Source organism: Protomyctophum parallelum, assembly GCF_964188405.1.
Source record: "Protomyctophum parallelum genome assembly, chromosome: 1".
Lineage (NCBI taxonomy): Eukaryota > Metazoa > Chordata > Actinopteri > Myctophiformes > Myctophidae > Protomyctophum > Protomyctophum parallelum.
The window spans coordinates 34,884,989-34,949,144 of NC_139697.1; the positions used below are offsets into that span (position 1 = coordinate 34,884,989).

The 64,156-nt window shown below is 44.1% G+C and overlaps 4 protein-coding genes and 1 pseudogene across 5 annotated transcripts in view; 2 read left to right on the plus strand and 3 right to left on the minus strand.

The window, feature by feature from the left end:
- Nucleotides 1–254, minus strand: part of mturn (maturin, neural progenitor differentiation regulator homolog (Xenopus)) — an 8,610-nt gene extending 8,356 nt beyond the window's left edge. Inside the window, exon 1 of the mRNA XM_083774091.1 lies at nucleotides 1–254. This exon is cut by the window's left edge and continues 261 nt beyond it. The gene's annotated coding sequence lies outside the window, so the exon portion shown is untranslated.
- A 4,373-nt stretch (nucleotides 255–4,627) lies between these two features.
- On the minus strand, nucleotides 4,628–9,790 carry LOC310868913 (eukaryotic translation initiation factor 4 gamma 1-like; the record flags this gene model as incomplete). The annotated part of the gene is made up of 1 exon (XM_083779399.1): nucleotides 4,628–9,790. The coding sequence occupies one exon, from the start codon at nucleotides 9,788–9,790 to the stop codon at nucleotides 4,628–4,630; it is 5,163 nt and encodes a 1,720-aa protein (XP_083635525.1).
- Nucleotides 9,791–13,112: 3,322 nt separating this feature from the next.
- Nucleotides 13,113–31,596, plus strand: LOC310865066 (SH3 domain-binding protein 5-like). The gene is made up of 9 exons (XM_083774047.1): nucleotides 13,113–13,503; nucleotides 14,215–14,277; nucleotides 16,527–16,655; nucleotides 27,295–27,459; nucleotides 28,512–28,642; nucleotides 29,330–29,372; nucleotides 29,574–29,784; nucleotides 29,966–30,337; nucleotides 30,751–31,596. Exons 1-9 carry the CDS (start codon nucleotides 13,423–13,425, stop codon nucleotides 30,930–30,932), a joined length of 1,377 nt encoding a protein of 458 aa, XP_083630173.1. The 5' UTR covers nucleotides 13,113–13,422; the 3' UTR covers nucleotides 30,933–31,596.
- Nucleotides 31,597–34,278: 2,682 nt separating this feature from the next.
- LOC310865058 (digestive cysteine proteinase 1-like) lies at nucleotides 34,279–44,525 on the plus strand (annotated as a pseudogene). Its single transcript, XR_014571091.1, has 11 exons — nucleotides 34,279–34,479; nucleotides 34,948–35,007; nucleotides 35,100–35,192; nucleotides 35,838–36,015; nucleotides 36,693–36,954; nucleotides 37,768–37,963; nucleotides 38,823–39,016; nucleotides 39,155–39,246; nucleotides 41,784–41,945; nucleotides 43,055–43,244; nucleotides 43,950–44,525. The product of XR_014571091.1 is annotated as a digestive cysteine proteinase 1-like (transcript).
- Nucleotides 44,526–47,096: 2,571 nt separating this feature from the next.
- LOC310867372 (solute carrier family 22 member 13) lies at nucleotides 47,097–55,879 on the minus strand (the record flags this gene model as incomplete). The annotated part of the gene is made up of 10 exons (XM_083777391.1): nucleotides 47,097–47,343; nucleotides 47,707–47,815; nucleotides 48,775–48,986; nucleotides 50,213–50,319; nucleotides 50,472–50,586; nucleotides 51,219–51,387; nucleotides 51,825–51,979; nucleotides 53,159–53,262; nucleotides 54,721–54,862; nucleotides 55,671–55,879. The coding sequence occupies 10 exons, from the start codon at nucleotides 55,877–55,879 to the stop codon at nucleotides 47,097–47,099; spliced, it is 1,569 nt and encodes a 522-aa protein (XP_083633517.1).
- Between the last annotated feature and the right edge of the window lie 8,277 nt (nucleotides 55,880–64,156).

A 64,156-nucleotide genomic window follows, 5' to 3' on the forward strand; every position in this document is an offset into this window, starting at 1 on the left:
TTATCTTTCTTGCCCTGAGCCAGGCAGCCGCGCACGGACGGTGGTGGACTGGTGGTGATGCTCCACTCCACAGACAAAAACAGCTGACGGGACAGCAGCAGAAACCCTACCGCATTCTCTAGAGGCTCGCATGCATGGCCAGTTTGGCCACGACGGGGTTGAAGGATATATACTATTGACGCATAGGCATCAGCCTCCTAACCCGCGGGCTCGGTCTTTATCCCCCGGTCTTAAACCCTCATTCTGTGCTTTCCCCCCCCGTTAGGCCGTTATGAGATCATCCGATCGGTGTCGGCCGCGTACGCACACGGCCAGGAACGTATACACGCCCGCTGTAAAAGAAACGCGATGACGAAAAGTGTAGCGGTGCAGACCGCCAGGCCTATCAATGCACCACATATCAAGTTCATTAATAACACAACTTTTTTCTTTTTTTTTAAGTGGTCATAGCGAATTGTTTTAAGGGCGTGCTCATTTGTAATTAAATAGGCCCTGGCAACCACCAGAAATAATACACTTTGTAAAATGTCCTATTCATCTGCATGCTTAAATAAATACCATGGGCTCCCAGTCCCAACGTTAACTTTATCCTATTGTTCTATATATTCAATATCATTAATTCTTATTTTACTTATTTCAGAAACTTAACCAAAAATACAACACATGCTCATCATCATAGAACGCATTATGTGAAGGCTGTTTTGCTTAATGCCTCGCCCTCTACAGCTTTATGAATGTGGGTGTGTTGTGTTGAATAACCTCATGATCAGCAAGTCTATTTTACTACCACTGGGTGGCGAACATTCTCCATTCACTGACATGGCAGCATATTATTTGGCCAACTAGCTACAGTAGACTACAACTTGTCTGTCTGTCTGTCTGTCTGTCTGTCTGTCTGTCCTTTCCCTGTGTGTGTGTGTGTGTGTGTGTGTGTGTGTGTGTGTGTGTGTGTGTGTGTGTGTGTGTGTGTGTGTGTGTGTGTGTGTGTGTGTGTGTGTGTGTGTGTGTGTGTGTGTGTGTGTGTGTGTGTGTGTGTGTGTGTGTGTGTGTGTGTGTGTGTGTGTGTGTGTGTGTGTGTGTGTGTGTGTGTCTCTCTGTAATACAGAATAACAGAATAACAAGCAGACGCATACAGTATATAGAAATATCTTAAAGGCCTATGTCTGTCTACACACTATACACTTACATATGTTACAGTACAAGTAAGGAACCAGTACAAGTGAGAAAAACGGAACGGGGGGCGAGGTCATGCAGGGCCGGGTCCCTTTGAGGTCAGGCCCACCCAAGGGAGACAAAATTCCCCCTGGCCCCTCGCCCAGTTTCTCACTTGTAGGCCTACTGTAACATATACATACAGTACATACACACAAGACGCCTAAGATCGAGAGTCGCATGCACGCATCTGCCTCATTAATGGCAGACCGCAGGCGCTTTGGCATGGGGGGTCAGATCAACATGGAGTGAATTCTTTACTGGCCATATAAGGATGTCTTGAGTGTACAGGGGTTGATGAGGTCAGATCAACATATGGAATGTCAGAACAGGTCAGCTCCATACAGAATATGGAGATCTAAGGATGGTAGCGGGGACATTCTCTTGAGTGTACAAGGTTTGATGAAGGCCCAGGTAGGGCCGGGGTCTTAATTTCCAGGCCTGTTGAGGTTTGTAACCTGGTGTGATGAACATCACTTACAAGTTAATGTAAGGAAAACTGAGGAGATTGTAGTGGATCCCAGGTCTATAGGTGACCACACCACAATCACCATACATGGTCATGACATCAAACAGGTCACATATGTAGGGAAGACCTTTAATGTATTGTATTGTATCTGTATGCTGCAGGGCGGGTCCTTGGGGTCCAAGACAAATTTCTCCTTAACAGTTTCCGTGCCGGGAATGGATTACTCCAGGTTAATGTCGCTGCCATAAAAGACTTACGCGACTTTTGTTTTATGTGTTTAATCCGCCGTAATGTAAACAAAAAAAAGAAAATTCTTTTTCGCCGCTTAGGAAGAGAGGAGGTGCATTTCGTGTTGACAATGAACCGGAAATCGTCACATGCTGTGAGCTGCTAGGGCTTCTGGGAAATTGAGGCCAATGCAAACGCATTGGGTTCAACGCCTCATGGAGGCGGGTCCTGTGCTGCCTCTTCTCGGTGTAGCAAGATGGCGGGTGGTTCGATCGTTCATAACAAACGGGGGGAGCTATTTTCGCTCGATTTTCGCGGATTAAAAGCCCAAATAATTCAGCGTGTGCTCTAAAGGTAATACAACAATCTCGGCAGTGAAGGGGGGTTGATTAAAATGCGGGTTAATCGTAAAAAACAGTCAAACTGTTAATAGGGAGACAAAAATAAAGAAAACTTGAACCTTGTCTAGAGTTTGAATGGACAGGTATCAGTCAAAAGGGAGACATCAAAAGGAAAGATGGATGGGGAAGGATCATCATTTGGAATGTCAGAACAGGTTCTGACATGCAGTATATCCATATATGGAGATCTAAGGGTTTGAGGTCAGATGTAGAGTTGCTGGCCAATATTGATGACATCAGGGATCTCCATATATGGGCTTAACTGCGACAGCAGGTTGTATGTACTATGACATCAGGGTCTCCACACTTCCTTCCGTGATGATGTCACGAGACCTGGACACCATATATGGTGCCCGACACACACTGATGGCCGACACACTGACAGGAAATGCACGATTCCATAGTTAACTGCGACCGAAGGTAAACCAAATAATAAACTAAATCTCTGCATATTTGACTGATATTTATACACACACACACAACAAGTGTTTTTACATAATATGCCACCTGGATGTCCCCTAATCTTTTCCTAATCGTTTTGATTTATTTATTTAAGTTTTGTTGTGTTGTTATTAATTATTTGAATATGGGAAGTGTTATGGGTTTATGTTGTGAGACTTTATGTGTAGGCTTGTTTTGACATGATATTCTGTCGGTGATCTGTGTGTTTTAGTTTTTGATCACCCCTCTCCCCTTCATTGAATTGGAGGTGTGTGATATGTTTGTGGTGAGAGCATAGCCTATTTACACGCACCTCGACAGTGGGTGCATAGCCAACCTCCTTCCATGATATTTTTGTGCTGCCACAAAGTATGAGTAATTCCTTGAAAATGTGACATGAGTCATGACAAGATGTGACATATTGTGAACATGAAGATATGCCACTGTCAGTGAGACACTGTTGTATGATGATATATGCAGAGTTAATTGAATACGTTTGAATTCACAAGTCAACTGCAAGTTCATTGACCCATCACAAGTTTGGGTGAAGTTAGCACAAATTAAAGTTACAAAAGATAATCATAAGAGTTGAGGGGGAAAAAGGAAAATAACTGACCACACACACACACACACACACACACACACACACACACTAGAATAATAGTAGTAGAGCTGGTAGAGCAGCTGGATGTTCCCAGTTCCAACGGGCTCCCCAGTGTTTCTGTCGAAGTGTAGAGCAAGAATCTGAACTCTGAATCCCCAATTGCTCTCGATGTGCAGGTTCGTGCCTTCTTCCACCATCACCATTTATATTATCACATACATACAGTATACATACACACATACATACATACATGCATGCATGCATGCATGCATGCATACATGCATGCATGCAGTACATACATACATAAAATAAAATAAAGGAATGATACCTCAGACTCTTGTGCAAGTAGCAAGTAGTATGTATGAAGTGGGTGATTCTAAGGTTCAAATCTAGCATTATTTACATGTGAAAAAAAATCACACCCGTGTGAACTGAGTGGTGCAACTCCCCTCTCCCCCCTCCTCTCATCTCTCTCTCATTAGCAGGCAACAGTGCAGCACTAATACTATCTCTCTGTTTCTGGCACAAGAGCGCCCCTACTGGTACTCATAGTCGTACTGGTGCTCATGACCACATAGCTAGGTGAACACATAGGTAGGTGAACACGGACATTGCTGTTCCTTGGAGTGGTTGCACCATGTGGCGATGTTTTAGCCTTCAGCAGTGTAGCAGTATACGCACGCACACACACGCACGCGCACACACACAATGTAGATCGCTAGGCTCCTGCAGAGCCTAGCCGTAAAAAAACAAATGCCTCTGCCCCGTTGTCAAGTTAATGTCTCTTGGATCTCAGACTTAATGTGGCCTGTCTATGACGTCTGTCAGCTTTGATGTATCTATGACGTATAAAGCCTGATTCCTGCTAATTACCACTATACCTCCGTGACCCCACGGTGTGTCGGAACGACATCCAGGCATTAAAATCACAGCACTGGTTGTACACATGCTTCAGTGTCCCGAGGTGACAGAGTGATCATCTGCCAGCCGTCTTATTGCAGGATAGACCCATTGATCGGATTACTGAGTGGGCGGAAGTCCATTGGTTTGCGAAATTAGCACTGGATTCAGATCCACATCTAGATGTCTTGATAATAGACTGGACAAAGCTGGGTGGGGAAAAAAAAAGAAAAAGAATAGTAAGATTGAACATTTAATCCATAATGCAATCTCTCCCAGTTAAAGAAAGATTTTCTTTGTCTTGCTTTGTATTTTTGTATTATATTCTGTTCATGCAGAATGATTTAGCTGATTAATCCGTCCACTCAATGATCACTCTCCCACGGTCAATGTCTGAAACACCGCCAGTCGTTCTAGAAGACCTAGAAGATTAGAGGGTGGAGTGGGAAGTGGGGAGCTGTGGTCAGACTCTACCTCTGCCTCGCGGAGCCAGGTGAAGAAGGTAGTGGTGGACTTGAGGGCCATGCTCTTGCCCTGCTGCTCAGCTGGGTCGTTGCTGGACTCCCACTTGTAGAAGGCCTCCTCTTTGATCACATCTCCATTGTACAGTGTGTCGAACATCAACAGCAGGTAGCGAGGCTGTTCCATCTCCACCATGAGGGCTTGCAAGGCATAGAGAGCTTGCAACTCCTTCTGTTCGTCGTTCAGGTATCTCTGCAGTAGCTCTGCTCTTTGGTTGATCTTCTCAATGTCTACTTTGAGTGGATTGTCCGAGATGATGGCCGACCGGCAGATGCAGGTCATCAGTGCTCTTATAAACATGTTGGGGGATGTCTGCTCTTCATCGAGATTTGCCTCGTTCCAGTCAAAGTCCTTGTCCTGGATAAGTCTGTCCAGCTTTTTGATAAGTCTGTTTAGCTGTACCTCCTCCTTGCCGCTCTCAGACTCATCACCCAAGGTGAACTTAACATTTTTGTCTGTCACAAATTTGATAACGTCTTCATCCTCAGGCAGGAAGTCTTTCCAGCTCAAGCCTACTTCCCTCCACATGGCTCCCACCTTTATATGGCTTATTCCTTTGCAGAGTTTAAGGATGATGTGGACCAACAGGTCTCCAGCCTTACCCAGAGGAATGAGAGGCTTGGAGATCTCATTGAAGAGCTGTCCCATGGGGATACCTCCCTCGTGGAGCATGGGGCTGATCAGCTCTGCCAGATACAACAATAAGTGGGGGCAGTCATAGGTCCTATCCTCTGCCTCCTCTAGGACCTCTTGAAGGCCTTTGTAGTACTGCTGTGTAGGCATCATGTCAGCCTTGATGAGCTGGTGCAGAAGCAAGCCCATGTTCTCTCTGTCTCTGTCCTTTCTGTCTAGCGTGATCTCCACACCTTTCCGCACAAAAACAAATAGAAGCTTGGCACTATTCATATCCTGCACGCAATCCAGTGCCTCTTTCATGTTGTTGATGAGAAGGTACTCTTCGATGGTGTCTGTGGATCTCTTCTCCAGCTCCTCCTCAGTGAAGGCAGTTTTGTTGGGTGTCTGGAGAGGTGGGAGTGTGGGACCAGGCTCCCTGGTGAAATATTTGTCTCTGCTTCCACGGTCTCTCTCTCTGTCCTCCCATTCCCGGTTGTTTGTCATGTTGGCCACATGGCAGACGGGGTCAGCGGGGCCACAGCGATCTCTCTCACGTTTGATCAGTCTGTCTCTGTCATCTCGATTGTCTTCTCTTCTGTCAAATCGATCATACCGGTCCCCACGATCTTTACTAGAGGTGTTTCTCTGGGGCACTTGTTTATCCGAGTCCAGAGAGGGCCCTAAGGAGGGTTGCTGTGGAGCAGAGAATCTGTTCAGGGTGCTGGTGGCCGGATAGTTGCCAGACTCTGAGTCAGGTTCAGCCAGCTTGATACTGTTTCCATCGCTGCTGCCTTTTATGCTGCCCCACATACATTTACCTCCTGGGGTCAGATGCTGGCTATTAATGTCAAAAAGTGGAAGTTTTGGACGTAAAGTATCGATGGCTCGGTTCTTGTGGACTGTCCAGCATGAATCCCGGGAAGGGTTGTGAAAAACCCGGCGGCCTGGCGGAACGATTGACTCCTTCTTGGAGAAGGTCGGCTGGAACTTCATGTGCTCATCCTGAACATCTTTGTGGATCTGGGTTAGGGTCTTAGGACCCTCGTCCTTATGCCTGGGCACCCAGAAATTCCTTCTGAGGTCCAAGACATCCTCTAGCATGAAGCGTGTCTTCTGGCTCTGCTTGGAGGTCTTTCTCTGCTTGATGAGCTTCTCTATCTGGTTGAAGTACTGGTCCATCCGAGGCTTATGCTTATCAGAGTCCAAGTCCTTGCCAATGGTTTCAAGAAGTCTGCACAAGCACTCCAGGGACAGGTCATGATTTTTGAGCAGCTGGTCAATACAGGTATGCATAATCGTCTCTCTTAGCATCTTGAGCTTGAACAGTTCCCCGATAAACTTGATGTTTCCCAGGGAGTATCTCTTGTCCTTGTCCAGTTCCTCTTCAAGGCGCTGCTTATCTTCCTCCGGCGAAGTGGCATCAAGCTCTTTCTGTTTCTTCTCAAATATCTCAACATCATCCTTGTGCTTTTTAAACTCCTGCTGGCAGCGGTCGAGCAGCAGCTTTTTGAACTTCACAGATTCTAGTGGCTTATCTGTGGTGGGAACTTCAAGCTCTTGAAGGCAGTGACACATTTCAGCATTGACAGCGGAGAATATGGGCTCAGAGATGGCCTTCTCAAAGATGAGATTGATGACTCCCTTCAGCCGGTACTCCGTGTTGATGGGGAGCTCCTTCACCTGCTTCGTCAGATACGGCAAATTCTCAGGTGTCAGCTTGTTAAGGACACCACGGACACACTTGAGCAGATCTTGGGTCTTGGTCTCTTCTGGGTCAACCTCCTCCAGCCTTGGCTTCTTGCTGGATGGCTTCCAGGCCTTCTCTGCCTTGTTGAGCTGCACGTCTTCAGACATTGTCATGATAATCTTCCTAGGCTCTATCCTCATCCCCTGCTGGTAGCGAGGAGGCCCAATACTTAGGCCTGAACCCATACCTGGAGGTGGTCCTCTTCCACTTCCTCCCATGACATGTCTGTCCTGGTTGACCAAGTAAGGTAAATCAGAGCCACAGTTTAAGCTTGTTAGATGACTGGGGTCCAGCTGTCGTGGATTCATCTTAGTGGCCTTCTCCAGTACTATTTCTCTCATGGTTGGTAGGTCTTCAGGTTTGTTCATACTGGCCGAGGTGTACTGGAGGCTCAGAAGGAAATCTCTGTCATACTTCCTCTTTTCCTTTGGGTTGACTGGTTGCAATGGTTCTTCTTTGAACTGGTACTTATTGAAGGTGGCGGCAGGCTTTGGGTCCTTTGGCTGGATATTCTCAACATCAATGTCCTCCTTGTCTTTGCAGGTCTGGTCAGCCTCCTCTGAGGCAGGTATGGCCATGGGGGCCTGAGCCTCCGGAGCAGGGGTGGGTTCTGGTTCAGGGGGTGTCTCAACGACCTCTGTAAAAGCATCCTGGAGGTCTCCCTCCTTCTTGTTCACGTCCCTCATCTTTCTCTTTTTCCGTTTCTTTTTCTTTGAAACAGGCAAAGTAGCTTGCATAGTAGTTTCCCCTGGAACAGGGGAAAATGTGGGGGGAGGGTGAGTGTCGTCCCTCTCTTTGGCTGCAGGTGCAGGAGGGGCCATCGCCACCTCCTTAGTGTCTGATGTGACCATAGTGACTCCCTCTGCACTAGTGTCCACCTTGTCAACCGGCATTAGGGTCTGCCCATTAGTGTCAGAGGCATCTGCGATGGTCTCAAGTGTCTCTGACTGGGATATGGGTATAAGCATTGCCTGGACAATGGGGGCGGTGGTCTCAGGTACATCAGTTGGAGTTGGTGTATCTAGCTGGGCTGTGGGTGTCACCTGGACAACAGGTGAGTGAGTTTCTTGGACAACGGGTGAAGGTGATGCCTGGGTGACTAGAGCAGGAATTGCCTGGACAATGGGTGCCTGAGCAAAAGGCATGGTTGTGGGCACTTCGAGTTGCTGGGTAATGATTACCTCAGGGTTCTGTGGGACAGGCTGGAGGCAAAGCTGATTATCAAGTTGCTGAGTAGTGTCTGACTTGACAATAGGGCTGTCATAGCACTCGCCAGTGCTGGTGGCTGGGGCCTCGGAGGCCTGTGGCAGGCAGGCAGCAGAGCTCCTGCAGAGCTCCTGCAGCACATCGAGTGTCCCCGGAAACTCGATATGGCTGTTGTCGCATTCGCCAGTGGCCAGAAAGTCGATGGGGCTGTTGTCACATTCACTACTGCTAGTGGCCAGGGCCGGAAACTCGATGGGGCTGCATTCGCCATTGCTAGTAGCTGGGGCCTCTGTGTCCTGCAAGGCAGGCAGGAGGCCCATCAGGAGGTTCTCCTGATGGGTATTAGGAGTCTCCATGGGAACCTCTGCCTGACTACTGGGTGAGAGCATGATGGAGAGCCCCACTGACTGCACCTCTGACAGCCCATTGGTGATGGAGGGAGGGGAAAAGCCTGCATCTAATAAAGCAGTCTCAGACTTCTCCCCTGTTTCTGTTCTTCCCTGTGCTGTGGAGGCTGTGTCTGGTAGGGGTGGAGGGTAATCTGGGATCTTGGGCGCTGAAGAAGGGGTAGGAGTGTGCTCCCTGCTGGGGGCATCTATAACTTTAGTGTCGCCCAAGGAGGGTGGCTGGTCCAGGGGTGAAGAGGGAGGCATTTTAATATCTGTGTAGTAGGGAGGAGAGTCTTTAGGAAGGGCCTCTCTCTTGATAATTTCATGTGCAGGATTACATGCGTCATCAGGTCTGACCAGCACAGATGTGGGGGCAGCAGCTGTATCCATCTCACCGTTTGCCTGAGCGACAGCTGTACTCTTTGATCCAGATATGGCTGACTTGAGTCCGGTTGGGTTTGAACGACTGCGGCCTCCTGACATGATCTCATCTGTAATGTCTCTTCCTCCCTGGTTAGGGTCCCGTATTCTGATTGGTCTGCATTCCTGTTTGATGGCGATGTGTTGCAGAGGCAGTTTTTGCTGTTGCTGCACAGCTGCATTCATGATAACACACCCTGGCTGCACCTGGGGTGTGAACTGGGTCTGGGCAGAGTAGTAGGCCCCTGCATAAGCAGGGATGGTGCCAGGGTAGAAGCCGGAAGTGCCTGCCGGCACTGGATACTGAGGTGCAGGCACATATGTCGTCATATGGTACTGTCCTGGTATGAAGTACCCAGGCTTCATATCTGGTGGCAAACTGGGGAAAGGCTGCTGCAGTTGGGGGATTATCATCATCATCTGGGAGAAAGCTCCCGGCTGGTAGACATGGGTGGAGTCCACGGGCAGCAGCGTTAACTTGACCTGGGAAGGTAAGTAGGTCCCGCAATAATTACAATAATCAGCAGGGCTTGTGCCACCAGGGTGGAATCCAGGAGTGGCCGCTGGTGCTGGGTGCTGTTGTTTGGCCACATACTTCTCAGATGCATGCTGGGAGTACGGTTGACGGATTGCCATATCAGTTGTAGTCATTTTTTCTTTGTCCTCCCCCCTCTCTGCTCTCCTCTCCCTCTTCTCTTATATTCTCAATTGTCCTTTCTCTTCTACTCTCCTCTCTCCTCTCTTCTCTCCTGCCCCTCACTCTCCCTCTCTCTAAATAAATGAAAGTCTCAAATGAAATAAAATAAGTGATTAGTATTAATACATAATTAAGTGTAATAATTGGCTTCTGTATGGTTCAATCGTTAACTAATTCGTTTTAGGATGCAGTATTGATATAAATGCTTCTTCAGCACCTATAGCCTATATAGACTGACCAAGATCTGGTCTGACGTCACAGTCAACATATACAGTACCATTGCCTAGTGACACCAATTTGTACACTTTAAAACGTATACTTAATACTAAGCAACATATTGAATGCAATATAGCGTAACTTGCAACATAACAAGCCTTGGACACACCAATTGCGTTATTTAATAGTGACCGTAGGTCGCGTTTACTATAATAATAATTATTAATAAACTTTTTTTTTTGATATTTGTATAGCTATAACAGAAGAAATACAATACATATATGTAGACAACAGAATAGGAGACAGATATTGAATAATTTTAAATAAGAAGGTTTAAGCATTAAAATCAATTTTGTAATGTGTTTTTTAGGGATTTAAAGATGGAATTTTTGTATGTTTCTATGGAGTTAACATTATTCTAATTATAGAATATTGAAATGTGTCTTCCCTGTGTATTTTTGGTTTCTCAAAAGGCCCAATCGAGGCCCAGGTCAAAAGGCCCAATCGAGGCCCAGGTCAAAAGGCCCAATCGAGGCCCAGGTCAAAAGGCCCAATCGAAATGACAGTGAATATCAACCCTTCCTCCTTAAGCAACTGAATGTAGCTTGAATGCAATGTGTAGCTTGAATGCAATGAGCGAACAGAGCCCATGAGCAATGTTTAATTAATTTAATCTGATTAATTTAATCTTCATAGAAATGTAATAGAGTCAAAAAGTAGGCTACGTATAATATGCATTTGAAATGTCAAATTAAACGTCACAAGTAAAAAGAAAGTATAGGCTTAGACTCAAAGTAAAATACAGCTAGTCTAAAAATGTTTACTTTAGTTAGTTACATGAGTTAGTTACATTAGTAGTAATGTTTACTAAAAGCTAGTTTAGGCCAAGTAGGCCTAGATGTAGCACAGGCCCTTGGGTACCTGTGTTGATGTCTTTTTTAATTATTTAATTTGTTTGGACAAATACATTTTCACATTCTTGTATAATGTCTAATGTGGTTGAGAGCAGCCCCCACCCAGAGCCATAGAGTAATTCAGAGTTACGACATTGAGGGGGCAGAAAATTGAGCGCTGGAGTGATGTTCATGCAGCCTGGAGAGTGACAGCTAGAAAAATGCTGCCATTTGTCCCAAACTGATGCTATTTGTTTAAAAAATGCTTTATACCCTGTTATAGCATATAATGATGGAATGTGACATAGCTCTGTTTACAAAATGCTGTACCCCCTCCAGCTGTATACTTTCCCCATTTTCAACTGTTTATTATATTAATTTGTGACACTTGCTTTGGCAATGTAAACGTTTGTTTTCTCAAGCCAATAAAGCTCCTTACATTACAATACATTAATTGTTTTCAACGAGGCCGGTGCAAATATCAGCAATTTTAGGCTGTTTTAAAGTATTGTAACTATTGACAGCACATCAGTGAGCTGGATGCAATCCTACCTGGAGGGGAGAGAACAGATGGTGGAGGTGAACGGAACACTGTCCCCTCCCCTCCCAGTGAGCTGTGGCGTCCCACAAGGAAGCATACTAGGGCCTTTACTGTTCCTAATATATGTTAACGACATGACTTCAGCTTGTGACTGCAACTTGTTCCTGTTCGCAGATGACTCAGCACTGCTGGTCTCGGACAGGAACAAACTGCAGGTTGAAAAGACCCTCAGCTCTGAACTCGGTAGAATCTGCACCTGGCTCGCTGATAACAAACTATCCTTACACCTGGGAAAAACTGAATCCATCCTCTTCGGATCAAATAGTAATCTCAGCAAGGCAGATGGCTTCTTGGTTAGAGTGGGTGACAATATTATCACACGAAAAGATCAAATTACCTACCTAGGTTCCATCCTGGAGGCCAATCTTTCCGGTGATAAGATGGCCACCAACGTAATCAAAAAAGTCAATCAAAGAACAAGATTCCTTTACAGGATCTCCTCACTGGTCAGCAAAAACACCTTGAAGACCTTAACAGGAGCCCTCGTACAAGGTTTCTTTGACTATGCATCCACCTCTTGGTACCACAGCACCTCAAAGGCCCTTAAAACAAGGCTCCAGACCTCCCAAAACAAACTGGTCAGGCTCCTACTTGGCCTCACCCCCCGAACCCACCTCACCCCTGCCCACTTTGACAGGCTGGGATGGCTTAGGGTCGACGACAGAGTACAGCATCTTGCAATGGGTCTGGTCCACAAGATTCGATACACCACCAAGATACCCATGTACCTGTCTAAATACTTCCTTAGTGTAAATGAAGTCCACACCCACAACACCAGAGGGAGTACAACAAACCATGTACAACCCAGATTCGGCACAAACAAGGGACTAAATTATTTTCGCTCCTATGCCACCAAAATGTGGAACGCCCTACCAACAGTCATTAAGACATGTGAATCCCTTGACTCCTTCAAAACCGCTCTCAAAGGGCACCTACGGATGGCTGCAATTCGAAACTGGCCTCTGTAAAATCTGAATCCCCCCCACCCCATTTTCCCTCACTGTATATTGTATCTTTTCCCTTATTTGCTTCCCATATGATGAATTTAGCTACATAGAAATGTCTATTTGTATGTCTCTAAATGTTTGTATGTCTTTAAATGTTTTGATGAATTGAACAATGTGGACCCTGTTGTAAACAAGTGTAATGCTTAATTGGGTCGTCCACTCACAGTTGACAGTCTTTGTATTGAGTTTGTGCTTAAAATGTACTGTAAATTCTACAAACTGTTAATAAATATTTCAATCAATCAATCAATGACAACTATTAAAGTCCCTGTAATGTTGTATTGTACTATTACTAAAAAAAACTCTATTAAAATAAAGCCTGGGAAAAGCTGGGCTGTTGCCTGAGTCCAGTGCATTCTGCCAACTTCCTGTCCAGGACACTGGTCCCATGAAGTGATCATAACTCTGTCTTACTCTATGGCTCTGACTCTGCTGCCCCCACCCATTCGCGGGTTCTTTCGACATGGCCAGTTCGCCACTAGAGGGCGGGTACACACGTTTGTCTCTAACCAACAAGCCAGTGTCCTCCCACCGTCCACACCACACGGGGCTTCGCGTTGGACCCAGCGCAGCGGCACACACAGACGTGATTCTCGAGTCGTCGGCGTCGCTATCCATAGAACATCTGTATTCAGACGAGCGTCTCTGACGGGAGGTTTAGGTCATGATTTTCGAGTCTAGGTAATAATTATAGAGATATCAAAGTATGAAGTATTGTAGCAACAAGGGGTAGAAAGAGGGCAGATCACTGTTTGAATTGAGCCCCGTTCCCCTCCCTCCCGGAGCCGGTGATCGCGCTTTTTGTTTGCAATTAAGAATCCCCCGTTGACAGTCCACAGGAGAACACCGGGGACATGGATGATTTGGAAAATGGAGACAATTATGAACAAGTCCACGACTGTCCCGAGGAGGAAGAAATCGACCCCAGAATCAAGGTAATTGTGACTGCAACATTATGTGTGCTGACAGTGCTGTGTGTGCATTATTTCAAAGTGACATTGACCTTTAATAGACCGGCTCTGGCGTTTTCACTGAACCTGTGGAATACACCGTAGTTTGTTTGTTCTTTCTTTCTTTCCTTGTCTTGCACATAAATATGGTGTTTCATAGCAGCAATGTATTTTCCACAAGGTTATTCAGTAGTTTGACTATATCTGCCCTTAATTCTCTCTCTCTCTCTCTCTCTCTCTCTCACACACACACACGCACACACACACACGCACACACACACACACACACACACACACACACACACACACACACACACCCACACACACACACCTCTCACTCTCACAAACACTTTAAGTTAGTTTCCAACGCGCTCAATTTGTTGTTCTTCTCACCACTTCACAAAACAGTTTCAAGGGACTTTTCTTTAACACCCTTATAAAACATTAGAGGTTGTGTGTGTGTGTGTGTGTGTGTGTGTGTGTGTGTGTGTGTGTGTGTGTGTGTGTGTGTGTGGGGGGGGGGGGGTGTTTGTGCGCAAGCACAGACAAGCCTGAATTGTAAGTTGGTAAACAGAAACATGTGTGCTACCTCTGTTATAGCCTCCAGATTTGTTTTGAACCTCAACCACGATCACTCTACACTTCTCTCTCCTCTCTGTGGCCCCTCTCTAACCGCATTATGTTTTCTGTAAACAGGGAGAGCTGGAAAAGCTAAACCAGTCTACGGATGACATTAACCGTTGGGAAAGTGAACTGGAGGTAGGCCTAAACACCACACCACCACCACTACACGTCTACACCACCCCACTGTAAAATCCTTAGCTCTGTTTGGAACCTCAATATCTATGCTGCTGCTACGCTTTAACTCAGAGATGAGGTTCCGTCCCGTGATATCCCTGCACAGGTTGACATGGGGTCGAGCTGTCCACAAACACTGGATTAAACCCTTTTCGCAGTATTGTTTCCAAAAAGTAAAGGTAAAGGAACCAAGATACAGTTGATAACGGCACGTAACATTTTAAGTCTTGGATAAAAGCTTACAAAGCGGTTGTTAGTCAGCCAGTACTATGTTTTTCCCTGGACCCAGCTAGACCCCATTTCGACCTCATCTCGGAGCTAAAACTCAGCAGCGTAGATATTGAGGTTCCAAACGGAGCTATGAAATCCTCAAAGTGTACAGGACCTTACTGTGTACAATAGAAAATAGCTTCTCTTGTGGGAGGGTCAGAAATTCCTAGCCGGGCAAATGTGGAGGAAAGTCATAAAAGTAGTACCGTAGTTATTCATGTGAAATAACACAGCGGTCAGCTCTTTCTATTGTTACAAGAGAAATAGCTACATGATTTGAATGCAAAAATGCAACTTGAGTGCTGAATTCAGAGCAGGCTAAATCCCCAAAGTCCTGTCTCCCGAGTCCGGAATCTCCTAAGCCTTCCTTTAAAGAACAAACCAAGACCTTTCTTTAGTTCTGAGAGAAGAGGGCTGTACATTCAACCATCCAGCCTGAGCTCACATAGGGCCAGGAAAACAGGGACGCAGGATTTATTATAGATCTCTCTGGTGTCTGTAATGGAGGCTGGAAGGCCGCTGTCCTACAGAACCAAAACATTCCAGCGCGGCACCTCCTTATTTCCTCAAAAGTATAGGCCTCTTCTGCTTCCCATTAGAATGGCTCCAGTCTCCACTCAGAGAGAGGCAAGATATAGACCTACAGTAAGAATATGGAAAGTTCCACTGGCAGAGCAGAGAACTCCTGTCAGCTGTTTTTCATTTCAATCTGGAGTTGATTATGATTACTGTAGGCTAGTTCATAGGATCAAATCGACATGTAGTTCATTTGCAAAGCAAACGAGTAAATGGCCATGAGCCTTGTGTGTGTGTGTGTGTGTGTGTGTGTGTGTGTGTGTGTGTGTGTGTGAGTGAGAAGGAGCCAGAGTAAAATATTTGCTCATGCATGCTTGAATACAGCATGTGTGTTTGTGTTATCATCTGCTGAAGTATCGACACACCCATAGTGTATATACTGTAGTACTACCCAGAATGCCTTTCATGATGCCATTGCACTATGGCAGGAAGTAGGATTGAAGTGGTATGACATCACAGGAAGGCTGCTTACTTTTGCATCATCTCCACTTCTGTCTCTGTCTCTCTCTCTCTCTCTCTCTCTCTCTCTCTCTCTCTCTCTCTCTCTCTCTCTCTCTCTCTCTCTCTCTCTCTCTCTCTCTCTCTCTCTCTCTCTCTCTCTCTGACTCTCCCCCCCCTCTCATATACAGTATACAGTATATACAGAGCTGGAGCAAAATACTGCAGTAAACATGCACGCACAAAACACAGCACATGTGACACTTAGATGCTCCTAATTTTAGATGGTGCAACAGTGTTTCCTTTACTTACTTACTTACTTACGCCTATTACCCCTTCTGGGGTTTAGGCCGGCGACAAGAGTGTTTCCTTAATTTAGTTATATCCTAGTTATACTGACAATGCTTACTTTATTTTGCTCATTACATTTTCCCCAGGCTCTTTCAACCCTGCAAAACAGTGACCAGCCATTGGACACGAGAATAATAGCAACCATAGAGATACTGAAAATGTTGTATATGTATAATATTGTCCAACAGTGTCTATATGTGAGTGGGTGTATAGGAATATGTTGTGCATGGCTAAATCAGGTTTAGTGGGATATTGAATTAGATTAATCAGCTCGTTTGGGCTAAGTACAAAGTGAGACTTGTTGTTGACAGTGTTTTGGTTTGCCATAGTTGCTCAGGATATGAAATAATGTTGATTAAAGATTAGCAGAACACTTCCTGTGCTGATTACTCGTATGTGTGTGTGTGTGTGTGTGTGTGTGTGTGTGTGTGTGTGTGTGTGTGTGTGTGTGTGTGTGAGAATCTTTCTCTCTTTCTCTGTGTCTCTCTGTGTGTCTGTCTTTCCACTGTCTTTTTGTGTGTGTGTGTGTGCGTGCGTGCGTGTGTGTGTGTGTGTGTGTGTGTGTGTGTGTGCAGGACTGTCGTCAGCGGTTCCGTGCAGTCCTGGTAGAAGCAACAATGAAGCTAGATGAGCAGGTGAAGAGAATCGGACGTGCTGTGGATGACTCCAAACCATACTGGGAGGCACGCAGAGTGGCTAGACAGGTACGCTCACGCACACACACACACGGACGCCACACACGCACACGCACACGCATGCACGCACGCACACATACACAAGCACACGCACACACACACACACACACACACACACACACACACACCATGCTGGCAGACAGACTGTGGGGTGGTTATGCAGTGTGGACTTCACACAAGAACTTTAAAGAGCTCGGCTTAAAGGGAGCAAGGTCACGTTGTGGTTATTTTTAACACGGTCACACACCTCTGCTCAGTAAACCGGGAGGACACACTGCACGGTGTGCGTGACGTGTGTACATGGTTTGTGCAAACCTCTTCTTAGCAGAGCAGAGGCGGGGTATTTGAAAAGTCCATGGCGTGTCAGACTGAAGCTCCTTCACTCTGGAACTGCACTGTTTTCCCGTTCAGCTTTAACCTCACATCAACTTTATTGTCGCATCACAGATTTATACTAAAAGCTCTCATCATTTACAGTTTTCAAGTGTTTTCCTTGAAGAGATTTTATGTAGGTAGGGGGACTAGGGGATAACTAGGGGGATTATTATTATTATTATTATTATTATTATTATATTATAATACCGGTAATAACAATAATATTATAATTATTATTTTAATTGACTGAACAATGTTTCGACTCAATTTCTTCTTCAACCACATCTTCAAGGTATGTAGAAGATGTTGATTCCAAACATTGGTCTGTCTACAAAACAATTTTGTGTGACTTCCTTTTGAAAATGTGATCTCACTCACTGTGTTAGTGTGTTCATTCTCTGCACCTCCACAAGACTGGTGTGTTCTCCTTTCTTTTGTTAGTTAGATACAGCTACATTAATGAAGGACAGATGGTGTGTACATGGTCTTCTGAAACCAAACTTGTGCAAACCATGGGTGTAAGTGACGTGTGCCAGTCTGCAACACATTATGACAGCACCGAAGCAAGCCATGGTTCACATGACGCTCGTACTTCACGAGCGTCATGGCTTAACTTCCACCTGTTTTACACAATCGCTACATTTACATTGTAAACGTGTACATAAACATTCAGATTTCAAATATAAAGTAGGCTACTCACCACGTGGGCCACGGGTGTTCTGAATGTTTATGTACCCGTTTTCCGTGTAAATGTAGCGATTGCATAAAACTGGCTTCAGTTGCGTCATGACTATCATGATTATGACGGTCATGTTTCAGGGCTAGTAGCACGTTAGCCTTCTCTGACAGTGCGCGTGTTGGACATGCAAGGCCGGCATTGGCTGCTCGGTGGACTTCATGAGCCTCAAGTCCTCTTTTTCGGCGGGCCTGCCTTTCATACGCTTGGCTTTAAATAGACACAAAGTGTGCAAACGTTTTGCCTGTTGATATAGATCACTGGCGATCTATTGTTTGACAGTGTCTTGCGCATGCAGGCCTGCTCTTGTCTGGCAAAAAGGGCGGAAGTTTAGAGTCCAGTTACTTTGGGCACAGCCCTCGTCCTCAACCAATGAGGAGGAAGGAGCATTTGAATCATTCATCTCTTAGTGAGGTTCCTGTGTGTCAGTGCTGAGCTGTCACTTAAAAATAGGGATTTAGGTGTGTGTGTGTGTGTGTGTGTGTGCACGTGTATGTGTGCGCGTGTGCGTGCGTGCGCTTGCAACACAGCTAAAAGTACATAGTACAATCCAAGGTCTTAATTTAACTACAAATGATGTACCCAGCGCTGAGGCATCTGCTTGTGACTACCAGCGGCACGTGAGTGCAGGAGATTACTGAGAGGTTTTGAATTTTGATATGTGTGTGTGTGTGTGTGTGTGTGTGTGTGTGTGTGTGTGTGTGTGTGTGTGTGTGTGTGTGTGTGTGTGTGTGTGTGTGTGTGTGTGTGTATATACTGTACACAGGCAGTTTTATACAGGTTTTAAATAGGGAACCAGCCTGTAGGGGGTAAACTGGCGTGTTATCGGGTGGGTCATGACTTATAAATTGATATTTATTATTTAAGCCATGACCCCCTTTGTTAGAGCTTATCCACACACACACACACACACACACACACACACACACACACACACACAATTTACAACTCCCCACCCCCATAAGCCAGCCCTAAGCCCCCAACCCCCAGTTGCCTTGTTTTCACTTTACATTCCGATGCACTAAGGCGGGCGGGGGGTTTGCCCGTACTGTCCTATCTATTCTCTAACTCACATTCTCTAATGTTGTGTTGCCAGGCTGTCTAGCTGTCTCTCTTGTTGTCTGTATCTTATCAATCCAACCGGGCTCAGTATATCTCTCTGTTGCTAGTTCCCATTCCCACACACTGGAGAGAGAGAGGCGGAGACAGCGACCTGCGAGAAGAGAGTTAAATTAGCTGGTCTGCCATAGCCTCGCGTTGCGATACTAATATACCACTCGGCTGCAATCTGCCTGGGGGCATAATGCAGTGCAGGCTAGGTCTGCCAGCCTCCAGTATAGATATGTATTGTTTCTGTTAGTCTCTTAATACATATTTTACCATGCTCAAATGTCTAGTCTTGCATTTCTTATAGACTCCTCCTGTGCGATCATTAAGTACTGTACCTGTCATAAGGGCTTTTCAGCCTGAAAAGCTGACCACAATCCAGCTCTTTTCAGTTGCAGGCGTGAGCGTGAAATGATCGCTCGCGTCAATACCACGGGCCCGGGGCGCCTCCTCCCAACTAGTTGCACCCCTCTCATTGAAAATGAGCCCCGTCTGAAAAGCCCTATATTATTCATATAATGGAGGACAATGTGGGACTGCCTCTCCCCCTTACTATGACGGCAATTCATCTTAATTTGTTACCCAGCAATGTACTGGCATTCCAGTGGAAACACATCTTTACTATGACTAACACAACCTGTCACATTGTGTATCTCTGTTACCATAACGATTGATTGATTGATTGATTGATTGATTGATTGATTGATTGATTGATTGATTGATTGATTGATTGATTGATTGATTGATTGAATACTTTATTAACAGTTTGCAAAAGGAGGCACGGCGGCACAGATCTATACAAAAGAACGCTATAAGAGGATAACCCAATAAGCCCAGGTCTTGTTTGAGGTCCATTGAGGTCCTGTGTATTCAATTCATTGCGACCCCAACCTAATCTCCTCCAGTAGCCCACCATTCCACCTCTAGGCCATTTAAGATCTTCTGACCAGAGTAGATGCTTCTTTACTGTCCTGCGATACTTTGGATCTTACTAATACATTTTAACTAAAATATCTTTAGTCTTTAGCCACTATACAGTATACAGTATACGTACATACTGTAGCATATGGAATTTTGTTACTTGTATGTTGTTGAAGCCAGTGGTGTGTTCTAGTTTTTTCAGAGGGCATACGATAATCATTTATTGCGCTACATGTGCACGCATAGACAGATCCACGGAGGGGTGCCCTGGGCGCAGCCATAACTGAGGGTGTACCATTAAGTGCAGCTTTACACCTCAGTCTTGATTTGCTACACCTGGCCTACATGGCACTGCTCCATGGATTCGTCTAATGGCTATAATATGCTTGCGCGGTCAATGGATGAAAAGACTAGCAGACGATATAAGCTTTTCTACCAGAATTTCGGCACAGCGTATTATACTTTTTGATTCGATTTTTCAGACCCAAAACGAACGAATATTTCCTGATAGTTGGATACGAATTTCATAGGAGCGATAATGTTGATCAAAATAACAATTCTTCTACATTCTCTCTAAATGTGTAGACGTCTTGTAAATAAGTAGGCCTAATTATATATAACTAGTCCTTACCCGTTCTGAATATATGCAAACAGCAAATCATGTTCAGTGTGTGATGTAATAGATCACATTACTGATAGGGGGGGGGATTGTTTACAGATGGTCTTGGGAAGTTGGGTTGGGCACTAAAGTATAGGCTAATTAAATGCTGTAGTACAATCATAAGTACACCATTGATGTGTGATGTAAATATGGTGGTGATATTCTGCCTATAAATGGAAGTTATTGAATATTTTCAAGGTCGGTGTTGCACTTTGTAGACGGTCCCTAACCGCTCACCGTCTGCTGCCCGTGGAGATATAAGCTATTAAACGGTGAACGCGGAGGTTGGCTTTTTGGGCTTCAAAGCAAGTTGTAGTTTGTTCTTTATATAATCAGGATAAGAATTAGATGTTTTGTGTGATTTAGGAACGTGTCGTTGTCATTGCATCTGTCTGCATGTATTTTGTCATTGTGTTGTTCCGACGGCACGGGATCTGTCTTCTCCAAACGTCTCCATTTGGCCACCCCGAGACCCCGACAGATAAGCATTCCGTTGTGATCGTGCTGTTCAGTGTGTCACGCAGCCACGCTGGGTGCGCGCAGGGCTGTAAGCTGTCGTTGTCAGTGTCCAGGCTTTGAGCGTGCATGTAGCCCATGTGTAATGCACGGCGAAGGAGGTGGTTGAGGAGGGGGCGGACAGTGTAAATGGTGCATTTATATATAGCGGCGGAGCGGCTGCAGTCCTGGCTGTGTGTCGCTGATCATAAGCCCAGAAACAGTGTCCTCGGAGCGGCTGCAGTCCTGGCTGTGTGTCACTGATCATAAGCCCAGAAACAGTGTCCTCGGAGCGGCTGCAGTCCTGGCTGTGTGTCGCTGGTCATTCACATCCAACACGGACACAGAACAGATGCTCCGACGGGGCTGGGTTTCGCTTCCTACGTCACACTACAAACGGTGACCTATCGAATTATGCGTCCCACACCCCCTCCACAGGCACACAATTCTTCAAGTTACAATTCTCCATGATCGTGTGGTGATGTAAAAACAATATCTGTACAGTAAATATGACAGTTGCGTCGGTAAAAAAGTAGCCTAGCTGGATTGTGGGAGCGTGCAGATTTATTTTGGCATGGAGAGATGTGTGCTAATAGTGTGGCTCGGTCGGAGATAGAGCACGGACAAATAAACTGGTTTTTATTCACTAATAAATTCATTATTAATCTTATTGGAAAAATGGCTTCGTTAAGACCTCCATATTATTATGGTCAATGCCTGTGTGAAAAGTGGGAGCGATTGGTGCAGGCAATGAGGAGATAAGTGTTTGTTTCTGACAGACAGACAGACAGACAGACAGACAGACAGACATTCAGACATTCGCTCTATTATTATTAGGATATGATTATAATTATGATTTTTAACAATAATTTAACTCTTGAGAGCGTAAAATGAAACCAGTCCATTTGGTTTCATTTTACGCTCTCTCAAGAGTTAAAGGTCTAAAAGGGTCCATTTGGTTACCAACATTTATCTGGTGACCACCTGGTACCCCCTCAAGGCCCACTCACTGGTGGTCCCCGGAACTGATATAGCACCTTTATCCAAGTGTGCATTACATTCACCCGTTCACACACACATTCATACAGACACATTCACACACACATTCACCCATTCACACACACATTCATACAGACACATTCAAACACACATTCACCCATTCACCCATTCACACACACATTTACCCATTCACACACACATTCATACAGCGACAGCGGAGGAAACCATGCAAGGCACCAACCTGCAATTAGGGGTTCAGAGTCTTGCTCAAGATAGGACACTTCAACACTAACTCTGGGGGAGCCCGGGATTGAACTGGGAACAATTCAATTCCCAAGCAGCCACTCTACTGTACCTCCTGAGCCAAAGCTGCCCTGTTGAATATGACCCAGTATCCACATTGGCTGATGTTGATTGATTGTTTATTATTAACAACACTGCATCATACATGACAATATATTTTTGTGTTGATGGTAATGATCATGATGTTGACAGATCATGGATGTCAAATCATACAGTATACTAGTATAGTGTGAGTTAGTGCTAGAGACATGCACACAGATGATACACACACACACACACACACACACACACACACACACACACACACACACACACACACACACACACACACACACACACACACACACTGGGAAGATATGAGTCCACATCACGGTTCACATCACGAGGTGTCAGCGAGTTGAGACATGTCAGAATGAAGACACCTCATTGTCTGGCTCACAGATGGTGTCCTATGCTGTGGGCCGCATGATATCATGACAAATAATTGATGACGCCGGTGTTCATTTGCATGCTACCTACCCCGTCGTGTTTATCTCCGTACGTGTCCAAACGCCCCTCTCTCTCTGATGAGGAGAGTGGTGCGTTGTGCTTTCAGTGTGTGTGACTCGCTTGAGTGTCATGATGGCTTCTTGGTCTCTCAGTTCATTTGTCATGTTGTTCAGTTGTGTATTTTCAGCAAAGGCGAAGCAACGCATGAGTTTGATAACTCTTACTCTGTGTTCATTTAACTCTTGAGAGTGGGCAAATGGAACCAAATGGAACCAAATGGGTACCAATTGAATCCAGCAACCAGTGATTTCCTCTTGCTGAGGTTCAACTTGTCCAGCAACCAGTGATTTCTTCTTGCTGAGGTTCAACTTGTGTGCACCCGTACATAAGGTCACACGCACGCACGCACGCACGCACGCACGCACGCACGCACGCACGCACGCACGCACGCACGCACGCACGCACGCACGCACGCACGCACGCACGCACGCACGCACGCACGCACACACACACACACACACACACACACACACACACACACACACACACACACACACACACACACACACACACACACACACACACACACACACACACACTACAAAGAGTTGGAAAGGAAGTGGGCAGTAAATCTGCACAGGAAGTCCTGTGTGAACGACAGGACAGGACAGGCACCTTTATGTGAATGCGTACTTGTGTCCATCCTGCACAAGGAGTCATGTGACCATCACTACCAGAGTCATTAACACTTTATTTCCCAACTATAGCCGGACATGGCCGTTGACAATAATACCATTCTTGCCATGCTGTGCAGACTAACCCTTCATACCCTCCCTGGGTAAGAAAATATCTTATATTAAATATCTATATCTTCCGTTTGCTTCCTCTGTTTTTCTTCTCCCCTCTTCTTTGAGCCTGGGAAGTGGGTCATGTTGGGGGAAGGGGAAAGGATGCAATGTATCTTTCATGCCTTAGTTGCTTCATCGAACTAGCAGATTGTATGGGAGCAGAGCAGAGAGAGAGAATAGAGTAAGACTATATAGAGAGAAATGTACCACATTTCTCTGCCCTTTTTTGTCATAATAGGCAATCATTTGGCAGAAATAGACAAAAGCATTCGACAAAAAGAGCTGATTTTCCCAGTTTGACATACAGTATAAGTATGTAGCCTGGATTTAAGTGGTTATTTAAGAGAGAAAGGGAGAAATAGGGTGATAGATTTCTCCCTGCTCTTTTCCGTATCGCCACAGTCCTTACCCTTCCAGCGTTTCACCACCTTGAACGTGACCTGATAAACGTAGATAGATACCACTATCCGTTCATCCACAACACTCTTTCTGGAAGACTTGGCTAGCCTTGTATCTCTTGTGAAACGGGAACGACGTCTACTGGCTCACGTCACTGATGGAGTCTCTATCTTTCACATGGCTGATAGTGCCCGGGTCAAGTGGCAGGGGTTATCCAAAGACGGAGCCAGGGAAGGCCGTGAGAAAGGGTCAAGTTAGGTAACTTCAATGAAGCTATCGTAAGGCTGTTATAACTGTCTTTTAAGTGCACCGTACAAAGTGTACAATACTTGTACTGGAAATGCTTAAGTAGGATATTTGGAAGATTTCATTTTCTGTACGGAAATTTAATTTGAGTCCATGGACTGAATGAACTCCGGGCACACAGCCAATACGCTGGCCTTTAAGCCTCGCTTGTTAGGGTGGAGTGTGGGTGGGTCCAAATATGCTCAGCATGACACAAATAATCTGCCCATTGAATGTGACGTGGATACAGTGGGCGACAATAAAGGTCCTGACAGTGTGTCACATTTCCTCAATGACAAAGCCTAGTCTGTTAGATCAAGGAACGGTTGTGTGTGTGTTCTTATGCATGTGTGAGCTTAGACTGCAAGCCCTCTCCCTGGCCTGTAGCCGTTACACACTGTCAAAAACAATTGTTTAGATTTGATGTGTCTGTCAGCATGAAGGAAAGTCATTTGGAGGGGTCACTGCATCAATTCTTTGTGGTGTGTGTGTGTGTGTGTGTGTGTGTGTGTGTGTGTGTGTGTGCGCGCATCATCATCTTATGTTCCAACAAGAGAAATGTAGCAAACTCCTAACTGCTCCTGATGAGCAGGCTGGTGCCTTCCTATATAGGGTTGTTGCCTCTCCTGTCGGCGCATGAATACCGGTAGGTTAATAATGCAAAATGTGAAGTGCTTTGGATAAAGCCGCCATATAAATGCAGACCATTTTCTGGCCGACTATGGACATATTCCCCATAGCTATGATGCCAATTTGCATTGGATAGCGGTGCCCCGATTTATTTGGATAGCGTTAAACCGAAGACAGACATTAACAGTAGAAGAGAAAAGGGGAGACCTGAGGCCTGAAGCAGGATTTGGGGTTAGTGAGGTATTTCAGATTACCCCCGCGTTTTCAGGGCTGTGGTGGTTTACTTCTTACCACGGTACATCACTTTGGTAACTTATGCTTCAGGGGCGACTGTGGCTCAAGAGGTAGAGCAGGTCGTCCAATGATCCATGGGTAGGCGGTTCGAATCCCGGCTCCTCCTGTCTATATGTCGAAGTGTCCTTGGGCAAGACACTGAACCCCAAATTGCTCCCGATGTGCTGGTTGGTACCTTGCATGGCTTCCGCCGCAATCGGTGTATGAATGTGTGTGTGAATGGGTGAATGTAATGAACAATCTATGTAAAGCGCCTTGGATAAAGGCGCTATATAAATGCACCATTTACCATTTTCACATCTCATCTCACCTGCTCTGTGTGAAAGATCAGGTTTGAGATCAATCAACGCATATAAAAGAATCACATACTGAGCAATCTATGCTCCTGGAAAATGGCATTACCATTCATAGGAGATCCTTTGGTGCTTGTGTGTCGATTGTGAGAGGGTTTCTTAGGAGGGCAATATTCAGAGACCGGCAAAACCCTGATGACTTTGGCGATGATTTATGAGTGAGTAATATCAAAGGCCATTTCACTGTGCTTTTTTTTATACCCACATCATTGTACAACAGCGACTGATTGAAGCACTAAAGTCATTTATTTGTTGTTTACGATGTAAGACATGAAAGCAAACTTTTATAGGACTATATATATTTGTTTTTAGCTACCAAGTCTGGTTTTACACCACTGGTGTGTGGTGTCATATACACACCATATACTGTAAATGCATCTAAGCAATATATTAATTTAACGGAATACACAAATGTAATTATAGTCAGATCCAATGATGGTGGGGCAGTGATATTGTAAGCCTATTAATTTAAGCAATCACACAGTGCAATATTTTTGTGCCAGCTGTCCTTCCTGCATTTGACAGATGCAGCTGTGTTGCTCTTAGATTAATACCATTAAATGGTTCGTACTTGTCTAATTCTGCTTAAGTTATGCTTGGCACAAAAGGAATTATTAATAAAGAATATCTATCTGTCTAATTATGTAGTTTGCTCTACATTTGTAAAATATGTCGCTCTGCTGACTGCTGCCAGGAGAAGTGTGCATGCTGCCATGTTTGCGATTGGTCAGACACATACAGTACATACAGCATGCTCCAAACACCAGCCCTTTTTTGCTCAACGATTGGGAAATCCTGGGTTGACGTACTGAGTCGATGATAAACACCGTCGTGTGCCCACTTAGCGTGATTGCTGTTGTTTGGGTTAGCGAAGCCAGATAACGGAAGGATATCATGGGTATGTTGAACTTGTTTTGTAGTCCAGCCATCTGGAGCAGAGGCAGAAGTCCTGGCAGTTTCACTGCCCCTGCTGCCCCCCTCACAGTTTCTGATAACATTTTAGGTGAGAAATAGGCTAAGCAGTTGCTCAATATTGATTGATTTCACGTTAGCAACGGCTAATTTAAAGATTCTATCAATGTTTTAAATGTTTCATAACATTTCTTGATGCAGAAGTCAAGTACTATGTACAATTTAACTGTGGATCTTGGGATCCATATAGAAATGGCTTGGCTGTCGATCTCTGACTTAATGTGACCAGTTCAACCTTTTTTCATAATCAAGGGCCATTATTTATTTGCCATTTGAGCCACGGACCCCCATTCATTCAATGAGATTTAGCCTCTCAGACCCAACATTTTGTTATGTTTGGATAAGATTTTGTCCACAATTCCATGCTACCATAGGAGAGATAACAGGCAAATGTTGATCAAAATAACAATTCTTCTTCATTCTGTAATTGTGTAGACCAGAGGTGCCCACACTTCTTTTTTACTTGAGAGCTACTTTCAAAATGACTTAACTAGATCTACCCACCCAAAAAATATTATCCAATTGCTGAAAATAGTTAAACAATGTCCCTGAGTGGCTTTGGAATAGTGCAGGCGATGACGTTACATACATACAGTATAAGACTAATGCACTTGGAATTGGAAATACAGAGGGAACATTTTTAATTGGTAGGGTTTTCTTGCATATAACTTTGTAATGCTACTGACGTTTGTGATACAATACACACACACACACACACACACACACACACACACACACACACACACACACACTGACCAGTGAACCATGTGTTGTACCACAGGCCCAGGTAGAAGCTCAGCGGGCCACGCAGGAGTTCCAGCGGGCGGTGGAGATCCTGAGGGCGGCCAAGGAGACCATCGCCCTGGCCGAGGAGAGGCTACTGGAGGAGGACAGCCGTCAGTTTGACTCAGCCTGGCAGGAAATGCTCAACCACGCCACACAGAGGGTACGCCCAAATGGGCCCACCACACTGCAGAGCGGAGTAAAAATACACTCCGAGTTAAATTAACACTTTGTTCACAGAAACCCTTCCTGCTGTGCAAACTCCAAGAACAGGAAAAGATTAGACTTATACAGAAGTCCCAGGCGAACATTCCACAAAAATTAGCATGTCTGCGAGCTCACAACGCAACACTTTGCGTCACATTGTGAGTTTGTAGAACAACTATTTTAAGTGAATAGATTTGATTTGTTGCAGAGGCAAATACTAGTGGGCCTAGTATAGATCCCTGGTGACCCCTGTCAACTACCGTACGCACTGTATATATGGTTTAAGTGGTTAAGTATTAAGGAATGGGATGAACAGAGATAATTGGTTGCTAGGCAAAAAAGGAACAATGGCCTATGGATAATTGGGGATGGGTGATTGATCATGCTTTAGGGGGGGCACCCAGTAGCCAACAACTAATTCGGACAGTCTGCCTTCTCAGTAAAGGGGTCAAACCTTTTGAACTCCTTGCCTACGGCTCTAAAGCTAGAGACGGATGGTAACGTGTTCTACAGACTCAAAACTATGGTTGAAATTAAATCAACTGTGTTCACATGTATAGTTTCTGACTGGTCAACTGAGTGATTATGTTTTGTAAGTTAATGTAATGGGTATTGTAATTTTGTTGTAAAACATTATTATTGTGCAATGTGATTGTGATGTCCATATCAAATAATTAAACATAAACATAAAGGTTAGGGTGCATGGCTCATATGCCAACAAGTCCCTTGTTTGATTCCCAGCCAGCTAGGCAATCTGCTGCATGTCACTCCCCTACCCCCTCCGTGTTTCCTGTCTCTACACTGTAAACCTATCAAATAAAAGGCTCAGGAAAAAAGCCCAAATTACTTTAATTACAGTATGCATATAGGAGAACCAGACAGAGTTATGGGTAGAAGTAGTAAATAATAACTAACAGCAAACACTTTTGGTCTGCCAATATCATCATGCCATTTTTGGAACAGGTTTAAGTTAGTATTATTAAGCCACTTGTTGATGGACCATTGCAGGTGATGGACGCAGAGCAGACAAGAACACGCAGCGAAGCGGACCACAGGAAAACCGCTGTCAATTACAACACTTGTATCAATCACATGAGGCAACTAGAGAAGAAACTCAAACGCTCCATCAACAAATCCAGGTGTGTGTGTGTGTGTGTGTGTGTGTGTGTGTGTGTGTGTGTGTGTGTGTGTGTGTGTGTGGATGTGTGTGTGTGTGTGTGTGTGTGTGTGTGTGTGTGTGTGTGTGTGTGTGTGTGTGTGTGTGTGTGTGTGTGTGTGTGTGTGTGTGTGTGTGTGTGTGTGTGTGTGTGTGTGTGTGTGTGTGTGTGTGTGTGTGTGTGTGTGTGTGTGCGCGCGCATGCGTGTGTGTGTGTGTCTGTAAATGATTACGAAGCCAAAGCCAGACAATTCACTGAATAGTATAAAGTGGGAAAACAAAGGCATAGATGTGCTCACAGGCTTCCCCTGCTTGGGCCTCTGTGTGTGTGTGTGTGTGTGTGTGTGTGTGTGTGTGTGTGTGTGTGTGTGTGCGTGTGTGTGTGTGTGTGTGTGTGTGTGTGTGTGTGCGCGCGTGCGTGGGAGGGAGAGAGAGAAAGAGAGAGGTTGACTACGTTTACATGTCATTTGATACATTCCAGATGTTTTGTGTGTTCGTTGTGCTGTGCTGGGGTGTGTTCCCTCTCTAAGAGTCCAGGAATGTAGCGGCTCATGGGCGAGTGGTATTTTTCCAGGGGTTCACTGTTGCTATGACAGCTGGCACAGCGCCCTGTATGAACAGTCAACTCACATCTCTCTCTCTCTTTTTCCCATTTCTCCTCCCCCTGCAGACCATATTTTGAACTGAAAGCAAAGTATTATCTACAGCTTGAGGTATGTACACCCCAAAATGAGCAAATGAGCCAACTGATGCGTAATTGTTAGCATAGCTAATTGTTAGCATAGATACTTCGATCGATGGTGCAAATGCAACTTCTTAACCTAGTTTAACCTACATTTTCACAAACATAAGGGACACATAGCAATTTAGTTTTGCTGTACAACTTATATGCCCCATGTGTTATCATCACATAGCAACTGAAGCGGCGCGTCGATGAACGTCAGGCCAAGATCGCTGTCGCAAAGGCCGAATATCGCACCGCTCTGCGTAACCTAGAGACCATCTCTGAGGAGATCCACGCTCTGCGACGCTCCATAGGAACCAGGGAGCAGGGTGTCGGCGCCGAGGGAGATGAGGGCAACGACGACATTGACAACTTCAAGATGGAGTCAGACGGACTGTCAAGTGAGTAAAATTCATCAGTGATTAGTCATCCGGGCCATTATTCCTTCTATCATCACTCATTCGTTTGTTCCTCTTTCATTGGTTCATCTGTGACTGTGTGTGTGTGTGTGTGTGTGTGTGTGTGTGTGTGTGTGTGTGTGTGTGTGTGTGTATCGTGTGTCCGTGCGTGCATGTCTTTCAGTGGTGTCTGTCTCGATTGACGAAGAGGGCGGTCACAGTACAGGCTCAGAGGAAGACTCGGACGTTCACTCCACCTCCACGCCCGTAGACATGCCGTCCTCCTCCTCTCCTTTTCACTCATCTACGCATCCTCGCGCCGCCGCCCCCATGGACATGGCCTACCCTTACCCTTCCTCCTCGCTCTGCACGCCCTGCCCATACCTGTCCTCCTCTCCCTCCTCCTCTGTTCTGTCCTCCTCCTGTCCGGGCCCCTGTGTCCCCCATGACCCAGAGCTGGTGTGTGGTGGTGCGGGCGCTGGGCTCGTCTCTCCTCTCCTCGGACCCCGCACCCAGTGCAGTGGAGCCTCCTCCCCGGACTGTGACCAGGAGAGAGGTGTGTGTGTGTGTGTGTGTGTGTGTGTGTGTGTGTGTGTGTGTGTGTGTGTGTGTGTGTGTGTGTGTGTGTGTGTGTGTGTGTGTGTGTGTGTGTGTGTGTGTGTGTGTGTGTGTGTGTGTGTGTGTGTGTGTGTGTGTGTGTGTGTGTGTGTGTGTGTGTGTGTGTGTGTGTGTGTGCGTGCGTGAGTGTCAGTATGTTTATTTGTGTTCATATGTGATACCATCATATTACGTGACATCATCATCATAGAAGTTACACTTGTGTTTTATTTGTTTCAAACAATGTGGGAGCCAACATGTCTGTCTTGAGAGACTATTATTCACTTTAACATGTCCTAAAATGTGTGTGTGTGTGTGTGTGTGTGTGTGTGTGTGTGTGTGTGTGCGCGTGCGTGTTTGTGTGCATTGCAGGTGACAGAGCAGAAGGAGCAGAGGAAATACTAGAAGCCGGCCTGAACAAGCTAACTTTGACAGTAGCGCACACACAGAACTCCGAGGATGAGGATGAACATGAACATGAACCTTACCCTGTGACCCTTGACCTCCAAACACCCAGTCAGACCAACGCCATTCTCCTACTCAACCATGTTTAATGGACCACAGACTAACCTTTAACCTTTCATCTGGACACCCTGTGCCCTAGACACCATGTAGCGGGGACAAGAAGACTGGATTTTCACTTTTAGAGTCTCCTTTTTTTTTTGCAGTTTTCCCTTGCCATTTGAGTGGCCGATCCTAAGAGTGTTTGTTGTGCAATCCGCCTGAATTCAAAACCAGGCCTCCTGTATTAGAAATCAAACATCGGCCTCAGGCAGGGCTACTCTGCTACATTTGCATACAGTATTGAATGAGTGTTGGTGTGATAGCTGTTGTCAAGCTTATTGTGCATAAGGAAAGTGGATACAGCACCCTGAGACTCCATAAAACCGAATAGAGACTTTACATGGCATTGAAAACTTGATTTCTGAGCCCATCAGATATTTCAATTTGAAGACATTTCAGTTTGTAGCTTTGTATCTGTGAACAAGCAGACGACAATCCGTCTCACTGTAAAGTGATTGTTTTTTTGTAAGTAACTTGGAATGTATGTTAGTTGTCTGTCCGTCGTCCTATATTTGTTAGAAATACAGCAATACTTTCACGTAATTCAGATATTCTATATTTATACTTTATATGGATGTTGTTTTGTGCTTATAGTTGTGATTACCAATTAACAAAATGTCCATGTGGTCAGAGCAATAAACAAAATGTTTGGTTTCAAGTTTCCAACACGTCTGTTCATTCTGTATATACAATGGCTTGCATACTACCTATTTTAGGAGGCCAGAAAGAAGCAGTTCCACAGGAAACTAGGTTACATGTTTTTCACAGTCACTGTGTGTGTGTGTGTGTGTGCGTGTGTGTGTGTGCGTGTGTGTGTGTGCGTGTGTGTGTGTGTGTGTGTGTGTGCGTGCGTGCGTGCGTGCGTGCGTGCATATTTTTAACTTGCCAGCCACTCAGCCAGCAGCCCTGGGAGAATGTTATGAGAAACTCAACACCTTTGGAGATGTATGGAATGGATTCTGCTTTACTTAAAACGAGTGTGTATGTGTTTGTGCGTGTGTGTGTGCGTCTGTGTGCGTGCGTGCGTGTGCGGATGCACGGATGTGTACAGTATGTGGCAGTGCTGCTGTCGAGGTATGTACATGCCATGCACCTTTGACTATCCTCTGACGCACTATGGGGCGGTCACATGAACTTGGGCTCCTCAACTTCCTCACATATCACACTGTCACATGTAGAGAACATACTCTGAATGCTGCAGCAGCTTTTATACTTCATCATATGACAGAGCATAAATTAGGCATTGGCCTTCTGCAACTACTGCTAATGCTGCTCACTTCTAGAAATCATAACATTTATCGAAGGGTGTGACATAAATACTGTATTGTGCCGAATATCTATTTTTCAAGACTCATTTGTGGAAAAAGAACATTGATTGTCAAATAGTCTAGTCCCCGAATTATAATACGAACTCAGTTCTTAGGATATTTCCAATGGAAAAAAAACGTATTCATGTTCATTAGGCCTACGTATTACATAACATATTCAGGCCAATAGGGTATTCATCACAAGAGCCAGTGATGAGATAAAGTAGACCTTTAAAGTATTTACCATTACTTATAAGAGTGTTCAGCACCGTGGCTGTGCCTGAGCCACTTGGAACCCAAGGCCGCAGCCCAGCTCTGTTTAATATAGTCAGACTCAGAGCTCTCCAGGACAGACATGACAGCGCTGGGGACCAACGGACTGATATGGAGCGAATATAATATAATACTCGCCATATAACAGGTCGTATCTGCTTTTATCCATGTTCATTTGCTGTTCATATCCATATCACTTGGTCCCTTTCATTTCGGGATATGTATCCCTGTGGGCCTAATCATTAAAATATGCCATTTCTTAAGATCCCATGAGTTATGTCTACAGCCTTTTTATTGGACTTTAGATCATTTGAACTCTAACAAACGCATCACCAGCTAGCAGTGGTTGAAATATATCTCTGAAGCATGGCTTCCTACAATGTTTGGAACAAGTTACTCTAGGCCGATTCTAAAAATGGCTCTATATCCTGACCTAAGTTTTCTAAAAAACGTCAAATATTTATATAGCAGCATCAATTCTTTTTACATTTTTTAATACTGTACATACTGTAGCCTACAGAACCCCAAAATGGGTTCCCGGCCTGAGGGGGTAAAACACCAAAAGGTGTTCCCGCCCCAAAATGGGTTAAGGGAGGCTTTCAGCACAACTATCTGACCACATTTTCGAGAATTGAGTACAGTAACATAATATGCTGTCCTTTGATTGTTACTTCATGGTGTTAAGTTAAGGATTTGGAGGTCATCAGTGTTTTGGGTATTATTTAATATCCTGATTGCTAAGTAATAACCTCTAACCTCCCAGGGGCTGCTGTAATCTGCCTTTCTCTTCTCTCTCAGCTGTTACTGCATAATTAACAGCACACACACACACACACACACACACACACACACACACACACACACACACACACACACACACACACACACACACACACACACACACACACACACACACACACACTGACTAGTAACTGTTTACCACTGCTGCTCAGCTGTTGCAGTGTTATCTCATGACTTCAGTTAGGTCCCTGGCATAATGAGTTCAACAACACAGTCTGTCTGTCACTCCCTGCCTGTCTACCAGTCGAAACATGTCACCCTGCTTGTCTGCCAGAGAGAGTTTCAGTCTCATTCTGCCCTTCTGTATGGCAGTCGATCCTTGCTTTACCACTCCCTGAAACAATGCCCAAATCTTCCTGAAAGTCAATGTTGCTTTTATATTAAACTTTTATCAGAGTTTATTTTCCAGAAAAGGTTAGTCCAGACTGGTAAAAACGATATTGTGAAGTTATTTTACACTATGTTAGTCCTTAATTTCCCCTGACAATTTGACAAATAGCCTACCCTAAACAGTGATTTATTTTCATATTATTTTCTGCATAAGCCTGAAAGGACGGATGAGTATATGCCCATACTAAGTCAAATGCTGACACCTAGTGTCGAATCCAGTGTATTGTGCAATTCTACTGCAAACATTTCACATTTGAACTAATTGTATTTGTTTATTGTGATAATTTTGTTTTAATGATTGGTCTCAATTTAAAGCTCATGTAGCTACGCCTCGTTACAAATAGGACAGTTTTCCCAGTAAACTAACCGTTATGTCCTGACTGAAGGTTACAATTAAGCGCCTAGCGTCACAAAAAGGGAAAGGCAAGTCATGTTTAATCATATGACACAAATCACATGATCGGAGTGCACACAACGCCCGCCTCTCTTATCTAATTGGGTAAAATCTTTCTTTCTCCTATACCATTGGGTGAATGGAGCTGCCGATCACACCCAGTGCAAAACGTTGTGGTGGTACTGTCAATTTTGTCAAACCCCGCAGACAGACTCCGGACAGTATAGTGTTGTTTTAATCAGCGACAGAGTAGATCATTATCTCTGTTGGGTTTAAATCTTAACTAATGTCTTGCCTTTCATGTAAATAGCCTCACAGTGAGAACCATGCAGTCTTGGCACATTATAGCTTTGTTTCTGTGGATTGCAGTAGGTAAGAGAATAACTCGTCCTTTGCTCTCACAGTTGGCAGTGTTGTGGTCATATACAAGTCTCCTTTGTTTCATGGTGTTATAGTGTTTAGTTTCTTTTCATGGTTAACCACATAATCATGAAACGCCTGCTTTTCTCTGTACAGAGCAGCATAGCTGGTATCTCATAATAATTATTGATGGTCCAGTTAGTAAAAGTACTGCATGTGTTGTGTTTTCAGTTACAATTCCATAGTTTCAAAGTGGTGTACTGTAACATTTAGGTTATTGTATTGTGTTGTAAGAACACATTTGCAATTGCAAACAAAGTGCTTGCTTCATAAACAGAGACTGGGAAGTTTTTGATTGTTTGAATGAATTTCACAATTAACTAATTCTGTTCTGTGAAGGCCCTGTCATGCTCTGCTAAATAACTTTTGTAATTTAATTATACTCTCTACCCCCTTCTGTTTCTCTTTGTCCATTTACAGCCACAGACGGAAAGGCTCTGCCTTCTCTTCCAGATTTTGGAAAGGCCTATCATGTAAAAGGTTAATATATAACCACAGGATTTGAGAACGGGTTACATCTGTGTTATTTTTCTTAGAATAATTGAATAACAAGAGCATTTTGACTGTTGCAGGAGTGATCAACTTGCCCTATGCCGAAATAAAGGAGCCATTTGAGGCCTGGTTTGATCTACCGCTGAAGTCCAGCCGAATAGATTATTACCATGGTAATAATGCTGCTGCACCTCTGAATCCTGAGTCAGACGTTGCAGACCTTTTGTGTGCTTGAATTACTGATGTGAAACTGAGAGCTGATGTGTCAGGTCAAAGTGGCTAGCCTAGAGCGTGACAGCAGTTCAGTCAGAAGCACCCTAAAGACTGTGCGTGAAACCCAGTGGTTAACCTATTCTGCTGCCGCATGCAGTAAATTGTTACTTTCAGCTGGAATTGCTTATCAAGCACGTCCCTGCCTTTTGGTTTTGTATTGCTTACTCTATACTGATCTTAATGTGGTCACAAGTGTATGTTTACGGTACCATTTCAAACATGTAACTCATGAGTCAGAAAGTGTGCATGTTGACTTAAGACTTTTGAGAGATAGGAAGTAGGAACCAATATGACCTGACCTCAGCAGGAGAATATTGCAGTATGAGGGCTGCAAGCAACTATGATTCTATCGATTAACCTTTTCAATTAATGGAATACTCATGAACGTTTTCTTCTTCTGTATCAATGAGCTTATTTGAGATTTAAAAATATATATAATTTACAAAATCGATTATCCATCTTCAACCGCTTAACACATAAACCCTATTTTTATACTTTTATACTGATTGGTACGATTATTGACTGACCATTGCACCTCTAAACAGGTCAGGTGTCCACATATCAGCTCGGGGCGGAGCAGCCATGGGGTACTGTACATCCTATAAAATAACCCCTGAGACCACAGAGGCGGAGCTGAATGTGATGAAGTGCTTCCAGGTCAATGGAACCAAGAATGAGACTGTCACACCTCAGATATCACTGCCAGATGCCCAGGGTTTCCAGGTGTGTGTGTGTGTGTGATAATTATATAATAGTACTAATAATATTGGTCCCGACTCCCCACTCCTTGGGGCGTTTCTTGGCACTGTATAGTTTTGCACATACAGGAAATGTACCCATCCTATAATCACTAGAAGCAGTGAGGAGGCATTGTGCGAAGCGTTGGGAGCAATTAGGGATTAAGAGTTTTGCTCAGGGACACACATCAACACATTGCTGTCCCGGCCTGGACAACCATGGGCTCTGGCTCCCCAGGCAGGCTCACTAACCACTCCGCTTGTGTGTGTGTCATTTTTTTTTAAAGATTTGTTTTTGGCTTTTGTGCCTTTTATTGATAGTTACAGTGAAAACAGACGGGAAAGAGGGAGGGAGAGACATGCAGCAAAGGTCGTCATGAACGGGACTCGAAAACTCAACACACTGTCAGTCAAGAGCCTATATGTGGCATGTGCCTGGACCACTAGGCCAGAGGGCGCCCGTGTGTGTGTGTGTGTGTGTGTGTGTGTGTGTGTGTGTTTTGACCTCGCACATTTTATTTTAGATGCGCATCATGTCACACACAGAACATACAGTCAATCTCCAATCTCACAGCTCGTCTACGTGAGTTTGTAGATGTGCTATTTCCGTAGTAACTTTCATCAGTATGTCAGACTTGTCATTTCTCTCTCCCCCACACACAGTTCCTACGAATGGAGTACTATGGAGGCTCCCTGTGTGAGGTTTGGCAGAATGTGACAACTGTCGGACACAAGAAGAACACCTACACGCTGTGGGTGACCCGGTCGGAGGGCGGCGCAGATGGCAAGCAAGAACCTACCACTCCCGTCCACTACGAGATGATGGGCTACAACACACTGCTCGGCTCCCACTATGACAAATACCTGGTGGACTACAAGGAATTCAGCGTACACTTGGACCCCAAAGTCTTCGCACTGCCAGACGGTTGGTGCTCAAGTCATTTGCTATGTTAGTTAAGGAGGGTTGTAGAGCGTCGCAGTCCCATTCCCCTCGGACAAAGCCAACTCGGCTCCTGAAAAATCATGACAATAAACACAAACTTTTGGGCCGAACAAATATTAGAAAACTGTGTTGTACCCTGCCCTTTTCTTCTTCTTTCTAATTATTTGTTCGGCCCAATTTTTTTAGTTTTTTGTCAGGAGCCGAGTTGGCTTTGTCCAAGGCTTAAAGGTCTTTAAATAAATACTTTTTGAAACTTCTATGGGAAAAATGAATGGGAAATTCTCTTCCGGGCTGCTTGTCATCCTGAAAGGGGGCGGGACTGCGACGCTCTATATAGGCTTAAAATGGAATGAGATGGGCGTTGAGAGAGCAGCGATAGTGGACTCTCACCATGTGCAGAACAGCATACGGTGTGTGACAATATTTTGTATACTGATAAAAGTCTGATGCAGATGGTGCACACTTGACTGGAGAATATTACCACATAACCACCATTGAACCACATTTAGGGCATGTTGCATTTCAGCATAGACAATTAGCCCTTCACTAAGTCCCTCCCCAACCCATCCTTGTCCAATAGGCACGTTAGCAGCGAGGAAAGCTTGACCTGCATAGCAACCGTTGCTAAACTATTTGGATTGGCATTGGACAATTGCTTTTTGGGATGGGATTTAGTGAAGGGCTAATTGTTTGGTATCAGTTAACCAAAAAAGGAGAAAGAAAGGCAAGTTAGCGTGTTGCCCATTTAACTGTACTTTTCTTTTTCTTCCGTTTTGTTGTCTGTTTTCATCATAGGGATGAACTGTGGCCCGTTCCCGGGTCCCGGCGTGGAACACCACCTGTTGGCCAATCCAATGAAAGACCTCATTCACACTTCATCAGCAGGCCACGCACAGCGCGTGTTCAACCACTTCAAGGACAAGTTCCAGCGAAGCTACAGTGACGAGAGGGAACACGAAAAGAGAGAGCATGCTTTTATTCATAACCTACGGTGAGACATAAGATGACCTTTGTGGTCTTTATTATGTTCACCTGTTATTAATTATGTTGTCTCACTGTCTGCTAAAGGACATGAGGATGTTGGTGGTGAGGAATTTCAGTCGAACACTGTGGATGAAATAACTTTATTAAATTAGCGGTGTCAATGGTTGGAATGCCACATCTGAAAATGCTGCTTTCACTATTTTACACGTCAGCTAGACTTCTAGTAGGATTTCCAAATGATGTTTAGTCATCTCATATAAAAGGTGCTTGTGAAGATTCTACCATCATTGAACTTGTGTTATGTTTTCCAAAGTGTCTTGGCAAAACAACTACCGGTAGTCACTCCAAAGGGGTGGTGTAAGGTTTGCATAAGACTGAATTTGTATAATCAGTGTGAATGAAGTGTGAATACAAAAAAATGGTTACTCGACAACCAAAGCTGTGGCCATGTATAGTCTAATAGTCTAGTAGTGCACCTTGACAGCGTATCCTATATTACTTGAAAGCAATTATGTCACGTTATACACAGTTACTTTAGTTACAATTCTATATTGCCCTATAAAAACGCTGCTAAACCATTATACCTGTAGATACACTTTATACCTTGTACTGTGTTTCTTGTATGTATGTTTTTATGCTTTGTCTCGTATCTCGTAGTGCAATGTGCTTCACTGCCTGCCTTTTAGCATCCTTGCTAAATCCGGTGTATTTACATTGCATTTATTTGTAATGTCCATTAATATGCATTCTCCCGTCAAAATAAACAAATAAAGTAAAAGTCATTGAGAAGAAGGATTCCAGCTGTGTTTTGGGGAGAAACAACTTCAGCTGGTATAAATAATGCTATGGCATTTCCTGTGGTCCAGGTACGTCCACGCTAAGAACAGAGCAGGCCTGTCTTTCTCCCTGGCACTGAACTCGCTATCCGATCGCACCATGTCTGAACTGACTGTTATGAGGGGACGAAGACGAGGGAAGACCCCCAACAGAGGACTTCCATTCCCCTTGAAGAGCTATGAAGGAGTACAGGTCCCTGATTCCCTTGACTGGAGGCTTTATGGTATGCTGTGTGTTTGTATGCAAGATTTAAAAAGATAATTTGTATTATCCTTTATAGATGTTCTCTGGCTATCTAGTCTCCCTAAAGCTGCTCTTTGGTTGAAAGAGGATCTGATCTGATCTGTTGATGTTTTTGTAGGTGCTGTGACCCCAGTGAAGGACCAGGCTGTCTGTGGGTCCTGCTGGAGCTTTGCCACGACTGGAGCAGTAGAGGGCGCACTCTTCCTAAAGGTGAAAACACTACCTGCACTGCCAAAACACTAGCCTGGTTAACCACTCCCCCTTGAATACACTTAATTTCATTGAAATGTATTCAAGGGGGAGTGGTTAACCAGGCTACCAAAACACAACCACCAAGGATACGTTATTATTGTCTCCACCAGGCCGAAGGCATGTGGGGAGAGTATGTTTTGCACTCCGTCCGTCCGTGTGTCCGTGTGTCCGTCCGTGTGTCCGTGTGTCCGTGTGTCCGTGAACAGCTAATCTCGGCCACCGTTAACCCGGTCGATGCCATATTTTGCACACACACTCCCTGGATGCCAACCATGAACCTCTGCCCCAAACTTTCCAGAACGGCCTGTTATAGCGCCACCAGGAGGCCGCTTTGTGCAAAACAACTTTTTGCACAGTACACCTACAGATTTTGTCCAAACATCACGCAAATTGGTACACAGTCTCTCTAGAGCCATTCAACGAAACGGGTCTTTCAGATTTATCAGACTCCATCCTGATTGGTTAAGATTGGCTTCCAAAGTTCACAGGAGTGCTCAGTTTCAAACAAAATGCTGCAAATCATGAACACATCGCGTGATTTCCGTGAAATTGTGCACCCACATTCCCACTAGGCCGAGGACGAAATGCCACATGAACAATTTCAACTCAGCCTCAAGGTGGCGCTATAACTGGCCGAAAAGTGTTTTTACCTCTAACTGCACGGATCTGTGGATAACCTGGTGGAGACCTGTGCCCGGAAGGGCACTTTTTCTAGTTTATGCTCCGTCTGTTGATTAGGACAAAGTAAAATTGTGCAGTCCATGTGCAGTAGGCTCTGGGTTAGCAAACGGAACATCGCAACCCTTACATTTCCATTCTACAATTTTCACCCAACCCTCTGCTTATTCTTCAAAGAAGGCGAGGGGTGAGGAACGGCTTGTGACAGTTGTGATGGGAAGAGAATGACTCCACTTTAATACATTCCGTTGGCCTCTGTCTCAAAGTCATTCCATTCCCCACGTTGCCTGGCACTGTGGAAGGACAGGTTTAATATACAGTTTAGTGATAGTGAAGTAACCATATCCGTTCATTTTCACTCATTTTCACTCATTAGCTAAATGGACCCACTGATATAAAGTAGGAGGAGAAAAACGGAAGGGAGGAGGGGAGGTAACCGGTCACTAAGTGAGAGAAATATACATTGAAAAGGACTTGCAGCACCAGTGAACAAAAGTACAGTATATTTTAAGGTGTACAGCGTGAAAGTAAGGGGTGATGGATGGTGACGGTGACTTGACGACAGTGTACAAGTGACAGTGAGTTGCTGAGGGCAGTCTTGCAAAGTGTCACGGGGCAACCCGTGCCCTATATACATGCATGCAAGGACTAATGTTTTAAACTTGTGTATGGAAAACTGTGTGTTCACTGATTGTTTGCTAATTGTCTCTCCTGCACTGCTGGTGGCATTGCCCTTGATTTAGGAAGGGGCCAAGTGCTATGCAGGGGAGGGGGGTTACTTCTTATGCTTTGAGTATTTGTCATTGAGTGTTCATGCTTATTTATATTTGTTTAATGGTAACACATCTTTAGTATGTTTAGGTTACTTTTATACAAGGGATTATTTATGGCAGTATTTATTTATAAGTATTTATTGAGAAAAAAGGTTGCTAATTGCTCTGTGTCCTGTGGTGGTAGGGTCTACCCCTATTTAAGGGAGGCTGCAGGGACAGGTGGGTTAGTTGGTTGTGGGCTTTAACACGGGTAACAGTCCTGAGGGAGAGCTACAGGGCCTTGTGGGATCAAGGTTTAACCTGAAGAGAGTTCTCATCCTATTTGGTCTTGTTCAATTGTGTTTGCCTAAGTATTTGTTTTGTTGGTCTATTGTTGGCCAGTATTTAGTTTGTGTATGTGAATTGCACTGAAGAAAACTGTCTGGAGGTTGGTGGAGGAGTTTGGGGAAAATAAAAGCCCTTAACGAACATTTCTGACTGTTCTTGGAGCCTTGGCCGTTCGGGCAACTTCACACAAAGTATTTTGAGGTCTTGGATGAGAACAGCTCCGCGATGTGAGTGCTGCATCCCCATCCCCCACTGCCACTGGCATGTTCATAAACAGTCACTCCCTATGGAACCAGCCCTTAGTGCTCCCTCACAGCATCCACATAGCAACCCGTAGATAACAGCTGGTGTGGAAATGTTCACTTGAACCCATTTGGATTGTCTGAATGGGTTCATAGTTCATACTGACCTGGTTGAGCTTTCTAGTTGTCTGTTTTTGCAGATTGGTTGTCCCCGACCTTTTGCTTAATTGTACACATTACACAGCCTTTCTGGCTGTGTATTTCTTACTTTTCCAGATCCAATATGCTTGTTTTGGGACCTGTCCCATGTGTCATACTGATGCTGAGGGTAGTGAAATATTGGGCATTTAGTTATTGAAATATTGGGCATTTAGTTATTGGAGGAATTAGTGGAATCCTTAATTCTTGCTGTGCATGACAAAATGAATAATCATGTGGGTTAAATATGAGGGTGGTTTTGTTCTTCCCCCTGCAGACTGGCGCTCTCCAGGTGCTGTCTCAGCAGGTGCTGGTAGACTGTTCCTGGGGCTTTGGGAACAACGGCTGTGATGGAGGCGAGGAGTGGAGAGGTTACGAATGGATCATGAAACATGGAGGCATTGCAACAATGGAAACCTATGGTGCCTACATGGGGATGGTGAGATGCCTGATAGAACTTTCATTTTAGCGGGGTCAAAAGTTATGGCACGATCCACATGATATCCCTTTTTCTTTTTGACCTACAAAACCCACTGAGCTCACTGAGCATTACTTTATCCACATGAGCTTTAGCATCCCTTTAGCCATACTACAAGCTCAGTCACAACGTGTCGCACTCGCAATATGACATGTGGGGAGCTTGTAGTTTTTTTAAATATATTTTTTATCCCACGATTTTGTAACCCATTTTTCACCCCTGTGTCAATGATCTGCTATTTTTAATGAAGAAATTTGTTGTAGAGGGGAAAAAGGGAATTTAAATAGGATTTAAGTGGTTATGGTTCCAAAACAAAAAAAACATTTACCATAAAATGACTCCAATACAACTCATGCAGCATAAAGGCCTATTCATAGTCCAGTTTTCAATGAAGAGGTGACCAACGGAACGGTGATTAGTAAAAACAGAGAGATGTGTTGTGCGAGCGGTGACCACCACGGCGTGACGTCATGTTTTAGTTTTCGGTGGTCACCTCTTCACCGTAAACTGGACTATGAATAGGCCTCAAGCCTTTAAAAGTCAAACAATTTCACTGAGTCGATAGACTTTATTTCACCATTGGTTTATTATAAATCTTCATTCCAGTTCAGTGTTTTCAAAAGGTATTTTTGCTGCAATGCTTACTCTCTGAGCTTTTGGGGGTTGGAACATTTCCATAAAGGTGCTCCCAGTCGCATGCTCTTAATAGGACACCGCAATGACTGTACATTGTACACACAAAGTACTGTACATTGTAAAGTGAATGTTCCCTCGGAAAGACTAGACAAAGTGCTATACTTTACTGTGTCTATTTTACTGTGTGTGTGTGTGTGTGTGTGTGTGTGTGTGTGTGTGTGTGTGTCAGTCATAAAAACACCACAAAGTATTTTTAGGCCAGTCAGCCAAATCTGCCATTGTGTACACACTTGCTTGCTACCGATAATCTATGTTCAGGAAGAATAAATAATTACATTTAGCTGATACTGTGACTGTAAATATGTCACCTTTTAACCTCTTGGGGTTTAGTGATGTGTTTACATGTTTTAAATGTGTATTTCACTTTTGAGTAGAACGGACTGTGCCACATGAACCAATCTCAGCTGACCGCACGTATCAAAAGCTACACCAACGTGACCTCGGGCGACGCGGAGGCTCTCAAGTTGGCACTCTTTAAAAATGGACCCGTGGCAGTCAGCATCGATGCCGCACATCGATCCTTTGTCTTCTACAGCAATGGAGTCTACTATGAACCAGCGTGTGGTGAGTTATATTTCCATGTGCACATGCCTACAGTTTTAACACAGTTTCAGTTATATTTGCATAGCACACTTAACGTGGGGACGGAGGATGGGGTCAAGTACCAATTTCAATTTTACAGTGCAGTTTGTGTCTGCTATATGTTGTGATATAGTGCTGGTGTGCTCTTTCCTTTTATCTCTTGTTTTTTATTAGTTTATTAGGAAATGTCGTTGCTTAGTTTTTATATTAGCCTTTTATTGTTCACTTTATTAGACTTTCCAGTTTCTCCTTGAGCTTCTTAGGTAGTGGGTAGTACTGTGCTTATGTATGTTATATGTCTGTTATTGTCTTGGCAGAGCTGTGTAACATTATTTGCCTCTTCTATTGCTCAGTTCACACTTGTAAAACAAAAAGAGAATTTAGTATAAATGTGGCTTTTACAGGTTAAATAAAATATAATAAATATCACAAATTAATTAATTAATTTAGGTTGCTCTACCGCAGAAAAAGCAATGTCTCAAATTGCGGTCCATAGCCAAAGCGTATCCAAATGGGGCCCTTGAAATGAAAAAAGCTGAGAATAACTGTTATAACACACACCAAGTCGACTCAACGTTCTTCACATTAAAAGACATCTAAGTACAAATCGATGTACAAAATAAAGTAAACCTCCACCTCCCAACAGCACTCTGTGATGTGACAAGTATGGTCTCTGTATTTTTGCAGGCAATAAAACTGATGACTTGGACCACGCAGTGCTGGCGGTGGGGTATGGCACCCTGAAAGGAGAGCCATACTGGTTAGTGAAGAACTCATGGTCCACGTACTGGGGCAACGATGGCTACATCCTTATGTCTATGAAGGAAAACAATTGTGGCGTCGCAACTGATGCTACCTATGTCACTTTGGCATAGATGGGTGTACTTGTTCACACTCTTCAAACAGAACTGGTTATTTGTGCTTTTAATGTTCTCCACTATGCCTATGCACTATGCTAGTATATGGGAGAGGCTAAGGTGAAACATGTGAATTCACAGAGGTTTTAGCTTTTTAATTTGTGCTGCCTGACTGTGTCCAACTGAGTTGGAAGATGATGTGCAATGGATTAAGCAGGCCTTTTCAAGCATGGGGTTGGACATGTTTATTGGTAGTATGGCATTGGGCATTGCCATCATTAATTCCTGTTGTACGCACATTTTATGATTTTATCCGCCCATTGCTGTGCTTATGTTTTATCATGAGATGCACTAAAACAATGAATTAAGCTGGAATCATCACAATAAAAATGTAGATTGTTTTGTACGAAGTAGTTGGTTTCTGAACTATAGTTGCTTACTTGATTAAATGTATGGTCATTGCATTGTGCAGCAATGGTTCGTGTCCCCCTAAACTTAAAGCATGAAGAAGAGTACCAGATCTTACAATACATGTTACAACAAAATACATGCACAGTTTGCACACACTGATACAGTGAAATAATATAAGAGCACTCATACAAAAATGTTACTTTAGTTGTTGAAAAACTAAGAATAGCTCAAATGTATCCATTATAAACACTTGACTTTTAAGTGATATGATGCAGCCTTTCACAGATCTGAGTCTAATGGCTAGGATATTGTGTACAGCTTTGGAAGCCATATCCTAATTAGACACTACAGCAACATTAATGACTATGTTATGAATAAGCCATAATGAAAAAAGGTACCTAGTACATCATGCAATGCAATCTCATTTTGGTTTGTTTTATTTCTCTGGGAGTATAAGCAAGCATTTTCCTGGACACTAGTACAGCAAAGATGCATGGATAGTACAATATATTGGTTACATCACTGAGGAGAGATGCCGGTAGCAGTCTGTAGTTGGCGGTACAAAAACAATCTACCCTGTTTCTTTTTTAATTATGTTGATGTGTTCTATTTTTTCATTCACTACTGTTTATCCTGGTGTATGTGTTTACCTGCTTCGAAAGACTGTTTAGGCGGGTGTTTCACGGTCTGATGAGGTCCTGGAGGTCCCTAGGGCAGTGTGGGGGGGGGGGGGTGTTGCATTTTGTACAGGACTGTAGCGGCAGCAACATGTCTTCTGTGGCTAAGGCTGGTGATGTGTAGAGTACTGCCAGTGTCCTCCTGGCCAGTCAGTCAAATGGTTGACTATTTGTGTGCAATTTTGACTTGGATAAATTCTGCAATACAAATTGCAGTTGTTTTGTTACATTGCAAATCATTAGTGTCGACTGTGCTTTAGGCTTACATACTGTAGATGGGGCTCATAAGTCATAAGACCTTTTTTATATATATATCAGTTCTGAGTTGAAATTGCATAGTAAATGTTCTGTGTCTGATAATGGTGAGCATGAGTGAGATTTTGTCAGGATTGAGGCGCTAAACATTCCAACTCCTGCCCCTCTGTGCTGCTTTCTGGGCTCTCCTTCGGAATTGACCTGAGGAAGACAAAGGAAAAAGACTTATATGAGATTTATTACTTAGCAATACAGTTAGTGTACAGTTAGTGGAGGCTTTTCTATTGGAACCACAGTTAAGTATAGAGACTCAAGATTGAGTCACAAGCCACATAGTTGACAGGTGAGCTTATGGGATGGGATTGTTAACCACATGGACCCTATTCTGGGCATATCACAATAGGCGAACATTTGGCAAAAATAGATCTACAAGCTCATCAATGGGCTGTTGCTGTTTCACATACAGAAACTTCTACATTTTAAGTGGTTAAATATGTCATGCTGGCCTGGCACATGAGCAGACGGAAAGCTTCTCATCAGAGGTTAAGTGGTTCATCTCAGCCAACCGACCAAGACTTGAAAAACACTTGAAAAACGTTTGATGTCAGGAACCTGGATATTGCAAGGGCACTATTTGGAACTTTGCATCATTCTTTTGCAATTTAGTAACTTATTTAGTAATTTGCATTTCTCTAATGAATTATGTTTAATTCCATATACCAGGCAATCGTTTGTATAAAGCCCAATTTAAGCAGTCTTGTAGTCGTACAAATAGCGAAAGTAGCCATTGTACATGTACAAGCTTACAGCATGTGGCATCATGGCAAGTGGTGAGTCACAACTTGTAAAGAAATATGACTATGTCTGACAATATCCGCGCCAGAGTTCATGTGGTTAAAGCAGGGGGTCATACAGTGTTGTTTTTGGCAGCAAATTTTTATTTTAGTTTTAGTCATACTCTCTTAAATAGTTTATTTAGTTTTAGTCACATTTAGTCACCTGGATTGTTTCAGTGTTAGTCTAGTTTTAGTCTACTAAATGTCATAATTTGTTAAAGGTATATTCAGTGATTTCACTCAAAAAACCTTAGGTTTCGTTTTTGGCTGTGGGACCCAGCCTTTCGTCCAATCAGGATAGAGTCAAAAACGAAACCTACGGTTTTTTGACCCCCAGGGGTTAACTGGGGACAGGGAGGAACTCCTTATATGGCCAGCACACTCTATAGTAGGGAGGATTATCACAACAAAACAAAAAAATAAGTGATATTTGAATTAAGTGAAATCACTGAATATACCTTTAAGTTGATTTAGTTGACTAAAATGTATTTTGGTGGGCCTTGATGCCATCGTGATGACTGATTTTACACTTGCTGAAAATAGCCGATCTACAAGCTCACGACACGTTGTGAGCTTGTAGATCTGCTATTTTCAACATGCAACCAAGTGTAAAATTACTAATACTGGATCTCTTGTCCACTAGTCCCCTTCCTAGCATTTTAGTCTAGTTTTTAGCTGTTGACGAAATTGTCAATACAATTGTCTTAGTTTTAGTCATCATAGCTTAGTTTTCATTTAGTTTCCATTTAGTTTTCGTCAGTGACAAAAGATAGTCGACGAACATTTTTCGTCTTAGTTTTAGTCGACAAAAACAACACTGGGGTCATAGTACCTGGTGTCCCACTTCTCTACGTCCTCCACTGTGTCCGGAAGAGGCCTGCCAGCGGTTTCAGGCAGTGCCAGAGCTAGCACAGCGCCAAGCAGTGGGGAAGTTCCAAAGATGACCAGGGGTATGGTGGGGCTGTGGTTGTGAAGAACATTGATCATGGGGGCCAAAATGCCACCCGTCCTTGCAAACATCGAGGATACGCCTATTCCCGTTTGCCTGAGAGCGCACATGGGGAGAATGTGGGCAAAAGCTCTGTGAGACTTGACGAGAATGGTTTTCAGATTCAACGTTGTCACATCACAGGTTTACAGGTGCAAAGGAGAGGGTGAAATTTCATTTTGTGCTTGCATGTTTGTATTTTTCACAAAGGAAAAAGAAAGTGGTGGTATATGGTATCTACTACCGTACATATACTGTGTATATACACATAGTATTCAAACAAAGTTTAAACATAAGGTGCAAAAAAAGGAAATCGAAACGCATCGGCAGGTTCACATAGAATGGTAGTCCACTCCACATAGGGGGCAAAACTGTTACTGTATGTGCTTGTTTGAGAAGGCGACACAAACGCAGCCTTACCGCAGCACTGTGGGAAAGATCTCTGCCGTATATACATAGACTGTAGAAAAGGAGGATGTTATACCGAACTTCCCTGCCATGGCGAGACCAACCATGATGTGAGGGTGATCTAGATGGAGAGGTAAAGAGTGAGAGTTGGAGGGTGGCACAACAGAAAGCCACCGGACTCTTCATTTGTTTGCCTACGGGTCTGCTTTCTGTTTGAAACATTACGCATGCACCTTTTAAAGGAGATAATAATAATAATAATAAAACTTTATTTGTATAGCATCTTTCATGACATGAAATGCAGCTCAAAGTGCTTTACAGAACAATGGAGAATAAAAGAAAAGCAAGGCAATGACATTAAAAAACAAGCAGTAATGCAGTACAGTGAGGACATGAAAAATAAAAAATATAAGATCAATTAAAGGCAGTGTTGTATAAGTGGGTCTTGAGCTGAGCTTTAAAAATGTCTACAGAGGCTGCCTGACGAAGGTACAGTGGGAGCTTGTTCCATGCCGACGGCCCGTAGAAGCAAAAAGCTGCTTCCCCCAGATAGGAATTTATTCTAGCATTGGAAGAAATATTACAAGGATGGATTAGAAGGAGCGTGAGTTTTACACAGAATGCAGTCACACAGACTGCATCCAGACAGTAGATTCACGAAGATGCCAAAAGCCCCTGGGCCGGTAATATTTGCAGGGCCCCCATAGTGCATGTGACATTTTTTCTGTGTTTTTTATCATCTTTTTAACGTAGATTTAACTAAATTAACAGCCAATGAAGGGCCCCAGGAGCCCTTTTCAGGGCGTCAAACCTAGTACCTCCCGGTCCAATTTCCCTGAAGGTCCCCTGAGAGCCAAGGGCCCCTGGGCCACAGCCCCACTGGCCCAATGGATAATTTGTCCCTGCGTGTGCCTCTGCGGCAAGTGGAAGCCACACACGGGCGTCATTTTCCATCCACCAGCTGTTTCAAAATGCTTTTAAAAATGCAATTAATTATTTCAAAACCAGAAAGAGACGCCTGCCGCTTGCGGCTTTTGGCATCTTCGTGACTCCACTGTGTGGAAGCACCCATAGACAGACCTTCAGGAACAGTGAGCATGAGCAGGCAGGCGACACCTCCCATGGCCATGAAGCCACTCTGTGAGAAGCGCCGGCTCCACGGCAGGACGAGGAGGACCAAAGAACGGGCAGGAATTTCAATGAGTCCGAACACAACCTGGGTCAGGTAGAGATTCGTCCCTAGCTTGGACACTCCTAGAGACAGGCCGTAATACACCAGCACGTTCACAAACCTTGTGAGAGAGGGGTAAAAGAGCGTTGATGATTGAAGGGAGCATGAGGGATTAAGGACCAACTGAGATGTAGGCCTAGATTTGATTAAGTTTCTACTCAAACAATGCAGATTTGTTTCGTGATGGTCGGCGGTGGTGGTGGCTCAGGGGTAGAGTGCCTGGATGGTAACCGTAAGGTTGCCAGTTCGAACCCGGGCTCCCCCAGAGTTACTGTCGAAGTGTCCTTGAGCAAGACACTGAACCCCTAATTGCTCCTGATGTGCTAGTTGGTGCCTTGCATGGTTTCCGCTGCCATCGGTGTATGAATGTGTGTGTGAATGGGTGAATGTAATGCACAATCTCTGTAAAGCGCCTTGGATAAAGGCGCTATATAAATGCACCATTTACCATTTACCATGGTCACTTGCGGAAAGTTACTGATCTGAAAGCTCTACTTGTAGAACAGTTCGTTTTGGCAGGAGTATAAATTGTCACATCCTGTATATTATGTATATTTCTTTCTATACAGTATACCAGGGTTCCCCAATTAATTTTCCTCAAGGGCCATATTTTGACTAGCGTACCAGGCTGGGGGCCGAGTCTGCACGCGCGAGGTCGAGGTCTTGCCCTGAAAATTCATTTTCAGGGCAAGACCCCATTTGAAAAGGATGCCCAGTTTGACATGCAGAGGCTACTGACCCCCATTTAATGCCATTAAAAAATATATATATATTTGGAAATTCTTTCATGGGCCACAAGGGGTCGCTCTGTGGGCCGCAAATGGCCCGCGGGCCGCCTATTGGGGAACCCTGCAGTATACTGTAATATATCCATATACATAGATCTGTCTGTCACTATATGTATTTCTGGGTAGCTAGTAGCTTGGTGTATACAGTGGCTCAGTCGATACAGCACTCGCCTTTGGACCACAAGGTGCGGTTAGATTCCAGGCCTCACCAACTCAGCATGTCGGTAGCATGGCTTGAGTAACTAAGACATGTGGTAAGTAGGAGTCTACCTTATTGAAAGGCGGACAGACACCCTCACTGCTCGGCTGATACCAAAAATAAGCCACTCCGACCTTACTTACTTAACCAGGAAGTCACACTGAGTAAAAAAACAAAATTAAGCAGTGTAAAACTAGTGTCTATAATATTATCTGTCAGACCAACAGGTTCACACATTGGCAGGTGGTCGTGAGTACTTGTGGATGAAGCATGCATGTATGTATGCGCACACACATTTACCAGATGTAAATCAAGATGAGAGTCCTCTTCCTCATTTGAGGTGTTCGTACAAGATCTGCAGCAGAGTGGCTCCGCTTTTCTTGTCCTTCCATCTCACACTTTTCTGCCTGATGTGCATGCATGCAGGTACAGGCACACACATGCACAGAGAATAAGTTGAAAATGTCACGAGGTTTAGCTATAATTTACTTCCAACAGGCATTATATCACATACAGCTTATAGAATAACAAGTCTAATACGCAATACGCAGTCAGACACCTGTATGGCGGGAGGTAAGACACGGCCATTGACTAGAGCTGCCTTGCGCAGGAGAATCATGGCTTCCTCTGTCCTGTTGTTGGCCAACAACCACCTGGCAGACTGAGGGAGCACCCTGACATCAGACGGGGACAGATGGAAAGAAGGAAGGAAAGATGAAAGAATGGGTTGAGGAATGAGAATGTCAGAAGTAAGTGGAGGGGCAAAGATCAAAGACAAGGGGAAAGGAGAGGTATTTATTTATTGTCATGTAAACATGTTCTTTTGTATCAGATATCTGCAATGCAATCGGTTGTATTAGTACATCTTATACTCATTTGTTGTGGGAATGTGTGGGTGCCTGTATTGTATGTGGCTTTGCTCACTGCCACGGGGAGCATACTTTGGTCCGACATATCATTGGTTCGAAGGAGCGTTGGTCCGACTCGGGATATGGTTGGGTTGGTTAGGTTTAGGTGTGCTGCCCCATGCTCGCGGTTATGGTTAGGGTGATGGTTTGGGGTAGGTAGTCGATCGGACCAATGGTATGTCGGACCAAAGTATAGTAACCCACTGCCACAGACCAATGTAGATACTTGTCTGCTGTGCACCGCCGCCCAAATACTATTCAACCATGCAGTTGAGGTGTGTGTGTGTGTGTGTGGTTGACAGATTAACTCTCTGGCCTGAACAAAATGCAAAGTGACAATGCAAATCAAGAGTGACTGGCTGAGCGACTGTTGGAGGGCGTTGAATTGAAATCCTCACCATATGTAAAAAATGAGAAGGAAGCCTGGTGCTGATATAGCCAGCTGTAACATTCTCCAGTCTCGTATCAGGTACGCTACACCTGCTAGCAGCATGTAGCCCAATCCAAAGGCATAGTCGGTGAATATACCAGCTAACATACGCCTCTGTGTGCTCGCCCACTCAGTACCTAATGTGGGGAGCGGAGGGCAGAGAAGCAGTGCAGGGTTTGACAGCAGAGTAGAGGATGGGAGATGAGAGGGGAGGGTGTGTAGGAATGGGGACAAGAGGCAACATGATAGTTTTAAATTGAGGCAATGCTTGAAGCGTGCCGGAACGAGTGAGAAGGGTTTAGTTCGTGTTCTGCGTTGGACAAACTTGCCAGCTTTCCAGCTTTGTCTAATTGAGGGGCGCTAGCCACTCCTATGCACGGCTTTGTGTGTATGTCTGTTAGCACGGAATGTGTTTGTAGCCTGGATATGATGATTTTGATTTGCTGATAAATATATTGTATGGCAGAAAATGGCTCAATTGATTCGTTTTGTGGATTGATATATTGCATCAATCTTCATTTCAAACTGTATATACCATTCGACTGTGCATGTGTCTCCAGCTATATGCATGTACCGAGTACAAAGGCGTTGTTGAGGACTCCTGATATGGTGGTGCCCACAACGAAGCGTAGTGTCACATAGATGGGGTAGTTGGGAGCGAAAGACGCAGCTACTCCAAACACTGTCTGAAGGGCCAGACACAGCAGCAGGGTAAGGCGACGGCCATACCTGGTACGGAAAGCGAAAGGGTCGACATGAGAATAGACGAGTACTACACATGAACATTGTTGTAATTGTTCTCGTTTGGGAGTGCGCATCATGGCATTGCATCAACTGGAGAATTGGATAGGTCTAACTAAACTTTGGACTTTATACTTTAAACTATTAAACGTATACAGCTTTACAGATGAGAATGAGATTCAGGTCTCCTATAACAGTGGTTCCCCCCAGTGGTTCTCCCCATTTGAAGAGATATGCCAGGGACCCCCATAAGAGAAGATCCCAGTTTGACATGAATTAGGCTACGGACCATTTAATGGCACTTCTATCTTGAGACCCCAATTTATATTGTAACATTTTACTCTGAGGACCCGTTAGGGTTCATTTGGTTCCATTTGTACACTCTCTGAGTTACAGACCCATAAGGGTCCATTTGGTTCCTAACTATCATTTAGCTGGGGACCCCCTGGAACTCCTTCAAGGACCCCTGGGGGTCCCCGGACCCCACTTTGGGAACCACTGTACCTATAACGTATCCCATATGTTTTTTTTTCTTTTTTTTCAAACTATCTTCATATAGAGGATATGCGCATGCATAAAGTGAGTGGCAAATCGAGTGGCAAAGTGAGTTTAACATTGTTTAATGTCGCTTAATATAGTAGGTCAGATAGGACTTTTCTGTTTGGATGTATGGGCTGTCGAGGACAGAAAGTTGTTTTTTGCGTTCCTGCAAAACTTCCAGGTATGATGATGATGTCCCGTGCATACTCTCCATAATTGGTCCTCACTAATGTTCATGATAAAATACAAAAAATCGGACCCGTCTGAACTGATTGGTGCTGTACTACTGTTTTACTTACTCCTTTTAATATATATATATATATATATATATATATATATTTAGATTTTTATTATCGTGAGAACGATGACTTCCATTATCACATTGCTTCTTTTAAGAAATAGAAAACCTGCAGTTTCTATTCGCTTGGATTCCCCATCGATGATGTCACTGGTGGACGGGTTTCTGAACTGCCCACAGCCTTCCCACCGACCGAGTAGCAATTATATGAAGATATAGGTTGAAAAGTTTTAAAAGTGGTGAAGTCTGAAGTGGTCCTTTAAGTACAGTATACAGCCCTATGTAGATCTAAGATTCTACGTGAAGATTGAACCAGTGAGTATCTATACCTGTCAGCCATGGCTCCAAACACTCCAGCTCCCACCAACAAGCCAGACATATAGATGGACGAACCAAGACTGTTCAGCCAGGCCCTGTCACACACCAAGTCCCACTGCATTCCACCAGAGGAAAGATATGTTTAATAATAATGGATTTTATTTATAACACACTTTACATTCTCAAAGTGCTACAGCAAATGAATAAAAACAGAAGTAACAACACGCCATTAAAAACATCTAATAGAACGGGAACATTTTTTAAATATAACGGCAAAGCTATAAAAATGCTTTGGCAAAAAGGAAGGTTTTTAGTCCTCTTGAAACTGTCGACCGACTGTGGGGCTCTCAGGTGGGCGGGGAGTGTGTTCCACAGTTCGGGGGCGACCGAGCAGAAGTCCCGGTCACCCATGGTGCGTAGATTAGTCTTTATGGGTTTGAGGATGTATAATAGACATTAATTCATATTGGAGGACCCTGATGCAGAGTGTTTGGGGAAAGCACTTAAGACCTTTCTAAAACCCAAACCACACCAAAGGGTGGAGACGGGACGAGAGGGTTTTAGCGGGCGTCCCAGTGGTGTGATTATTTCCTGTTGCACGTCGACCCAAGTGATTCAACTTAGTTGAATAATAACTTCAGCCCAATGCCGCAGCCAATTTTAAATGTATAAAATCCTTGTGCTTGTGTAGTTTCATTAAATCATTCCCTCTTTTGCAGCTGCTGGTTTGCATAGTTATCACCTGTTCGTTCATTGTCTCCACCAGGCCGAAGGCATGTGGGGAGAGTAGGCCTATGTTTTGCACTCCGTCCGTCCGTTTGTGTGTCCGTCCGTCCGTCCTTCCGTCCGTCCGTCCGTCCGTCCGTGAACAGCTAATCTCGGCCACCGTTAACCCGGTCGATGCCATATTTTGCACACACACTCCCTGGATGCCAACGATCAACCTCTGCCCCAAACTTTCCAGAACGGCCTGTTATAGCGCCACCAGGAGGCCGCTTTGTGCGAAACAAGTTTTTGCACAGTACACCTACAGATTTTGTCCAAACATCACGCAAATTGGTACACAGTCTCTCTAGAGCCATTCAACGAAACGGGTCTTTCAGATTTATCAGACTCCATCCTGATTGGTTAAGATTGGCTTCCAAAGTTCACAGGAGTGCTCAGTTTCAAACAAAATGCTGCAAATCATGAACACATCGCGTGATTTCCGTGAAATTGTGCACCCACATTCCCACTAGGCCGAGGACGAAATGCCACATGAACAATTTCAGCTCAACTCAGCCTCAAGGTGGCGCTATAACTGGCCGAAAAGTGTTTTTACCTCTAACTGCACGGATCTGTGGATAACCTGGTGGAGACCTGTGCCCGGAAGGGCACTTTTTCTAGTTCATGATGTGAGTGATCATAAAACATTCCTGACGAAGACCCAGGGGTTCCCGGAGGGGTCGAAACATTGATTCCTGAACATGTATTCCTAATTAACTATACTGGGAGCTTAACAACGGTGTGCGGACATCCTACCTTCTTGCTGATCATAAAACAAATGTAAATAATTCTAAAAGAAATAGCTTACCTCAGTGACGGTGGTGCTCTGGAATATAACTTTGCTATACACCCATCCATGCTGACACAGCCAGCGGGCAGTGTGGTTCTCTTGTAACAGGGCGTCCGTGGAGAAGCAGGATGAGTCCACTTGTGGGTCGCTGACGTTCAGGCTGACCAGTTGTGGAAAAAGTAGTAGTAGGCTGCTTAGATTTATTTATTTTTCTGAAAAAATCGTTTCTATGTCAGTGGTTCTCAAACTATTTAATGTCAAGGATCCCCAAAATGTTATAATGTAATTGGCAGTCGACCCCCATCTGAAAATACGTTGTTCCAGGGACCCCCCCAGAACCAAATATTTGAGTTAAAAACGTTAGCTGTGAATATTTAAAGATTTGTGCCACAGGTTCACGATTTTTCAAATACTACAAATACTCTTAAAACTGTCTCAGTGCCACCTGACGCTTTTGAAGCCTCCCCTGGTGGCCAGTGCCAATGGCGCCTTTGGACGCCTTTTTGAGAAGAAAAAAAAGAAACTGGCCCCTGGCCCAGGGCTGTCAACACTCCTGAATCCGACCACATCTCCTGCGGTGCTCCTGAATTGTCATTTCTCCTTATTTTCTCTTGGATTGGGGGATATCCGCGGCTTTGCATGGCAACCCCTGTCAGAATTAAACTGCATAGCAGTTAATTGATCAGCCTAGATGCAAATAGAGCCTCATATACATCAGCACATTTCACACCAAGTCAACAGGGTGTGAACTGTGAACAGGATATGAATTAGCAGGCAAATAGCCTTACAAGATTAAACAAGGAGGACAACATGACAGAGACACATTGAAATGTAAATGTCACCTAGAAGAAGAGGCTTTATGCCTGAGTGAGCTCCTACAAAAATAGAGGAAACTCAAATAGTTTTTTTAATAGAATATTTGTAGTTTTTGTACATCTTTGTGAAATAGAAATGTCAATGAATCAAACCTTCCACCACTGAGGCTGACGGTGGGCAGCAGGGCGGACAGGTTGCCGTCGGGCTTCTCCCGGCAGTGGTGAGGCGGCGTGGCTCCGGTGAAGATGCTCACCATCATGTGGAAAGCTAGAAGGGCCTGAGGTAGACAGATCCAAACGTACAGAATCTTCTGGTATTTTCCAAACCCTCCGACCTCTTCTAGGATCTGGTCGAAATTCATTTTGGAAGATTCTATTTTATTATTTCAACTTTCATAGGAGGAGGACGCAAACCTGCTATAATCCGATTCCCATCAATAGGATGGCGGAGCACCAGGAGCAGTGGCGGAGTTTCCCAGGATGTAAACAAGCGAAAGTAATTCCCATGTGGTCAGATCAGGACAGGTATATTATATGCACCTGCAGAGAGCGCTTATTCCATTGCACAGTTTCTCATAGTCGTAACTAGCAGCCCTGCCAGGGCTTCGCATTTGGTGATGTGGTTCTCCTGAAAACCGAGAATGATGAGATTGTAACTGTTATTCATGTAGGTACATTTTCAGGATGGAAAGCGACGCCAAATCCACTGTGTGTGTTTGTGTGTGTGTGTGTGTGTGTGTGTGTGTGTGTGTGTGTGTTCTACAAGCAGAGCCTACATTTTATTTGGAAAACTCTGCTGCCATCTTGTGTTAGATTTCACTCAGCTCTTGAAAGTGACAGCAGCTCATTAGCTTCTCAGACATCAATTAATTCAATAATCACGATAATTTGTGTTGTTGACCTGAAAAAACTATCACCCAAAGAAAGACTAACTTGGGAGTCCCATTTGCTTTCAGAACTAGACTTAATTATTTTGCTGGTATTTATAGCCTATTTGGATATTGCCAGAAGGAGGAAATTATTATTTATTATTTAGTCATGACTATATGAATCATAACCAATTATTGGCACGTTTGAAGCGGAATAGAGCGAGGACGGTCTGGACTGTGACGAATTCTATTTGAATTGAGACTGTCGTGTTACGTGTACATGTGCGGTCTGTCTGCGGTGGTTATTGATTTATTGCCAGACAATGGCAATTGTGCATCCTAGCCTACTTATTCCCTTCCAGAATGGGGGGGCTCATGATCTCAAAATCTTAATAGTTATCTAGCTACCGGCTACTATTTTGAGTTATTTATTTGCATTTTGAAGACGCTTGGTATAGGCTATATAGTGTAATATATTTTTTAATGTTTTACTGTAGCCTATGACTAAAATAAATATACTTTTATGAATGTGAGAAACATTCCCATCGATCCGCGTCACTCGTCATCATCCAACAAGTTCCATTCATCAGGCCGCCACTGTCCATCGTTGTCGTGGATGCTCGTGACGTCACTGACGCTCGGTTTTGTGTGACGGACGGACAGCGGAGCAACAGCTAGGGAGAGGAGAGGCAGAGGGACATGGCTGTCGGGAAGGAAGAGAGAAGTGAGTTAACGGACCATATAAAACGTGACCTTGAGCACATGGTTTGTTGTCGAGCAGCACTAGAGAGGGAGCACCTCCCGTTTTGAAAGGACAGTTTGTGTTTACACTGTACTGCGGCTATACTTGCTACTGAACTGGACCGCTATCCGGCCTGTGTCATCTACAGTAGGCTACACAGCATAAATATACCGAACCACACCACGCTCCGGATTCTGACGTTTGACAAAAAAAGACCATCGTTTTGGATCAGTCATTATTGTGAGTATAAGGGAGGCCTATTTGGGCTATTCGTTTACTCGATTTAAAGTATTAATATTATTTAATACGCTTTCGAAATATGTATTTCTCATATATCATCAAATCAATGTCACAGAAAGCATGATCGCATCTCTCTGACGCAACGTGGTGATGTATAGCCTAGGCTATAGTTTATAGCCGCACCTCGGCTCAGAACATTCAACATTTCAAATGCGATGTTTATGATATGAATGATGTGCATGTGACCATGCATGCATGGGCATAATCCACAGCATCAGCATGCATGTGATGTGAATCTGTACCATTTTAAATGGGTATCATTATCATCATGCTTCATTGATTCTGGACTATACTCCACTGTAGGATAAATGAAATTATCTACAGAATTGGAGAGAGGGACAGTGAAACGTGGAGGCTAAATGGCTGTGCCTTCTTGGAGTGTTCTGGAAGATTAGGCCATTATATTTAGGTTTTCTTTCAACCAGCTGAGCCGACACTTGCTAAATGTATTTGCTTATGCATGTTCACCTTTGATTTCTGATTGTGAGGTAGGAATTATTCATTCTTATTCCAACCGTAGCAGTAGGCTTAATCTGACAATCCAAATGTCCCTCATTCTCTTTGCAAATTGAAGCCCAAACTATATTTCATCTACACATATGTCGTTCGGGACCGGAGTTGTGATAAAGAGCTTTACCGTGGAGATACTTTGATGAATTGAACAATGTGGACCCTGTTGTAAACAAGTGTAATGCTTAATTGGGTCGTCCACTCACAGTTAACAGTCTTTGTATTGAGTTTGTGCTTAAAATGTACTGTAAATTCTACAAACTGTTAATAAATATTTCAATCAATCAATCAATACATGTTGTGATTCAGAGGCGAGGATAATGGATTTGTATAGCTAGCTCTAGTTAACAGCATGCTGCAGTGAGAAAGGCATCCCAAGGTGACGCTGTAGAGAGTTATGTAGTAAGTGCTGAGGCATCAAAAACCCTTCCCCAATAGGTGATTGTGTATGAATACATGTGTGAGTGCATTGCTTCATTCTAATTCCACATTTGTTGTCACTCAGGATACAAAAATGAACACAGGATAGCACCCGACAATATGTCCTTGTACATCGTGGTTGGTGCATCAGCTGTGCATCTTTTCATGGTCTGACAGATGCACTTACATATTCTCTTATGTAAGTGAAGCATCACCTTTACAGCCATGCAGCTGTGTCCTGTACTGTTCTGCAATGAGAGGACACATGCACGCACGTATGCACATGAGCATGCAGCCGTGCACACACACTCACACACGTTCCCTCTGGTTGTAGTTTCTACTTTCACAACGCAGAAGTCTGATGCATTCACTGGCAGTACATCTGCTGCAGTGAATAACGGATCCCCGCAGGCTGAGGGCAGTGTGCTGCAGCAGTGCTGTTTGTTTATGAACCCCTTCTGTACATTTGAGACAGACTATCTGAGCATATAATATCACAGATGGGACCCCGTCTTCCCAACAAAGCTTAAAGTACCAGTGTGTGAGATCACCTTTCTTTTTTTCCTCTAAAAAAAGGTTTCACGGTATTCTTTCCCATACCTGGATAGGACGGTGTAGACATACTGTACTCAGTGCTCACCTTCCTCTCACTACACTGTAGAGATAGGAGGGTGAGTGACTATAAGGGCAGAGAGGAAGGCCAACTTACTGTACAACACAGGCTCTTCAGAAGCGATATTCTAGAATCTAGTGCATCGTTGTGGGTTGTCGACGCAGAAGATCCAAATAACTTGGTTTCACGCAAAATAAAATCTCATGAGTCATGACTGGAAACTTTAGGCCAAGTCCCAATCTGTGATTTGTGAAACAGTGTTTCCTAAACAATTGGCACACAATGTGTAGAATGATGATGTTCATATTCTTCTAAACATAATGTTCTACATTCCAGTTGAAGAAATCGCAGATTGAGACTTTAACCTTTTCTTTTATGAAATATCCGAGACAATTCATAACATACAGCTAGTTTGATCAATCTATTCTATTTCTAGTTTGAACACATCTCATCATCATGAGATGTCATCTTAAAATAACCAATAACTGAAAATAGCTCACGCGTTGGGAGCATGTAAATAGGCTATTTTTGGTGCACGACATGATTCCTTGGAAATTGGAAGACTTCTGTGGAATCCATCAGACTGAAATCTGTCCTCTGAGACTTTAATCCATGACATGTTTAAATGTATTACACTGTACTTATTGTCGTTGCACAAAACACAGCATCAAGTTAGGCTAAACCAGGTAGATCCAGTCTACCCTGCAGCTGAAAAGTAGTTTCTGCTAATGGATGTACTGTATGTGGTGGCTGGTTGGCAGGCTGCCCAGTTGCAGGGTCAGCAGCTACACTGTTGTTAGAGGCTTTGTATGGAGATTCAGGACAGGGTAACGGTCACATGCTGATCACATCAGAGTGGATTGTGGGTAATAACAACATGTCTGATCTAGGGCTGGGCAATATATCAATATTATCTCAATATTGTTATATTATTTACTTACGCCTACTACCCCTTCTGGGGCATAGGCCGTCAAGAAGCGATCTCCAGCCATCTCTGCCTTGAGCTGTTCTCTCCAGTTGGTTCCAGTTCATCTTCATGGTCTTGGTGTCTGTCTCCAGGTGTCAGTGCCAGGTATTTCTTGGGCGACCCCTTTTCCACTTGCCCTGTGGGTTCCATGTTATGGCTTGACATTGCAGGCTTTCATATAAAGTGTGGCCTATCCATCGCCATCGGCGTTTCTTTATTTCTTCTTCTGCGGGCAGCTGGTTTGTTCTCTGCCAGAGTTCGCTGTTGCTGATGGTGTCTGGCCATTGGATTTGGAGGAATATTATAATATGAGACTAATTATATTCTGGGATTTTGGATATTGTGATACAGTATGTCATAACTTTTCCTGGTTTTTAATCACTTAAGCTTAAATCAAACATTTAAAAAAATAGTTGAAATAGCCATTTTACAAGCTTACGTAATTGCTTAGGTAATTGTTGTTATCGTGATTCGTGACGATACAACAGTATCGTCATAATATCGATATCAAGGTATTTGGTCAAAAATATTGTGACGTTTGACTTTGTCTATAATGAAAACAGCGCTCTCTTTATTGACGTGAGTCAATGGTCTGTCTCGAGAGACTACTCTTCAGACAATGCATTTCTGTCCTTGCTTTTCTTCCTTTCTTTCTCTTTCTATTGATCACTCACTCAATATCTCTCTCCTCCCTCCCCTCCCCGCCTTCCAGGTGGCTGTGATCTCAGATCTATTACCATCGTCTGCCAGAGGAGCTGCAGCTCCGTAGGCGCATGGCAGCTGTTCCTCCACCCGAGTGAGAGGTGAGCCAAGCTGGCCTCCCCGGCCCCCTCCCTGACCCCAGCCCCGGACCCAGACCCCGAGCCTGGCCAGTGGCCTACCCAGGAGGAGCAGTATGTGAGTGAGGCAGAACCCAGTCTGCTGGACACGCTACCAGCACCACCCGGCTGTAGGGATGCCGGGACCATCACAGGTGTGTGTGTGTGTGTGTGTGTGTGTGTGTGTTAAGGCTGTCCCCAAACATTCAAGGTTCGAATGTTCGCTCGTTAGGGTTGGCACTCGAATCTTAATTAATGGGTATGAACCATTCGGGTTTTTTTTTTCTTTTTTTTTATAAAAATAAATATTATATATTTTTTCCTTTTTTATTAACTCGAAAATATATCTCGGCGAGAATGTGATATGAGCATGTAAAAAAAAGTAAGTTTCTAGTGCATTCCTGTCAGAAGTTATGTCTATCTCCTTGTTGTGCTGTCCCTCTCCAAACTCCCCATGTGCACATGGCTAGTCGAGCAGTTCTGATTGGCTGCCTCGTCTCCAGCCATGTTGCCTCAGAATTCTTTAGGGACACTAATTTGAGCATAACAGCGGAGCGCAGCTAAAAAGTGGCATAACGTCAGCAGCAGACCCACAGATAATAATAATGCAGCTGGTAATTAATTGATTTAATCAATTTGGGCTTGTTTCATATTAAATTAATTTACTCACATAGAGTTTGAATCGTAAAATGGAGGATCATGTAAGAACACACTTTTGTTATTGCAGAGCAGGGTAAATATGATGTTTTGCGCCAAGGTCCTATTCCTTTCCTTACAGTCTAGGCTGTTGTTTTGTTTTGCAACATTATTTCCACGTTGAATCGTTCTGACGGCCGGGTTTGAGCAGCAGTATAGGGGGACAAAGACCAACAGGGGAGACCACGACGGGACGGACGGCCGTGACCGGGCGTCGCGGATCATGAAGAAGTGACACCGAGGAAGCGACGCCATGGGCCGTCGGAGCCCCCCCTGGGGGGTCGCTTAATTTTTTTCCCTAGGATAGAAAAGGCAAGGAGCGCTCGTTTTACCACGCCGGCTACTAGTAGTCAAGGAAAGCGCCACCCGCGCGGGCGGAACCTCACCTTCTAATATAAACATAAACCCCATTCTGCCAGCTGCCTCGCTAGCCTAGTGGACTACTCCGCCGACTTGTAATAATACTTCGCTGGTTCGCGCCCCACTGCCGCCACAAGTTTTAGGGTTAGGAGTTAAGAGTTAGGGTTAGGGTTAGGGTTAGAGTTAGGGTTAGGGTTAGAGTACTAGTAGGCATAAACACTTGTGTGCGGTCCAAAACACAACCCAGCGCTTCCTACTCCACTGACAACCAATCACAGCGCTCCTTGCCTTTTCTATCCTAGGGAAAAAAATCTCGCTGGGGGGTCCCCCCTAACCGACTGCAATAGGCGAAAAATCAACTGCGAGTCTGCGACGGAACGGGCTGGCGGGGCTGCAATATTAAACATTTTTCAGGGAGAACTCTGGGGCCTCTAGCCGTCGGGGCTCTACGCAGCTGCGTAGTTTGCGTAGTGGTAAAAAAGAGCGGGGGAGACGCGCTGTGCGCTCGGATCGAGACGGTTATTTTAATTAGAAACAAATGGTCCGAATGTTCACTCGGAAATTCCTGCCGAAGTTCGAGTCCTAAAATAAGGGCTAGGGTACAGCCTTAGAGTGTGTGTGTGTGTGTGTGTGTGTGTGTGTGTGTGTGTGTGTGTGTGTGTGTGTGTGTGTGTGTGTGTGTGTGTGTGTGTGTGTGTGTGTGTGTGTGTGTGTGTGTGTCTGTGTGTCTGTGTGTCTGTCTGTCTTTTTTCTTTGGGGGGGGGGGGGGGGGGTCCAGGAAGGTAAAAGTAAAATCTAAATGATCTAAAACCACATATTACACACATGAAGACCCCAGGAAAGTGTTCTAAATCTTCTAAACGTCATTAATATTTTTTTGCAAAAAGGGTGAAATGTCCCTTTAAGCATCTAGTCTTAAAGCTACTGTATGCAAATTATTATCTACTACACCACATCACATGTGGACACAGCGATCACAAGTCTATGTAGTCATTCTCAGAATGCACAACGCAATCTTTGAATGTTTAAGAATGTTGTGATTAAGCTATACAAAACATGATATATGCCACACATCACTTATAAATAGCTGTGTTCAACAATCTGTGTCATTCTCACAGAGCACAATGCCGGCTTTAAAAGATTAGGAATGTAGTGATAAAGCTATACAAGTCTTTGTGTACACCACATCGCAAATAAACAAGCAAGAATCAATCAAGAATCAAGGTGGTTTTATTTGTCAACTACAAGCACGAGATGTTGGTAGGACATGTTTGGCAGTGACGGTAACACTTGTGCCATGATGTAATAATGCAGTAGCATTATAAGTGCATATTTATAATGCATTACAATCTGCTTATAACACTGGATAGATAGATAGATAGATAGATAGATAGATAGATAGATAGATAGATAGATAGATAGATAGATAGATAGATAGATGGAAATCTTTATTGTCATTCAGCAGATGCATAAAATGCAAGTGAACAAAATGTTCTTTCACTGGCTTCCAGACTACTAGTAAAAAAATCTAAAAATACTATATTTCTAAAGTCCTAAAATCCATTTATATAAGTCCTTAGCAGCATATAGGGAATGGGATAACGGTTATGGGATATTGCACTTGTGGTGGGATTTACATTTTTGCTTTGGCAAGTATCAAGTATCAGACCTTTTAGGAAAAATCGTGAAAATGTGGCGCACATTTTTGGATATATATTCTTTAAAAGCGAATGTTTTAAACTCAAATCTTTGCTTCTGGGGGGGTCCCTGGAACAACATATTTCCAGATGGGGGTCGACGGCCATTTACATATATTTTTTGGGGTCCTTGACATTAAATAGTTTGAGAACCACTTACATAGGTTTTTCAGAAAACTGTCATGATTTAGAAGAGATTTATATAATCTGGCCTTAGGTCTAAATGGCTTAAGATTTTAGTTTAGTTTAGTTTTTGTGATGGAGGAGAGCATGAAGATGTTATGACTGACTTGTACTGCCCTCTCTTGGTGGATTTGTAGAACTGGTGGTGGCTCTCTGGAATTGATTGATTGATTGATTGATTGATTGATTGATTGGATACTTTTTTAACAGTTTACCAATTTTACCATGGTACGATTATACAATGATGCTAAAAGGATAGCACAAAGGGCTTGTTTCCATTGTGGCCCTGTGTATTCAATTAATCAAGAAATCACAATCATTACCACCAATAGCTGTGTCATTCTCAAAGTCCCCCACCCGCATGTTCCTTGTAGTTCTAAGATCCACCAGTAGTGTGCCGTACGTACACCAGTTAGTCACATCAACATATTCCCTCCTATACCTCCCTCTATGCAGTGGTGGCT

Bases quoted from the DNA above. Each gene is read 5' to 3' on its own strand.
- LOC310865066 (XM_083774047.1), top strand. From the start codon at position 13,423: ATGGATGATTTGGAAAATGGAGACAATTATGAACAAGTCCACGACTGT. The intron at 16,656-27,294 runs GTACGCTCACGC...GTTGTACCACAG, and splicing joins CACGCAGAGTGGCTAGACAG to GCCCAGGTAGAAGCTCAGCG. The intron at 28,643-29,329 runs GTGTGTGTGTGT...CTCCCCCTGCAG, and splicing joins CGCTCCATCAACAAATCCAG to ACCATATTTTGAACTGAAAG.